The sequence below is a fragment of the Clytia hemisphaerica genome, unplaced genomic scaffold, assembly GCF_902728285.1.
Source record: "Clytia hemisphaerica strain Z4C2 unplaced genomic scaffold, Clytia hemisphaerica genome assembly, whole genome shotgun sequence".
Taxonomy (NCBI): domain Eukaryota; kingdom Metazoa; phylum Cnidaria; class Hydrozoa; order Leptothecata; family Clytiidae; genus Clytia; species Clytia hemisphaerica.
Window position 1 is genome coordinate 205,184 of NW_027103384.1, and position 60,948 is coordinate 266,131.

Genomic DNA, 60,948 nt, shown 5'->3' on the forward strand with positions numbered 1-60,948 from the left:
AAAATTTTCCTGGCCGCCCGCATGACTTTTTTTTTCGTCACCCGGTGGACCGGGAAAGAAAAAATTTTTAGGGTCGGCCTTACCTGCAACATTTCTGATTGAATCTTTCAATTGATCAAGGGTTGGGATTGCAAATTTGTAAGTTGATCCCAGATTTCTTGTTTCGTGTAACCCCACAGATCAGGCAAACTGAGGGGCCACTCAACATCCCCTCAACATCCCCTCAACGTCCCCTCGATTGTTGACCACCTTTCTTGGAATCTGGCCACGAATAGGACAAAGGGACTTTGATCGTTAATATATTGATAAAAGAAGAATAAGATTTAATACCCTCATTTTCGTATTTTTTAAACTTTTTTGAAAAGTAATGTTTTAGCATTTAGGCCATAGCCCTTTATCTAGTTGACCAAATTTAACAAATGACCCCTCAAAATTTAAGTTTATCTCTTTTCAATGCAAATGTATTGATTCTTTAACAGTTCATAAAATGCGAGAACATTCACTTCAAATAACGGGACTTTTTTCTGGGACACCCGGTATGAAAGCAGGCTTTGAAAGTAATTTTTGCTTATAATTCAAAAAGGTAGTATATTTCCAAAAAATTGAAATATTCTGCTTTTCTAAAACGCTTAGCTCAACTGGTACTTTTATAGATATTCTGAAAAAAGAGGTTGTTAAAGTCTTATTTGTTAATGCCGTAAGATAAGTTCAACTTTAGAACAAAGCTGAGCCTAAAATTGCTAAATGTCATATAAAAATGGGCATAGATTTGGAACAAAGTGGCAAAAAAATAAGAACAGTCGAACCTCAGCAAAAATGTACCGACTCTTATAAAGATAGTGTCCAATTTTTTTTCAGTGCAGGACATTTTGTAGTTCCTAACGGTCATTCTGAAGCTTACTTTTTCATTTCTTCTGGTTAAAATTTGAAGGCTTGTTATAAGCTTCTTTCCTAATTTTAAATCATATTACATTTCTTTAGCTCCCTTTTTAAATGAAAACGGGTGTTTAATCAGAGCGCCCCAAATCCCCTGCTCAAATTATTCTCAGTTCCCAAAATTACCAGCCAACTGATGATTCCTTATTTGCAGCACTGCATTTACTCTTTTCTAACCTTTCCCTTGGGAAGCCTTGAAGCGTACCCTTAAGGGTTACACCTTTGGTCATTTATCTTACCTTGAAAGTCCACCAGGTATAGCACCTCTCTTTAAGTAATCTTCCCAAATAATCAAAATAGACTTGAAACAATTTTTATTTCTATTCATTTTAAAAGAAAGTTAATTTTACTCTCAAATTTGCCTGGCTGTTGCATTATTACTTGATTAACTTGAAATAGTCAGAGGTTCTTGTTTACCTTCTAAATAATAAAATACAAGAAAAGATATCTTACAAGAATTTTGAAATTGAAATGCATAACCGCGGATTCAAAATTTCCTTGACAGGACTCCTACAATTTACTAGACCAAAGATAAGAAAAATTATTCAGGAAAAAATCTTGCTTGTTAAAGTGTTGTACTTTTTGTACAAGTCCATCAAGAACTTTATGCTGATTAAGTTCTCACAATTAAGAAAACAAAAGTGCTTTATATCTTCTAACTGGGAAATTTTTGACTGTTTCATCTTTTTTTTCAATTTTAGCTTCCGTTCACTAAAGTTACAGTTTTGGATCTATCATGCAATAAGATAAACTCAATACCTGTAGGTGAATTCCGAGACTGTTTTGACTTGTATTTGTGCCCTTTTACCATCACTACTCATACTCAAGTTAACTAACTCTGCTACTAGTTGAGCTTCATTGTCTATACCTTTGGATGGTTTGATATAGGATCATGATATTTTTAATTTGGAAAGATTCAATAATAGTTACTTTTCAGATTTATTTTTAAACCCTCTTTTTCAGTCGATGACATTGGTCGAAACATCCAAAAATATATTTGATATTTTATTTTCAGGATTCATTTAGCCGACTTGACCATCTTGTTCAAATCGATTTGAGTAAAAATGCCCTTACCGAGCTTCCTAGTAATTTTGGAAATCTAGGGAAGTTGAAAAGATTAGATTTGTTTCAAAATCATCTCGAAGAATTACCAATAAGCTTCCACAAGCTAAAAAGCTTGAGTTGGTTAGATCTTAAGGCGAATCCCATTCAAGAGCGATTGCAAACAATTGTTGGAGACTGCCTAAAACCTATCGAATGTCAAAGTTGTGCAAGAAATGTAAGTTATGTTAATTGATCGAACATTTCAATGTCATTTTATCGTGTTTAATTTATTATTCTATCCAGTTTAATGGTTTTCTCTTTTTTAAACGGTTTGTGGGTGAGCTATTAATCGTTGCTTGACAAAATAATTTCCCTGACCACGGTCCTGGCTGATTGTTCTCACTAAAAATTATATCAGACAAATTACATTTCACTTGATTGATTCTAATACAAGGTTAAGTGATAAGGAAGATGATTTATTTAATGACTTTCTCGGAGCAAATTCATTATAATAGCTACGAATTGACTCTCTATTAAAATCTTAAAAGTGAGACATCCATGCTCTGGTCTTTTAATTTTTATCTTTTCTCAAGATCAGTTTGTTTGACGTATAGGATTTGTCATAATATGATGGATGGTTTCCTTAATGACATTTTGACGGTCGGACACTCAAGGAAATGACTTTCCCCTTAAAAAATTCGAAACACTATTTTTGGCATTTAGTCATATCTACGTATAATAAACACTTTGTATCACTAACGATGAGATTTTTTTCTCAACAAAGGGTAGACGTTTAAGGAATAATTTTGATCATACTTCGCCCTGTCGCTGCTTTACTTGCTATTTCATGTTGAGTAAACTTTAAACAGATCATGCCATGTCAGTGCCAACCCTTCTCTGTTACAAGTGGTCATGCTTTCATTTTTATTTATTTAACATGATTATTGTGACGAGAATGATGCCAGTTTGTAGTTAGAAACAACATTGTTTCATAAACTTCCTACTTATACCATATCATCACGTTGATTATATAGAAAACAAACATTTCAAAGTGACATTTAGAAAAAATATTCATCACATTAGTCATTAAGTACATAAAGCATCTCGTAAATGTTATTTTTAATGCCATCACCCAAAGCAAAACGATTTTTCCTATTCGCCTTTATTCCATTTTGAAAATCGTTATTTCTCTCAGCTTCAGGTAATGGTTGGCATGATTTTTTGCAAATTTCAGCTTTCTCAAAACTATCCTCATTTAGCTTGTTGTTTGAGATCTAGCTAAAAATTACTGTTTTCACCAAATGGAACCCGCTGTAGAGAACATGGTGAGGTTCTCAGCATGTTTATTCTCGAAAAACTGCTCGAGTAAACCGGTGGAAAAATATCTTTTTTTTTCTTTTTTCTTAATCAATCAGATTTCATTAAAACTATTTTGAAAAAGTAATCGCCAATTCAAAGAATGATTATTGAGCGTGTTTGAACTTGTTTGAACTCAATTTTTTTAAACATGATTTTTGATACTTTAATAAAGGATTCTCATCTGCTTGTTTTATTAAGATTTTCATACAAACTCCATAGGACATCCATACCCGTTTTTCTTTCCTTTCATAAAATTTACGAAATATTACCATGGAATGAACATGGTGATTGCACTGATTGTGAAATGTCATCCTGGCTGGCCTCAACAAAGCTTTGTTAACGTCAGTGCTATGCCAATAAGTAATCATCAATATTTGTTAATAAATAAAATGCATTATTCTTATTTCACTTGCCTGTTTTACGAGAAAATTCGAGCGCGTGGTAGTCTTTGTCTAATTATTTTCCTTAATTTTCAAAGTTACCTTGACTTGACAAGGAAATTTTTTAACACAACCCTTTGGGCTTCACTTTACTTGTTTTTTGACATGTACGGAGAGGAATTTTTTGCTCTTACGCTAATTGCTTATAATGAGATTTTACAAATTAATGGGCTAAACATTTTCCATGCTTGTTTGAATCTTCTTGAAAACGTATATACAAGGATAAAAATAAAACATTATTAGAATAACACCGCTCTGAGGTCAGTGATTTACAACACTGATATTGTTTCCTTAACACTGATAAAATTCTTGCTGTTAAAAGAAAAACCGTTCAGATTAAAGGCAATTTATTACATGATGTAACGGAATATTTTTCTATCATAACTCTGAAAGAAGCCATAAATCGGAAGGAAAAAGAGACAGACTATTAGTGGATTGTCTTTTAACTGTTAAAATGTTAAAATCCACAACGGTTTTTTACTCATTGAAATAGTTTTCCATTTTCCATCCTCATCGGAATGCTTTCCGATACCCAAGCGTTTTTGTCTAAAAAAGTGGATTCTTTTTAGAAATAGAAATCCAGTTAGAGGCAGTCTTTAATCACAAAGAAATGTTCAGTTCGTAGAGTGCAGGAGAGATCCTCAAAATGGCATAGTATCAGGTTCATTGAATTTTAAGCCCCGAAGGGCCTAGAGATGAATCTTCCACCTTTCTCAAGCAAGAAAAAGTAAAGACTCAAGATTTGCGCCATACCTTGTCGGGGGAAAGTGACGAAAATTTTGAGGGGGTGAGGAAAATTTTCCCCGACGAAATTTATACCCGACATTTTATCACCCGACCAAAACCTTTACCCGATTTTTTTATCCTCGACCAAAACTTTTACTCGACCCCCCCCCCAACCAAAATTCAAATCAAAATTTTCTACGCAGTAACCGAAACTAGTGCTTTAAACGTCGAATTACAAGATCTATCTTCGAGCTACAATCAAGGACAAAATACTTGGCACAAAAGGGAAATTCACCGGGGTGTTTTGAAACCACAATCGATTTGTAAGTGCTCTAAAGTTTTTAACTCTGAGTTTTTAACTCTGAGTTTTTAACTCTGAGTTTTTAACTCTGAGTTTTTAACTCTGAGTTTTTAACTCTGAGTTTTTAACTCTGAGTTTTTAACTCTGAGTTTTTAACTCTGAGTTTTAACTCTGAGTTTTTAACTCTGAGTTTTTAACTCTGAGTTTTTAACTCTGAGTTTTTAACTCTGAGTTTTTAACTCAGAGTTTTAACGCTAGACTTAAGACCTTAGGATCTGAGGATCCAAAAGTTCAAAAATGGTCCAGTAGGGCTTGAAATATAGCCTAGAAACCAATAAATCCCTCCCAGATCGAAATAATCGATGAAATCAAGTTGAGGGCCTAAAATTGACATTCTCGCTCGAACTTCAATTTTCGAAAAATGGTAAATTAGCCAAAAGTGCAAATATATTATGGCACGGATTGTAGTGAAGGAAACCATTTCATTTGGACAATTTAGTCGGGTGGAAATGACTAAGTTGTAAATTTGGTCGGGGAAAAGTGACGAATTTGAAAATTTGGTCGGGGAAAAGTGACGAAAATGCCTCTAGGTGACGAAATTTTTTCCCGACTAATTAAAACCCCGCAATTTTTTCCCCGATAAAGTATCTAGAATGACGGATTAAATCTGGTATTTTCTTTGTTATCGCGCTGTGTGTTTTTCGAAATCTGGCGATATGTTTTATTTTCAATACAGCGTTTCCTTGAAAACAACGTGGGTCACGGGTTTAGGATGGGAGATAAGTGGCTTCATCCAGGAGTTTCGTGTCTAGCCCTTCGGGCTTGGTTGATTTTTATCGATTTTGATCTTAACTGGCGTGTCACTTGGCATATATTTTTGATACTCCAGATATCATTAAATACAGTTAATGAGGAGTGTCTCAGTAATGAACCTTACTTTTTTGTTCGATAAGGTATGAATAGATTAAGCTTTACAGATAGAACATGTCAAGACAAAGTTTTCCGGAGTCTATAGTAGTAGGAAACCAACGTAGTAGGATACCAACGTTCAATGTTTTGTGAATGTACTGTACTCAAGCCTACATTGAGTCAAGATTTTTTCTGGGTACTAATTTTATTAAGTATTCAAATTTCCATGATTATATGTAAACCTATAATCAATGGTCTTTAGAAAATATCTTAAATGTTGCTTCGTTTACCGATCTTCTATTTGATTTTAGGTCGTTTCCTACTACAACAATGTGTACAAGGAGAAAATGCTGCAAAAAGAAAAGGAGCTCAAACGAGAGCAAAGTGAGTCTTTGTCTTCAATTTCTTATCGAGCTGGCTTGTGTCATTTTCTCCGTCTTCGTAAAAAAATCCTGCCTCAAAACCTTCATTTGTTAAAGATTTGTTTAGTTATGATAAAGAAAAAGCACCTGCCTCTTATGCCGAGAAAGCAAAATTAACAATATAGAATTTCTCAAATTTGTGCCACATTTCTCTTTAGATAGATTAAACAAACTACGTAAAGAAGAAGAGCAGATGAAGCTGAAGAGAAAAGAAGAAAAGAAACAAAGGCTCGAAGAAGAAAAGAGGAAGAAAGCGACCACTACACAACATCAAGATCAAAGTACGGAAAGCTCAATCTTTTCAACGTTTAATTGTAACACCTCCACTTTTACATGACGTTTTAGTCTACACCAGTTGTGGACTGTGATAAACTGAAATTTAATTACAGTACTGCATATTTAATTACACTTAGCGCTTCCTATTTTGACGTTCGTCAATTTAATAAGCTCCCCTTTATTGGACTGCCAAATATTCAAAAAATTGTGTTAACCCTTCGAGCATCTTGCTAATTTTTTACTAGGAGGTGGGATTGACAAGTGCTATGATCTTGAAGTTTTGACAGACCGGTCCGTTTTTTACCTAAAATGGTCACTTTCAGTCTATAACACTAAACTATAACTAAATTTTGCTTGTAAGCTTGTCTTATCAACACCTAATACTTGTCAAAATTTCAAGTCAGTAACAGTTTCTGATCCCTAGATACCCACGAATGATTTTGGTAAAAAGGGTAATTTTTGGCCGGTCTCTAAAATACACGATTCTAGCAAATGGCAAAGAATTTATTCTATGCTCCAAAAAATGTTACGTGGAGCTGCCTCACAAAATTTGAGCAAAAATGTTATATGTTCACTCTATAACTCGGACTATTTTTCTGGTTCCTTCAATGTTTTCATGTGTTTCTTTTTCTTTTCAGAACAAACTACATCAAAAGATTCTTCAAGTGTAAAAGGTAATAGCCTTTTTCATGAATTGCTCACAAACGAAGTTGAAAGAAGTTATCTAAAACTTAATCCAATTTGGCCAATTTAATCGGGATTTAATCCAGATTTAAGCCTAATTTTTTTCGAACAACCGATGGTTCTGCGTTAATCGGCGCTAATCGAGATTTAATCGAGAATTAAGCTAATCGGCCACTAATCCACTTTTGAACAACCGGGCCCAGATGACTAGCTCAGGTTCGAAAACGCTCTATTGTTTCACTAAAACCTTTGCACATGGAATGTAAACTGAAAAATTGGATTTTCAAATCTAGGAAAGTGTGCTTTCTCGAAGAATAGGAGTTTTACACAAATAACGAAAGAAGATATGACGTAGGCTATTCTTTGTCCATTTTTTGAAGTTTTTAAATTCAATTGTTCATCTTTTCGTATTTCAGAGACAATAGATTCCAACGGCTCATGTGGTAGTTGGTTCTACCTCGTCATATTTCTCATATTGATTGCTACCGGTATCGCTTTTGTTCTTCTCCATAAAGATGCTGTTCAAATTAGGATATTTTTTTCTGAGTTGTACAAAGGTTTTTCTAGAAAAAGATTTGAAGAATTATAATGTAAAAGCTTTAGCTTTTATTTCATGCTTTCGCCTGTCAAAAGAAATGTTTAGTCTCATTTTTGGATTTTTTTAATGGAAAAGTGATAAAATGTTACCAAAAAATGCTTTATAAAAGAAGGACGAAGGGTGAAATGAAAAAATCATCGATAGATTAAAAAAGAATTACATGTTACGAATAGGAACCCTGTATCGATCATTTTGTCAAAATTTGAAAATAGATGTGCTTTTAGAGTTTAGACGTAAATATTTTCGGAGAAAAAAATCAGAAGAATAAAGAAATCAAACTCAAAATAAAAAAAAATAAAAACGTAATTCTTGAGAGAATCAGAAAAAAACAATATTATTGCCGACCCAAAAAAATATATAAGATAATAAGATCAAAGCGCTGATATTTTTTTGAGTCTACATTAAATTAGTTTTCACATGACTTCGAGAAATATTTTACGAGTTCCGAGATTTTTCTGTAATATTTTTCCGAGCCTTTAAGCGAGGAAAAATATCAGTAAAATCTCGGAACGATTGAAATCTCGAGTATTGCACGAGAATTCATATTGACGACCAAAAAAAAATATCAGCGTTTTGATTGGTCGAGAGCATCGAGATATTTGCGATATTTCATATTTCTCTAGTATGGAAATATGACTGCGTTGACTTTTGGGGAACTGGGTAAGCGGCAGGAGAAAAATCAAAACAAAACAGCCGAAAAGAACACTGACTTTCGGAGAAACTGACTTGGGAGTCAAAGGGAAAAACGCCACAAAAATATTTTCAGATTAACTTTTACTTTGGAGTTCTTCCATAAAAAACACTAAAATCAAATCTGATGAATTAAGAAATTATAAAACTATTTGAGACCACCCAAATATTTTCAGCTTTTGGTATAAAATTCGTCCATGTGATAACCAAACAGTTTTTTATCAATGCATACAAAAAAACTTGAAATTCTTGAATGTTTGCCAATAAGATTTCTCATAACATAGCAAGGGAAGTGAAATATCTTGTATTAAACCAAATGACGAGTGATTTTTATAAAAGTTCTCTCCTAATTCTCGTTCTTGACGAGGTACGTCCTTGAATCTTTAACTCAACAATCATTACATCTTCCTTCTAAAATTCGAAACATTTAAAACATTTAAAGCTTGACGATAATCAAGAAAATATCCAAATTGTTTTGCTCTTGAAAAAATGTTGCTCTTTAACTGGTTTAACCATTATTACAAGCATACATTTCCCGATACATTTCCATCATGGGACTCCTTTCCTCTGCTATTCTTTTTCATGTATCGAAACAAAAACATAGAAAAAGACTGAATGATAAGGCGGTTTCTTCTCTATCGAAACAATACTGTACACCATCTACATTTTGAATTATCAATCTAGAAACTTTCAATCTGCAACTCTTCAAAACAAAACTTCTGGATCGAAAATGATCGAAAAATGCTTCTCTGTTTTGTTTTTGTGTGAATATTTTCGGCGGGAACATATCGAATGATTTTTGTTCGAATCTAACGTTCAAATTAGATTTTCGAATAAAAACATTCGAAACTACACAGAAGAAAGAAGCAAGGCGGAAGTAAGTTTTAAAACAAAAACAAAAAGAAATTTATATCAGGACAATTTTTTTGAGTCGACAATAAATTAGTTATCACATGACTTCTCGTGCAATACTCGATATTTTACTCGTTCCGAGATTTTACAAGTTTTTTTGGTAAAAGATTTGGTACTTTTCAAGGTTCTTTAATAATCATTTGGCACGACTCTCAAGATTTGTACGATAGTACTAGTAGAAATTATATTTCTCTTTTGATAGTTGCGCTGGAAACCTCGTCATACATTTGATATATTTGATAGACATCACATCAGTTTCTAGAGGGGTCAAGACCACCCCTTCTTAGGCAGGAAGACCCCCTTAAGGTAGGAAGACCACTTCCTCATCAATATGTATCCACCCGGGGGGGGGGCACTGTAAGGGTGTACTTTTGATAGAGGGTCTTCTTTTCACTGGGGACTGATAAATTAAAGTCTGGCAGTCAAAATCTAATGTATCTTTATAGTTTTGATTTGCACCCATTTTGAATTGTTTTGCGCATTATGTTAACATTTCAGGCTCATTTTTGGACGGCTTCAGCAAAATAAGATATGAAATCAAAACAAACTACACTGTAAGGGTCAGAAACGTTATTTAAAAAGGTGAAAGCATACCTTTTCACTGCTCAAGAGCTGCACTGTAGGAGTTCGATTTTAAAAGCCATTTTTTTGGCGGCGCATGCCGTTGTTTAGAAATCGACCACCCGGGGTATCCTCCCTTAGGAAATACGTTTGAAAATTCAAACCCTCTTAGGAAATTCTAAAGAAGTTTTAGTAACACCCCCTTAATGCAATGACTTTGACCCATTATTTAAAGGCAACTTTGAAGCCCCGCAGGCAAACTTTTTCAAAAAAGCTACCTTTACGTAGGAAGACCCCCATCTTTGGAATTTCAAGCTTTTAATACTCCCCCCTTGCCTGGGTTTCATCAAAATCCGAAACTATGAAACTATGATAGAATGTCTTCAGGGATGTCGTAAAAAAACTTATTAAGATAAAAGGACAAAGTTTTAGAATTTCTATATGGCACTGATAACAAGCATGTTTTTGTCTCACCACGTTTTTGCTCACCTGTATAACAATAAAATCTGAAATACCAAAATTAGTATACGCGGTAATGAATGAGAAAAGCCTAGTAATAACAAGCTAGATGCTGGATGGACCTACCTGATGATGAAAGTTAGATAGCAATAAGGAGAAAAACGGAAACAATCCGTTAGAAAATATAATGTTTAGCGAAAAGCCATAACGCGTTAAATTTCATCATTGTTTGTTGATGGGGAGAGGGATGGGGAGAGGGAAGGGGAGAGGGAAGGGGAGAAGGGAAAAAAGATGTAGAAAGTTCCGGTTGCAGAAATCAGTTTTATTGACAATCGAATCATGCTTGATGGTGGGAAAAAACAAAGAAATGTTAGGAAAAAGTCCAATGAAAATTTGCAAAAACGGCGATTTCCGGCATTTTCGGCCGAAAAAATTTTTTTCTCAAAAAATCGAACTCGGTCATGTTTTGAGCATTGCGAATATGCATCTTTCTGCGAAAAACAGAAAAAACTAGAAATGAAAATTCGAGAAAATGTCAAAAAACCGGTTTTTCCGGCATATTTCCGGCATTTTCGGCCGGAAAAAAATGTTTTTCGAAAATCAGGCTCCGTCACATTTTAGGTATTGTCATATTGCATCAGTGTGCAAAATTTCATAAAAAAATATAAAGTACAGCTCGAAAAATTCTAGAAATACTGTTTTTCCGGCGAAAATAGGTTGTTCCTGCGACTTTTAAAATAGTTCCGGCTTCAAAAATCAATTGAAACATGCTTGATGGTGGGCATTGCTATTAATAATGTTTTTGAATGAAAAAACAACCAATTAAAAGGGAAAAGTCCAATGGAAATCTAGAAAAACGGCGATTTCCGGCATATTTCAGGCATTTTCCTCCGGAAAATTTTTTTTCTCTAAAATCGGACTCGGCCATGATTTGGGCATTGTTAATACGCATCTTTGAGCAAAAAATCAGAAAAAACTAATGATAAAATCTCGAGAAGATGCCAAAAAAAACAGTTTTTCCGGCATATTTCCGGTATTTTCGGCCGGAAATGAAATTTTTTCGAAAATCGGGCTCCGTCACAATTTAGGTATTGACATTTTGCATCAGTGTGCAAAATTTCATAAAAAGATATAAGGTACAGCTCAAGAAATTCAAGAAATACCGTTTTTCCGGCGAAAATCGGCTGTTCCGGCGATTTTTATAAAATTCCGGCTTCAAAAACAGTTTTATTGACAATTGAACCATGCTTGATCGTGGACATTGCTATTAATAATGTTTTTGTGTGAAAAAACAACGAAATATAAGGAAAAAGTCCGATGAAAGTCTGCAAACACGGCGATTTCCGGCGGTGAAAATCTGCAAAAACGGCGATTTCCGGCATTTTCGACCGGAAGAGATTTTTTCTCAAAAATCGGACTCGGCCAAGTTTTGGGCATTGCTCATACGCATCTTTGTGCAAAGAATCAGAAAAAACTAATGATGAAATCTTGAGAAAATGCCAAAAAACCGGTTTTTCCGGCATATTTCCGGCATTTTCGGCCGGAAATGAATTTTTTTTCGAAAATCGGGCTACGTCACATTTTGGGCATTGCCATTTTGCATATTTGTGTCAAAAATCAGAAAAAACTAATAAGCCAATCTCGAGAAAATTATTTATCTATTTCAAGGCAAAAAATGGTTCTCATTTTTTACACACTTATAGTGCATTTTGGGAAGCCTGAAAAACGTACCTTTATAGGTTCATAGATCGCTTAATTTCAGTGCCCCTCCCCCTTGGTTTATTTTCCGAAAAAAAAACATTCGAGCTAGTAGCTTCTCTACCATCTTTTTAAATTTGTTACGAGATTTTTCGAATTTTTGACAAAAAACATTCGATTCTATTTCTAATGACGTCATTCCCTCCTTTCAAGTGTTGGATGTGAGCTGAGTAAACGAATCCAACCTGATCCAACACGAAAAAAAGAAGTAAATGTTGGACAAAATGTTTGATGGCGATCAAACTCCCATCCAACCCTTTTTTTCTTCTTCCAACATAATTTTTTCTTCCTTTCCGATTTTTGCATTCGAGTAAACGATTCCAACATTCCGTCCAACAGAGAGAAAATGGCATGTTGGATGGAATGTTGGAATCGTTTACCTCGGCCTTATTCATGATATTGAATAGGAAAAAGCGCTTTTCAAGGTTTTTAACGATTTTTCAAGGCTTTCAAGGTTTTTCCAAGAAAATTGATAGTTTTCAAGGTTTTCAAGGTTGGGTGGTTCATTTTCAAGGTCCCGTAGACACCCTGATACAAATTTAGCCTGGATATCCAGGCTGTAAACTATTTGAAAGTCTAGTTTTTTATATTTTATGTTCTGGTTTATAGCCTGGTCTCCCTAGAGCGATTTGCATTCTCGTATGAGAATGCAGTCCGCTTCCTTGCGCTCACCCCGCTAAACCCCGTAAGGATTGTAGATTGTACATGGCGCAGAACAATTCTGAAACAAAAAGAGGATAATCCTCCACTTGTTAAGGTCGATGTGAAGATACAGCTGGTACATGAAAACATAAAAAAAAAAGAAAACAGAGGCAATTTTATTTTCCAAGAAAACATGGTTGGTCAAGATAATGCATGCAAACTTGTTTATGTACTTTGGTCTAATCTTTGGATGTTTTAAATGGTTTTAGATCTTGTAACACTGCTTTTCTTTAATTTCTGTTTTGCTGCCCTGGGTTGGCTAGGAAAGGTTTGGAAACATGGGTTTGCACTTTCATTCTCTAGGGAGACAAAGCTCTATAATTTTAGAACTTTGTATGTAGGTAAATTCGGGTAAATTCTGTTTTTTCTAAAATTTTGAGGTTGGATATCCAGGCTAATACAAATTGAGAAATTTCACTTTAAAGAGGGAAACTTTTTTGAGGGACACACGGTAGATTTGCTATGTCAAAGCCTTTCTAGGGATTCACACTTCCACCGGCATCGATATGGTATATAAAACCATTCAATTGATGGCGAGGAAAAAAGAATGCGTGGAACTGTTTTCACGCTTGGGAAAAGCCCCAATAGTATCTGGAGATATGTACGAAGATATCCTAAAGTTTGTCTGCGACATGTACGGTCATGTCTTATGACATCCGCTCTACACAGAAAAATAGAACCAAGCTGAAATGGACCCAAGTCACCCCTTTGCAATTTTTTGTAGAACTGCGTGGATAAACGATTCCACAACAATATTATTAGTCGTATTTCAGGGATTAAATATGAAAGTGCGGCTAAAATGGGTCAAAAGTGGCCATTTTCCGAGTTTTCGATAAGCATAATCATAATGAGGCTCCAACCCCATTTTCCCGTACGCTTATGAAAAAAAGAGTGTTTCATGCTGTTTTTCATTCAAAATGGCGACCTCGTCAATTGCTCCTAGTATACCTCACTGGATTCAGCGTCATCAAAAAATATCAAAAAGCAAAGTTCAGCTAGAAGTAGACTCTAGTGCTTATTGAAATTTTAGTTTTGAAAATAACATTTCGTAGAAAAATAACACAATTGTTAAACAAATAGGATATAAACAATATCTATTCAATTATCGACAAGTTAATTTTACCATAATAAAACAAGATGTATGCCAATCAACCTTCTTTCATCCAGTCATTTTGTAATTCGTTTCTTTCCAACGATCTGGATTTTCTTCTTTCTTTGAGTTTCTGTTCTTCTTCCTGTCGATTCTTCAACGTTTCAAACATCGTGAAAGTCACATGATCGGAAGAAAAATTTTGAAGTCTCTCGCTTTTCCAAAAGAGCAAACTTTCGATGCTCTTTTTATTATTGAAAGATATACTTTCCGATTCGCCGGTTAGTAGACCGTGCGCTAGGGAAATGCCATATTCACAACTTGAATGTTTCAATTTGCATTGGGGTAGCTTGTTCAACGACAACTCGTACGATTGTCTGAAATAATTCGCTGCTTGCTCATATTTGCCCTGATGAATAAAGTAAAAATTCGTTATTGGTAATACCATATCGGTAAAAGGCCACAGTAGAGCAGTGATAGAGCATCCGGTGCACAAGATCGTGGGTTCAAATTCAATACCTCTCTTCTTGGTGTCAGCAATTAAGAAAAAGATCAAGGGTGGAGTAATCTAGGAAGAAAGAGGACCTCCTCTACTTTCAGATGGATAGCTATCGAAAGAAGAGCCTTCGGGTCGGCTCTGACTGATGTTGTAGACTTACTTACCTTTCTTAACCTTAAAGGAACTCGAATTTTGGCGGGAACTAATTTTGGAGGATTTGGCGAATTTAGACGAAATTCGCCAAAATTAGTTCCCGCCAAAATTAAATATTTTGCTCACTCGCCAAAATTAATTTTTTTGCCTGAACGAACCCTGAAATTCATCAAAGTTGCTCAAAATAAGGCAAAATAGAACAAATTTACGCTGTTATTCGCCAAATTGAGTTCCCGCCAAAATTAAAAATTTTGCCATTCGCCAAAATGAGTTCCCACCAAAATTAATTCTTTTTAGGATTTTTGCTGCCCGCCAAAATTAGTTCCCGCAAAAATAAGTTTCCTTAAGGTTTTCCTTAACTCATCTTTTCAGCAAGCACAAAACCGTTATTTAATTTAAATGAATTCTAATTTTATCAGCGTGTGTTATGAATTTGAGAAGCTTTCATTATTCCTCTTTAAAAATTCCATAATCAGACATACCGACTCGCTATCTGAAAATATCAGTTAGAAAGTGAGGCACCCCGCGGTATAGCGCGGCATTTCAAATTAAAAAGTGATATTTATAATTTCACAGAAGAAATTTCTTATTAAATTGTCATTCACCAATGTTTTACAGACCCTCTTGATAATTAAAAGTTTTTAATCGGGAAGGATAAATGCTGCAGCAGAATCATTGGCTAAGATGAAATTTCACGAGTTTGTAATTAAAAAAGTTAAATTTCATATCAAATTTTAATGTCAGGGACAGAGATAGAACAAGGCTTTTTCAAACGTGCGTTATCCAGCTCCGCTATAACATATCCCTGCTTTAATGGAATCGAAATAACAGTCAGACCTTTATGTTATGATTCTATATCATTGACTCTTTTTAAAAAGTTTTGATGACGTTTTTGAGTTGTGTTTTCAACGACGGGAATAGAAGTATCAATTTTGGATTGACGTCGTGAATACTTTTCCCTGCTCGCTAAAAAGAATCTCGATTGGTCGGCACAGGTCGGAATATAATTTCGGCATGTGCTTTTCACGGTACCTCTTTCGCCCACAAGTTTTGTTGAATAAATTTTCAGCTTTTTTCTATTCAGCTAAGAACAATACATACTTGAAAGTTTTGGATAAAAAAGTATTATCTTAGCACTGATAAAAAAGAAAATTCCTGGATCGGTAGATAGCTCATTCAAGGATTTCAAATGTAAGTTTCTGTAATATAAGGACAAGGCAGACGTTTTTTTGACATACCATTAAATTGTAAACGATACCAATATCACTGCAAGCTTGTTGTCTTATTTCGATATCACTTGAGCTGGACGTGACTTTTAACAATTGTTTCAGGTTCTCGATGGCTTGGTCGTAATTCCCTTGTCTGGAAGATAAAATAAGCATTCAAAGCACATTTTTGGTGACTTTCAAAGTAGCACAAGAAAAAAAAACTTGATTCCCAAGCCTTAAGCTGTCTATCCGACCCTTTTATATATACCATATGGTCTCAGTTTTTTGCAGAGCTCAGTAGAAACAACCATATATGAAAAACATAAAAAATCTATCAATTAAAAGATAATTGAACATTTAGGAATAGCTAGAAACTTTGCTTATCTAACCGTAGTGTTGGTAATTTCAAATAAAGCGTCCATCCAAAACTAAAACCTTATTCTATACAGGTTTGGTTGGATGAGAGTTTTGAATTGTTTTCGATAAGTATTTATGATAACAATGACGAATTCAATAAAAGAACAAGAGTTTGGTGGTGTTAAGAGGGTCATTTTTCAAATTTGGTGAGCTGGGTCTACAGTGAAATTGACAAAATCCATAAATACAAGCACTATTTGGCCATCAAACATTGTAAACAGTGTCTTTAAAATATGGATAAGCATGCAAAACAACACTCAACAGGACTTATGATGAAGATAAGCAGTATGGCTCCATCAGTAGACGTTCCACTGTTACTCAACTATTGAAATATTTCGACAGGTGCTGCGAAAGTGTATCTGACGGAAAAGTTGTAGACTGCATCTATTTTGATTTCGCTAAAGCATTTGATACCGTGCCTCATCGTAGGATTTCATCGTTTCTGAGTGGAAGGAAGCAGTTGGTCAAAGTAAACCAATCAAAATCCAACGTAGATAGTGTATTAAGTGTAATACCACAAGGAAGTGTCTTGGGCCCTCTACTCTTTGTACTGTACATAAATGATTTGCCTGACAAGGTGATTTCGGATCTGCTACTTTTCACAGATGATACAAAGATCTTCAAAGAAGTAGATTCAGTCTATGACTCCCTTGTCATACAAAGTGATATAGACACACTCGAAACATGCTCCAACGATTGGCTCTTACAGTTCCATCCGGATAAATGTCACATCCTTACACTCGGCAAATTCGTAAATATAAAACACACTCACCCGTATTGTCTTGGTGATAATCAGCTTGAGCATGTATTTGAACAAAAAGACCTGGGTATATTGGTTGATGCTGAATTGACATTTGACGACCATACAGCCAATCAACTAAAAAAAGCCAACTCAATGCTTGGTGTCATCAAACGGGGTTTCACCAACTTAACTCCGGAGATCCTCCGTACGCTATATTTAACATTTGTCCGACCACACCTTGAGTACGCACAATCAGTTTGGTCACCAAAATTACGTAAACACGTTAACTTACTTGAGGGAGTGCAAAGACGCGCAACAAGATTGGTCTCAACGTACCGCAGCCTTTCGTTGTGATAGGCTCAAAATTCTCGGTATACCAACACTCGAATTTCAAAGACGATTTTGTGATATGGTACAGATTTACAAACACCCCCACTACTACGACAAAACAACAATACCTGACAAGTTGACTAAACGTCCGCGTCCAAATTGAAGATAGGCTCATGAGCTTCTACCTAACTCCTCGAATGACGGTTTCCACGGACCACAAACGAAATCCTTTTATTACAGATGTGTGCCAACCTGGAATAGACTGCCGAGAAATGTCGTCACAGCAAAGTCAATCAAAACCTTCAAAGAAATGCATGGGAAAACCATCCCTCAAAATACGATTCAAGAATAGTGTAAAATAAGGTCGGCTAGACCACTGTGAGCCTAGCTTGTAAATTTGTATTAAAAAAACAAAAAAAACAAGCAACATGCTGAATGGACCTACCTAACGATGAAAGCTAGATAATAAGGTAATAAGGAGAAAAATGAAAACAATCAGTCAGACGATATAGCGTTTTGCGAAAATGCATAAAACATTTAATTTATCATTGATTGTTGATGGGGGAAGAGGGAAGGGGAGTAGGGAAAATAGAAATAGAAAGTTCCGGTTGCAAAAATCAGTTTTATTGATAATTGAATCATGCTTAATGGTGGGCATTGTTATCAATAATGTTTTTGTGTGAAAAAACAAAGAAATAAGGAAAAAGTCAAATGAAAATCAGAAAAAAATTATGAGTCAACATTGAGAAAAGCTATATTTTCTTATTTGGTTAAAGGGAATTTCCCCAAAATACGAAAATCAGTCTTTTAAGGCGAATAAGAATTTTCCAGGAAAAACCACTCCAGTCATTCTTTAGAGAATCTTGCCCTCCATCTTTGTACAAAAAATCAGAAAAAAGTAATGACATGATTTTGCACAAAGTTCAAAAAACCCTATTTTTAGGCAGTTTCTGGCCCAAATTTGCCCAAATATATATTTTTTCGAAAATCGGGCTACGTCATATTTTGGGCATTGCCATTTTGCATCATTGTGCAAAAAATCAGAAAAAACTAATGAGCCAATCCTGAGAAAAGCTGGTAACAGACGGACGGACGGACGGACATCGGTTAATGACCCACCGGGGTAGGTCCAAAAAGTTACGAGGTTTGCATGATCATAATCTCATGTATCGTGTATTTTTAATGAGCTCTTTTGTCAATTGGTGAAACCTTATTGGCTCATTTCAGAGCTGATAAGATGAGACGAAGATCCATTGTTTCTGACATCGGTGTAAGAGAATATTACTAAAAAAAGGCCGCTAAACTTGGCAATCCTTCATCAAATGACAATTTTTCAATTAATGTTTTCTTCAATGTGAACTCAATTGCTTGATATTCTCCTCTAGAATTCTCCAGCGACTTTTTGTCTAAAAATTGCGTGTGCTTATAAATAACTTTCCATTTTCTAGCTTAACCCTTTAAGTGCCACGGCTTTATTGAAAGACTCTTTCTGTTTGCCTCGCTTTTTTAGAAAAAGTTCTTTTGTTTGCCGCGACTAAAAAAAATGTTCTCAAGTATGCCAATGCCAATGACAAACTGGTCATCCCGAATTTCTCTTTATTTGCCAGATGGCACAATTTTAAGTCATGTTTTCACTTTTAATTTTTAACTCTATTGCCAAATGACGATTTATAACGAAGAACACTTTTGAGCTATATTGCCAGATGACAAGTTATTATGAAAAATGTTTTCTCTATTGCCATATGACGTAATTTGTAAAAGAAACTTTTTTGACCAAATGGGGTTACGAGAGGGTTCATAAAATAAAGACAAGTGATAAGATAAAAGCATTTACACAACTTCAACGCACAAACTGAATGATTTTCTAATAAGTTTAAAGCATAAACCATAAATAATGAGTTAAAAGGCTCATATAAAAAGTAATTCAAATTCCTTCATTTTAATGAATATGTCAAGAGAAAAGAGAACAAAAAAGATAATTTCATTCCCAAATGGGCTTGAGTTTTTCTAGCCTGGATATCCAAGCTCAAAATTTTAGAAAAAACAAAATTTACCTCAACATACAACAAAGTTCTAAAATTATAGAGCTTGGTCTCCCTAGAGAATGAAAGTGCAAACCCATGTTTGCAAAACTTTCCTAGCCAACCCAGGGCAGCAAAACAGAACTTAATTAAAGCAGCCTTACAAGGTCTAAAACCATTTAAAACATCCAAAGATTACACCAGAGTCCATGAACAAGTTTGCATGCAATATCATGACCAACCATCAGACCATGTTTTCTTGGAAAATGAACTTGCCTCTGTTTTCTTCTTTTTCATGTTTTCATGTAACAGAAAGCTCTATCCTCACTAGCAAGTGGAGGACTATCCTATTTCTGCTTCAAATTAGTCTGTGTCGTGTAGATAAGTCCTTACGGCTTTAGCGAAGTGAGCGCAAGCAAGCGGACTGCATTCTCATATGGAGAATGCAAATCGCTCTAGGGAGACCAGGCTGTAAACCAGAACATAAGATTAAAAGACTAAACTGTGAAATAGTTTACAGTCTGGATATCCAGGCTAGAGTTTTTCCAATGTAAATTGTAAAAGATGGACTTCCTAATTTTCCCGAAGGGGCTTGAGTTTTTTCGTTTGTAAATTGTAAAAGACATACAACCTTTTGTTTTGCCGCGTAAACAAAACAAAGCGCGGTAAACAGAAAGAGTCTTTGAATAAAGCCGTGGCACTTAAAGGGTTAAAACTTAATGGTAAAACAGAGCTCGCATTTTGTCTACAAGAAAATTTAATTTGTGACGTCTATGTGCTATTTTAGTAAATTTTGATATAGTGTGTACGTCCACGTGATCGATAAGAACAGGGCTATTTAAGCGTAAAAGGTGCTTAGTCAGGTGCTAGGTGCTTACTCACAGGAAAGAAAAATTAGTTTGGCTGGCTCACTAATACGCGCTTAAACGAAATTTACAAAACAAGTGACGATTACCAAGCTTCTAGGCCTTAAAAGGCCTCAAAACATGGTCCGTCTATAAGTTAATTTCGGGAAATTCGTGGCCCTTACCTTTTGTTCGCCACTGCAAGTGCCTGACACGCTTTTCCTAGGCCAATATCATCTCCGGTTTGTTTGCAAAAGTTGTAATATTCTGTGTGGTACTGCAAAGCTGACTGCTGATCACCATAAAAGTCGTACTTGTTTCCGATCAAATAACCGATACGACCAACTTCTTCCGTTATAGAGCCTGATACAAATATTAGATAGTCAATAAATAAAAATTGTTTATTGAGATCTAATTACCCAAAGTGATTCAACATGACGAAACTGAGATAAATAAATGTATTCACCAATCATAAAGTCTCAATATATAACTTTTGGTACAATTCGAATGAAATAGCGGTTTTGTGCTCGTTAAAAACGATATTTCGTGGTGGAATATTGTCAAAAAGAAAAATTTGAAATAAATGGAAAATGAAGATGAAAAGTGAAGAAGAAGAAGAAAATCAACTACTTGTTAAGATTTTCAAAGTCAATCAGTGATAAACTTTGGACCATATCTTTCGATTGAATTATTTTTCGGTGGAAGTTTTTTATCTCTTGTCACGCAAAAACAATTTCAGGAGATGTACCGTGGCTTGTTGGTGCCATGTTTAAACTACTTATACTTAGAGGTTCTAAGTCGACTTAGTAGTGCTAAGTCAACTTGGTAGTGCTAAGTCAACTTAGAAGTGATAGGTCGACTTACGAGTGCTAAGTCAACTTAGAAGTGCTAAGTCGACTTAGAAGTGCTATGTCGACTTAATTGCCAAGTTGATAAAAATTAAACCCCAATTGGCCATGGCCCCCCCCCACTTTTTTGCTAAGAAAAAAAAACCAACCAACCATGGTGGCGCCTCCTTAGACACTTACTATTTGGCCCCTCCACTTTCAAAATTAATTCGCCGGCCCTGTTGGCTACCCTGCTTTTTAGACCAACCCTTATGACCTTGGCCACAAAACATGCCCATTATTGCCGTACACAACATTATATGCCTACCCTTGCTTTGCACATCAATATGTACCCCTTTTATATACACAACAATGGAAGGCTTCTTATGGAGTTAACTTATGACTTAGTACTACTAAATCGACTTAGTACTTCTAAATCGACCTAGTACTTCTAAGTTGACTTACAACTTAGCCCTATTAAGTAGACTTAGTACTTGTAAGTTGACTTAGCACTCGTAAGTCGACTTAGCACTTTAAGTTGACTTAGCACTACCAAGTTGACTTATAGTCCAGGGAAAGTGTGCTAAAAATGAATACAATTGTGCATTTTTGACTAGAAAGCATGAAATTTGGTACAGTGGTACCTTAGGGGGTAAGAAACATTTTAAGCCTCTGACCCACTTCCGAAACACCTGTTTGTGTATTTTACAGACCAGAATGCCTCCCAGGCAAGAAAAAAATTTTTGTCTTCAAAACATGTCATATGATATGTTGTTGGAAAGGTTTTCTCACGCTGATTCTAAAAAACATCACAACATATATCTGCAAATGGACTGGGTCCGAGTTATGAGCTACGGAAGTAATTTACAGACCAGTCTGCATGCCTGAAAAAAAATAATTTATTTTTGTTCCAAAACATGGCATATCATATACCGTTGTAAAGGTTTTTTTCATACTGATTCTAAAAATCATCACAACATGTATCTGAAAATGGACTAGGTCCGAGTTATGGGCCAGGAGCCATTCTGGTCTGTAAAATACTCCCATGGCCTATAACTCGGACCCAGTCCATTTTTAGATGCATGTTGTGATGTTTTTTAGAATCAGTGTAAAAATACCTTTCCAACGGTATATGATATGACATGTTTTGGAACAAAAATAAAAAAAATTTTCGGGCATGCAGACTGGTCTGTAAATTACTTCCGTGGCTCATAACTCGGACCCAGTCCATTTGCAGATATATGTTGTGATGTTTTTTAGAATCAGTGTGAGAAAACCATTCCAACGATATATCATATGACATGCTTTGAAGATAAAATTTTTTTTTTTGCAATGGAGGCATTCTGGTCTGTAAAATACACAAACAGGTGTTCCGGAAGTGGGTCAGAGGCTTAAAATGTTTCTTACCCCCTAAGGTACCACTGTACCAAATTTCATGCTTTCTAGTCAAAAACGCACAATTGATGCACACTTTCCCTGGACTATTAGCACTCCTAAGTTGACTAACACTCCTATGTTGACTTAGCACTCTTAAGTTGACTTAGCACTTCTAAGTTGACTTAGCACTTCTAAGTCGACTTAGTACTTCTAAGTTGACTTAACAGTTCTAAGTTGACTTAGCACTTCTAAGTCGACTTAGTACTTCTAAGTTGACTTACAACTTAGAACTACTAAGTTGACTTAGTGCTTGTAAGTTGACTTAGAACCCGTAAGTATAAGTAATTTATACACGACACTAACAAGCCACGGTAGGAATGCTCGAATTCAACATTTCGAATTCAACTTTTTGACCTTTCGAATAGATTTATAAAGAAACAATTCCAAATAAACTTTCCTATTCGTTTCTCAATTTTTTGTTTGAGAAACTGGTAGATAGTGACTCCCCACCTCAAAATAAACTTGTAAATGAACACTTGTTATGCGCAGATATGTAATTTCTGCACATATATGTAAATATTTTGCGCAGATATGTAATTTCGAGCTGCGCAAATATGTAATTAAATTTCTGCGCAGATATGTAAAGCCCAATCTTTTATATCAAGGGTAGACCTCTTGATAATCTTACCTTGACTTTTACCTTCTTTGGACTTAGATATTTGATCAAATACTTCAATAAACAATCAAGTCCACATTTATTTTTCTTATAAGCATCAACTTAATTATAAGAACACAGTTCATAATTCTTTAACCAATCATTATTAGCTTTCAGCGATCATTCTTTTAATGCAAACATGGGATTGTGCTTAAAATAGAAATATTTATTTTTCTTATAAGCATCAACTTAGTTAAAAGAACACAATTCACAACTCTTAACCCAATCATTATTAGCTTTCGGTGATCAGTTCTTTCAAAGCAAATATGGAATTGTGCTTAGAATGAAACATTTATTTTCCTTATAAGCATCAACTTTATAAGAACAAATTCATAACTCTTCAACTAATCATTATTAGCTTTCAGCGATCAGTTCTTTCAAACCAAATATGTTTATTTTACCTAGAGAGGTCATCATTTTACAGGGAATTAAAATAATTTGCTACACCAGGGATTGATACAGAAGTCTTTTAAAACATACCTTCTTTAGCCAGCTGATGGGCTGTGTGCAAATGGTCAAGGACATCTTTACGCATTTCAGAGTAAGGGTAAAGCTAAAGAAAAACAATGAAAATCTCTTAACTTCAAAAACATGCAGATTGTACCACTATCGTTTGTTCAGAACATCTTTTAACATGGTAAACAGTTATTATAAATTTGTTGATAAGTTTTAATTATAGTGTATGGCCTCCAATATATCGGTTAATTTTGAAAACGTTTTGGATACACAGGGCCCGGTAAAGTCGATTAGATTAAATCCCCATCAGCGCTAATCGCGATTAAATTTCGATTAGTTAATCCCGGCAATTAACGTCCGTTGTTCGAATGTCAGATTAGCGAGTCGTGGACATTTTGCCTGTGTTTTCAAAAATCCTAATCTTGACGTCACTTTTCGAATGTTTTCAAAACGATTTGTAGATTGTCATAGAAATTTCATATTCTAAAACACTCAAAAGTGTTGTAATTTCCCTTTGAAAAATAGAAAATTGAAACATTTAAGATATTAGGTTTTGTTTTATCCGATTTCATTGCTTTTATGATGGTCAAAAAGCCATTTTCAAGGGTGGTGTATGTAAATTTGACCCAAAATTCACTTTGTACTAAGTGTACAAAAGGTGGTGGTGTTACTAACTTCTTGCGAAAAAGCAGGTAGTAGGCATAGTGTCTTGTACTAACCGCTTGACCCCCCCTGTTCTGCTTTAAAAAAATCAGCATCCCTACTTTTTTTCCCAAAAGTTTTTTTTTCAAAAGTCTTTATTTTTACAATATTCTTCAGTTCCTTGAAAACAAGTAACTTTTGTTTTTCATTTTCATTGAGGGGGTATGTACTTAGGTCCCTAAAATGTTGGTAGACGTAAAGATGCTATATCTCTCATTCAACTTTTCAAGACACCTGGATTTTTGAAAAGAGTTTTTTCTATACCCCTATCTTTATGACTTAATTTCAACGTCTAAGGAGCTACACAAGAGTTCCAAAGGTTTTAAACAAACAAAAACATATTTTTAAAAGAAGAAAACAACCTACCAAAATAATCTAAAATCATCTTATTTCGACTAACTCTCATTTGTATCAAAACTTAAATGTTGGACGAGTGCAGTCTACATTTTTGGGGCCATACAAATAGTATAAATAACGATGCAAACCATCGCTTCGTTGTAAATGCGACAACAAAGAATGCCGAGTTTTAAAGGTTTGACAGATTTCGATATAACAGTTACCTATGTCGCAATATTTAATAAAAAATCTTCAAAATAGATTTGTTTTGCTTAAAAAAGACATTTCAAAAATCTTCTTTTCCTAAAAGCTTATTTTCTAGGGGGCTGTAAGAGTTAAATCTAACCAAATTTCACGTCTAGAACCTAAACAAACAAGGCTAAAGTTATGATCAAATAGTAAAAAAGTTAAACCTGTTCCGCAAAAGAAACGTGGGCTGAAAGCAAATAACGGCATCCAACATTGCTCAACAATATACCATCAGACGTATTCCAGGGTTTATCTTTACTCAAACGGTAAAACTTCTCATAAAGTTCAATAGCATTTTTATACTCTTTCTTCCGCTCGGAAACCTTTCCGAGATTTTGGTTTGCTTCTGCTTCCTTTTTACCACCGTCACTTCTTATCTGTTTGCTGGTGTTATAGGCACAAAGATAAAAATGATCGGCCAAAAAAAAATCTTGATGTTCATCAAAGTAAGTTGCCAACGCCAGTTGCTCATCATACATTTTGTCTACTCGTCCTGAAAAAAAATATCCATAAAATTATTACTTTGAGAAAAGACAAGCGATACTTTAATGGACCTACCTGGTTTATGCATTTAACACATATAGGTCAGCGTGACCATTTAAAACAATCATTCAGAATGCACAAAGAGTGAAGATTTATTAAATTTCCTTGTTCGTTTCATCTGGAAGGAAGAAAATGTTATGTATCTCATCTAAAATTTGAGTAATTTGGTTAGGAACAGTGATCTAAGCTTATAAATAGTGATTCTTATGGATAAAGATTAATTTTTAAGGCGAAATTTTTTCTTTGGGGAAAATTTGCTTCAGTCATCTTTTACTAATGATGGTACCCTACTTTTCCATGCAAAAAATCAGCAAAAATCAATGATCTAGTTTTCAACAAAGTCCAAAAAACCCTTTTTTGGCTGGAATTGACTCCCAAAATTTTTTTTCTGTAAATCGGGTCTGTCACATTCAAGGGTTTATATAAGCACCTTTGTGCAAAAAAAATAATCATGAAGAATAAATGAGCCAATCTCGAGAAAAGCTAAATAATTGATGATGTGCTTGTAAAAATATCGAATTTGACCTATTTTTCTATAGAAACACGTCTACCAACTAAAATTTTATGTCTAGACACAAATATTCTTCAAAATTAAGCCTTAATGGGCAAAAAAACATCCATCTCATCAAAAAATTGAGTAATTTGGCTAAGAACATTAATCTGCGAGCTTATAAATAGTGATTCTCATACAGTATGTGGCCCCCAAAACGTCGATTAAATTTAAAATCTCTCTGAAATCTAGAGGAAAAGGTTTTACAAAAATTTTTGCTGCATGAAAAACTTTAACATCTATACTTTATTTCCTGGAAGTTCTTTTTCAAAATTTTTCAATCGCTTAAAGATAGGTAGCTTTTTTCTAATGGCCCCCAAAACGGAGGTTTGCAATTTTGGCGATTTCTCGAGATATCTTTAAGATATAAATACAAAATTTTGACTATAGTTTGGAAATGTGATTTAGAGGGTTTTGGGCATAAATTAGTTTGATAGAATTTTTACAGTATACCCCTGGTTGTCAAAACGCAGGTTTGGGGCCCCCAAAACGTAGGTGTAGTTAAAATTAAATCATTAAGCCCAGTGGCAATAGGGGTGGGGGGGGACTATGAACATATTTGTGTTTTCCCTTGAATTTATGACCCGATGGATGAGAAATTTATGATTTTTATAATATATTACAAGATTTTCGATATTGCAAAGTCCAAACTGAAAAATTAGAAATTTTCAAAATGACAATTTTGATTTAACAACGTCTTAATCAAGTTTCTGAAAACCAATCTCTTTTGAAAATAGCTCCATTCATGTATGGAATATGCTGTGAAAATTTTAGAAAAACAGCTTAACTGAAACTGAAAATATTAAGCTTTAAAAGTTATTTTTCTCGTAGATATTTTTCAAAAAATGACAGAATTAGCCGTTTTTGCTTATTAAGCGAACATTTTTATATATAATGTTAATTTTTTGTTATAAACTATTAAGTCAAGCTGAAAGGAATGGAATTCCAAGATTTTTTGCTGTTTCTCATATTTAGAATTTCCCGTTTTATCAATGCTGATTCTAGGGCCCCAAAATACTGGTTGACCTTTAAGATGCTTTATCTTTTACCCATACTCTAAAGTCACAGAGGTATCTGCATTTTCTTAACAGCATTAGGTGTAGAAAGTTTTTATCTAATTTTGGTGTTGAAAATATTCCCATCAGACGCAAAGATGCTCATTTTTAAGAGCCATTTTCTGTAAGAGTGGGGCAGATCCAGATAGTAAGGAATTTTAAATGATCTCATTTTTGGATATTTTGTTCTTCAAGGTGAAGAATTGAGAAATCCAAAAGGACAAGTCTCAAAAATCCATAATGGTGGATTTATGGGGTTTTAAAGGTTTTGCGAAAATTCAAAATAGCCAAAAATTAGCTGAGATAGCAATTTCTAGCCCTAATAACTTTTTGCTCCCTAAAGATCACATGGATTTTTTTTCATATATTGAAACTATACCAAAAATACTACCAAAATCCGAAAAAAAAAATTTGTGACCATAAGGGCGCGCGCAGCTATGGTGGCCCAAAATACAAACTTTTCAATTTTCGGTGTACTTTGAGCTCATTTTGCAGTCCATCTAGAAGAAATTTTCACAGAAAATTGAATAAGAATGAAAGAACACCATTTGGACTGCCTAAAAATCTAATTTTCAAAGTCTGAAATTTTCTCAATATGGCGCCATTATGGTTCAAATGCGGTAATAATTTTAAAAAGTAGCATCTTTGAGCTGCGCCAGCCGCCTGCGCCCCAAAATCTGGAAAATTTCACTTTGAGGGTCTGATAGTCCACCAAGTTGACTTTCAAAAACAACAAACAGAACTTTGTGATCTCTAACCATCATGGAAAAAAATTACATTGAAAATTTTTTTGCTTGTCCGAAAACGTCACTTTTTTGCTATTTTGACAAGCTTTGCAGCCTTTCAACAGCAGTTTGCAAACATGAAATTTGACAATCTATTCATAATTTACTTGAAATATTATCTAAAAGACCCAAAAAGTGATTTAAAACTCTTTTTTATCACATAAAAAGGCTAAAATATCTGTAAATAAGTAAATAAATTTTAGGTAAATTTGGTGAATTTGGGTAATATTAAGAGCCAGAATAAAGAAAGTATGATACCTCACCCTCTTAGAATTTGATCTAATGATCTATCACACAAGAAAATAAGACTCTGAAAATTTCACTTTGATATCTCAAGTAGTTTTGCAGATACAGTGTCTCAAAGATAGGCTACTAAGCGATAATTGACCCCTAAAAATCATGAACTCTGGTGGGGAGCAGATTTTGAAAGCCAATGAAATTTTATTCAAGTACATTAGAAAGCTGATTTAAAGTGGATTTCAAGAACTTTTTGTAAGGAATCAGAAAAAATCAAATTCCCCGAAAATCTCTAGCACCTCCTGTAGAGGGCTTCAAACTTTGCGTAATCTGGGTTTGGAAGCACTTTTAGCTGTCTGCTGATGGTCCTTGTGACTTTTTTGAAGCAAAATTTTGACCTGGAGTGGTTTACTGGTGGGTTTTGGCCACAAAAATAACATTTTCAGGATTTCCATCTTTGCGTAACCGTCAAAAATGACCGAAAAAATTGCTATTTTTGCAGATCTGAAGCAAAATTCAAGATGGCGTATCTTTTTGCGGCAACGACAAATTTTTTTGAAACTTTCAGCAAGGCTTCCTTAGTAGGTCTAGTTTATAGCCTCAAAATATCTCAGTGGATTTTTGAAGTCTCTTAAAGATATGATCGATTGAAAATTTGCTTAACTTTGTTTTTTTTTCCTCTTAAAATGCTAAATCAGACCACCTTAGGGGCTCTAAAGGTTAATTTTGGCCACCATAGCTGCGCGCGCCCTTATGGTCACAAATTTTTTTTTTCGGATTTTGGTAGTATTTTTGGTATAGTTTCAATATATGAAAAAAAATCCACGTGATCTTTAGGGCGCAAAAAGTTGTTAGGGCTAGAAATTGCTACCTCAGCTAATTTTTGGCTTTTTTGAATTTTCGCAAAACCTTTAAAAATAAAACTCCATAAATCCGCCATTATGGATTTTTGAGACTTGTCCTTTTGGATTTCTCATTTTTTCACCTTGAAGAACAAAATATCAAAAAATGAGATCATTTAAAATCATTACTATCTGGATGCTCAAATTTTGCCCCACTCTTACAGAAAATGGCTCTTAAGTATAACCATCATTCTTTCAAAATAAACAAAAATCGTCTAAAATTCTCATAAATCTACAGGTCAGAATCCTCATTTTAATGACGACCTACGTTTTTGGGGCCGTCTCCGTTTTGGGGGCCATATACTGTAGATAAAATATATTTTTTGAGCCGAAAAATGTTTTTGTGAAAATCTGCTTCAGCCATTTTTTACCAATGCTGGTGTACCCTACTTTTATGTAAAAAATCGGGCTCCGTCTCATTTATAGATAACTTAAAAAAAAAAACCAGAAAAATTAAATGAGCCAATCTCGAGAAAAACTGGTAACTAACGAACTAACAAACACACAGGCCCAAGCCTTTTCTGTCCGGACACACGAATCTTTTTCCTGAACTCCCAAAGGCACGCGAGACGCACGACCGACGTGGGCACGAGTAACACGTCACTTATCACACCGTTAAGCATAGCGAAGCAGAGTTGTTTTCCAGATGCCAGTTTTTTTAAAAGTTGAAATATAATGTAGAGTGAGTGATACCTTGACGTTTCCATTTTTCAATGTGAATGAGTATTTCTTTTAAATGAGTAGCTTTTACACGATCCTCTTCTAAAGGGATTGCATCTTTCCGTCTATTTTCTTCGGAAGCAAAATTCTTACGAGCCTCACCAACCAAATTAAAGATTTCACAAAACGCTTGGTGATACCCTTCTTCCAAAGCACTGGTACACAAATTGTGAAAAAAAGTGTTGCGTTGGCTGAAAGGTAAAACAGAGTCAAAGTCAATTTTTATTCAGGTCTGTCGCTATTATTAAACTTCAGGAAACAACTTTGGTGAGTATATTTAGTCCAGCACTTTCGAAGCATGAAATTGTTTCGTGCACCGAATCACAAGATTGCTTCGAAGAGATACCTTTAGGCCTACAAACGATTTTCGGGAATTTTTTAGCCATTTTCGCGTATTTTAGCTCTTTTTGCGTAAGTAGGTCTTTCAAAATTCTTGAAATGTCCGCAAAAATTCTGAGGAGTCCGCAAAGATGAGAAGTATATCTTGAATTATTATGAGATAAAAATAAGTAATAGTTATCGCACGGTACAGAGTACAATATTGTCGCCTAAAGACTCGGAAAATATGACGAAAAATCTGAACGAGAAAATATATCCAAAATTGTACTCTGTACCGTGGATAACTGTTACTTATTCTTTTCTCATAATAATTCGAGATAAAATTCTCATCTTCAGATTATTCTAAAACAAAATACAAAAACAGTTTGAAAACAGTATGGTACAAAATAACAAATTCACTTCGTGAAATCATAGAGGTATAAAGAAAGACAGGAGATGAATTTGTCGGTAATTGGTCGTTAAAGTCTTTTGATTTCTTTTATTTAATAAATCAAAAGAAATTCTAGGCTCGCCCGACGAAATACGACTTTTTAGTAGAACTCAAGTCTGTTCTGAACATTCTGACTATCAGCATCGAAGATTTCTAGCCTTCTAATATACGAGAATAAAATAAAATTTAGCTCCACGAAATTAGTTTGCGTTCAATTTTGGCATCCATTAAATTTTGTTTTGAAAAGATATTTTCTCTAGCCAGAAAATAAAAAGTTCTTTATAAGCACACACAATTTCAGACCCAATTTGTAGACAAAAAGTCGCTGGAGAATTTTGGAGGAAAGTATTAAGCAATAGGGTTCACCTTGAAGAAAATGTTGATCGAAAAATCTTGTCATTCGATGAAGGATTGCAAAGTTTACAGGCCCTTTTTTAGTCCAAATATTTTCTTACACCAATGTCAGAAACAATGAATCTCGTTTCATTTTATTTCCAACACTTAAGTTAGCCAATAAGATTTCACTTATCAACAAAAGAGCTCATTAAAAATGCACGATATATGAGATTATGAGCATGCATACCTCGTAAGTTTTTTAATCGTAGGGCGAGCATGGTTACAATAGCATACTTCTCCTGTTTCTTTATACCTCCATGGTGAAATTCACCTCAAATTCAAACAAATTCATACAAGTAATGGCTACGGTAAAAACATGGAGAAATCGAAAAACTAAAAAATCATCAAAGCGAAACGAAAAAATTAAAAACCTATTGAAAAATATATTTTCACGACCAGCGTACGACTTTTATATTCATATTTTGTGTTTAACTCGAGTTTGAGGTCTTTGATCATTTGCGTCTCAAGGGTCATTAGATGCTGTTCCTCCTTCGATGACGCAGCGATGATCGAAATTAATGTTATCAATTGTTAGCTCCTCCTCACAATCTTAAAAGTGTTTTCCCACTGGGCTCCTTTTATGTTCTTTGAAGCGTGTAATTAAATGCCGGACGGTTTGTCCAACATAGCGCAAGTGACATCGCAGACAAGAAATCATGCACACTACATTGCTACGAAGAGATTTATCAACTTTTGGTTTCAGTGATGGCAAAATAGTTTTTTCAATTTCCTAGTGGTATAAACAACTTTACATGGAGCTTATAAGCCTTTTAACGACGTTTCGAACTTTTCCGAAACCTTTCCACAATATTGAAAAACAACCTTTTCAAGTCCTTGGAATAGTCTTAGCTTTTCTCAGACTCTCGTGGAAAGCCTTCCATGAACTGCATGCTCAAAAAATGCGATGAATCATTGCAGAGATAGCTGACCTTTTGTATCTCATTGGGGACATAGCAAGAAAATTCAACATCAAGCCTGTGTCAGTAGCTTTAGTATACCTTGTCGATGACAGTTTTCGACCATCACGCTGAATTAACATATCCAGAAATGGTGAACTGCATATCACTCATACACAACTGCCTTTCCTTTGACCGTGTCGTCAAATTTACTGAGCCAACCAATTGCTAACATTGGAGCAGGCGGGCTACCCATCGCTAGACCGTCTGTTTGTTGGTAGTATCCATCATGCGTAACCTTAAAAACATCACAGCTACAAATTTCAAATATTTGTTTAAGTTTCTTTATATATGGAGCGGCTTTTCGTACCTTCCGGAGAATAAAAGTTCAGTGCAATAAGTTCTTGCGTCCTTGGTACATTTGTTTATAAGGAGACAATATCGAAACTAATGATCCCATGGCCTTCAGGCAGTTCAATTTCATTCAGCTTAGATGAAATGCTTTCTGTAGAGGTGTTAATTTTGTATTCTGGAACAACTGATATAACCAGTCAGCAGTCTTGGTAGCAATCTTGTAATATTCTGATCCAAGCATTGACAAAACCGGGCGGAGAGGAATATCATTCTTATGCACTTTTGCCAAACGATATAGTCTTGGTGACTGGCTACCAGTCGGTCTCGATTTCTCGTATAATTGAGAGAGAATGAGATGTACCATCCCTGCATGGGGAATTGACCTAGGATAAAAACTAGGAATCATAGCGCTAGACAAAAAATTCAACATAAAAAAACTAAAGAAAATAAACTCTAGACATTTGCAATCAAGCCATTTCATTTCAATCGATCAAGAGCAAAGTTGTACCAATCACATTTTCCAATTTTGCATTTCTTTAGGCATTTATATATACCCCTACCATAAGTGAATTGTGGGGCTCCTTTGGGCCTTTTTGTATGTACTCAGGATAATAACAGTTTACGTGGCAACCGATCATAACCCATGCGAGCAACATGCCCAAGCCAGCGGAGTTGCCGTTTAGAAACATAACTATCGATAGGTGACATATCTAACTTACCTTATCGACCCTTTTTACACCGACCCTTATTGGCGTTATTTTTGGGCTCGTGGCATAAAAAGGGCCGATAAGGTATTCAGTAAATCAGCGGTGCTCAGATGGCTTTCGAGTACTTTCATTGTTACACCACATATTGAACGAACATTCGAAAAACAAAGAATGCGCAACACAATGATGGACAGAATCAAAACAAACAATAAATATGGTAGAAAATACTTTTTTGAGTCGACAATAAATTAGTTATCACATAACTTTTAACGAGATTATACCGATATATTTTAACTTGTAAAATATTTCTTGTATTGCACTCGAAGTCAAGCGATAACTAGTACTTATTCATTTGTTCTTCTATTTTGAAATCATTGAACTGCAGCGTAACTTTGCAACGTCCGATTTTTGATGACGTATTGTTTAAGTCCAGAGTTTTCTCTGGCGTCCAGTAACGTAAATAAAGTCTGGAATTCTAGTGTATGTTTCGTCTAGCCTGTTTTTGTTTAGTCAGCGTGACAATGATCGCATAAATCATAAATCAATTTTTGGGGATGTCATACAGTAGGCAAGGATTAATTAAGATAGTTCGGCCCAAATTTGTCCAAAAAAGTTTTTCTCTGAAATCAGGCTCCATCACATTTTGGGTATCACCATTTTGCATCAATGTGTAAAAAATCATGAACTAATGAGCCAATCCAAAGTGTCAGAGAAATATACAAAAACTTCGATTTCCGGTTCTATAGACCGGAAATTTCTTTTCGGAAAACGGTTTTCGACACATTTTGTTTGATGTACTATTTGTTCTATGTTCTTTGTACAAAAAATCAGCGAACAATTCAACTCAAGCCTTATTCACTTTTGAAATTGATTTTCACGCTTCAATCGACCGTTTGGAGAAAATTGCATAAATTCACGAAAACAAAAGTAAAAGCCAAAAAACTAGCTGAAACTGAAGATGAAAACGAAGAAGAAACAGGCAACATGTTAAATTGACCTACCTGATGTAGTCGGAAATGAATGAAGATGAAAACGTTCGAACCAAAAAGGAAAGATAACATTATGACACGCTGACTGCCCGATGTTTTAGAGGTAAGGAGGCCTTTTTTAGCCCAATCTTTTTTTCGAGATTTCACACAAAGTCCAAAAAACCCTATTTTTAGGCACTATTTGGACCAAATTTTCCCCAATTGGGTATTGTCATTTTGTATCACTATGCAAAAAATCTGAAAAAAAACTAATTGGTCGATCCCGAGAAAAGCTGGTAACAGACGGACGGACGAATAGACGAAGGAATAAAGGTTAAATTAAAGGACCTCCAAGTTAGGTCTAACAAGCAACATGCTGAATGGACCTACCTAATGATTAACATCAGATGAAAATAAGAAAAAAGTGACAATAATTGTACAAAAATTCAGAATGGAAAAATAAAGCTTGTGTGTTGAATAATGTAAAATGGTAAAAAGGAATTTCCCCAAATACGAAAATCACTTAAACCATTCAGGCCAGGCTTACCTCATTGCTTCAAGGAAGTCAACATCTTCTACTTTTGGTAAAGTGAAGGGCGTGGCAACAATACGAGCTTGATGTTTGTCCAGCAAGTGTCTCCCTCGGATATGACCATCATTTTGATATGATTTGATGACATGCTGAGTGACACATCCGCCAACCACAGGTAAAGATGGCAAAACAGTGGCCGACATGCCTATTGTATTTACATCTTATTAAATAATTCAAATGATATTACCTAAAATAAAAAAAAACTTTGAGTTTTCAAGAAATGCTAAACGGGTACTGAACCAGCACAAGAAAACGCGTTTAAAACGATTTCAGAACAGGTTAGCTCGTGATCTAGATGCTCTTATTGCTCCGGCCTAGGAGCCTTAAATTCTCTCTCGTCCGGTCAAGACATTTTTTGTTTGTTTATCTAATCCGATGATCTATTCCGATTTAATAAAAACGGATTATCTGATTCCAATAATACTGTGCACCGATTTGACTGGCCGAAAGTATTTAAGAAAAAGATGGCTACCGAAAGTGGACTAGCTGACTGTGTAGCAAATACTGCCTAATCTCAGTGAAAAATTGATCATTTTCATCATTATTCATGATGTTTTGGACATGATTTATGAAAAGTTTGATGCATTCTGGTTCTCTAACAATGTGGAAAGACTTTGGAGAAATTTTAGCCATGAATCGTCAGCTGATCGAGTGCTTTAAATCTTGCATATGTATGGCTAACTTCTCTTCTAAACCTTGGAACTTGACAATGTAACTTTCAAACACATAGGCCATTTAATTCGAAAGAGAATACTAAAATTACAACATTACAGTGCAAATTTGAAAACAATCTGAGTAGTTTTTGTGGTGTTATGTGTTATGGCTGAAAATGACTGTCGTATTTCCATATTCCTGCTGCTGGCGAGCGTTCCTTTAGATTTTTCAAACCCGACACAGATTTTTTACAAACATATCACTATGAGAATTCAATAAAGGATACTAAAACACAATTCCTGTGTAAATTTGAACGAGATTGGAGAAATTTTCACAGTGTTATGGCTGAAAATGATCGTTTTTGGACTGTCGTAATTTCATTCCGGCTGGCAACCATTCCTTTTGATTTTTCAAGACCCGACACAGATTTTTTACAAACATATCACTATGAGAATTCAGTAAAGGATACTGAAACACAATTCCTGTGTAAATTTGAACAAGATTGGAGAAATTTTCACAGTGTTATGGCCGAAAATGATCGTTTTTGGACTTTGTCGTAATTTCATCGCAGCTGGCAACCGTTCCTTTTGATTTTTCAAACCCGACACAAATTTTTTACAAACATATCACTATGAGAATTCAGTAAAGGATACTAAAACACAATTCCTGTGTAAATTTGAATAAGATTGGAGAAACTTTCACAGTGTTATGGCTGAAAATTATATTTTTTGGACTTTGTCGTAATTTCATTGGCTGGGGCAACTGTTCCTTTTGAAGATTTTTCAAACCCGAAACAGGTTTTTTCCAAATATACCACTATTTATTACATACACACTATTGTACCATTTTATTTGGTTTATCCTACTCTCCTCCAAGTATTATCCCACCCAAAAAAATAATGCTTAGCTAAAAGCCGTGGCCTCTAATTTAGGCTATTTTTCTCCCCAAAGTTTTATCCGGACGATCAAATCAACAGAGCATCATGGCTTCGATAATTGGCAAGTTTAGAAAAAGGTAAATTTATAAGAACTTGGAAATATTAACTTCTAAATGTTTATCTCCTTTAGCTCCAATTTTGAACTTTTTAGTCGAGGATGAGTGGGCGGGGGATGGGGTTGGTTCTTTAGGCAAAAAATGCATGTGCAATCACTTAGAAAAGCTAAACTTCCAGCTGTTTTATTTATTTGTTAAGATTATTTCTCATACTCGCTCTGCAATAGAATTATTACTTTGCTTTCTGGTCTGTTTTGATTAGTAGTTTGTGGGCAAAAGTCTGTCAAATTATATAAAACGTTTTTGTTGTACTTTCATAACATGAAAGTATTACCTGAGAGATGATTAATGTTGGCATTTTAAGCTTTTACGACGTGTCCCAGACCAGCTGGGACCCCAGCCCAATCAGAAAATTTGCCTAAGTTTTGAGCAATAAATTTCTATCCCCATTGGGAATTTGTAGAAATTTTTTGACCCGATGTGGGAAAAGTTCCACCGGGGCTGTGAGGCAGAGGTGTTGTTAAATTATTCACATATTTTAACACAGAATCTTCAACCTACAAAATAAAAACAACTTTCTTGTCTCTTCTTTTCGTCCTTTCTTTTACTTTTCATCATTTGTAGCACGATAAAATTATTATCTTTATTAATTTTTTGTCAGAGTATATTTCTAAAGTATAAATTTCACTTAGAGAACAAAACTTTCCGATGAATACTGAAATTTTGCTCTCAGCAACCGAATCTTTTCACCTACATTCTGGGGGTTAAAAAGCGAAAAATCCAATTTTCAGAATACCAAAAGCTCTTTAGAATATTGTTTTGGCATAAAATATTTCTAAAATTTCCTGTTATAATTAATTCAATCGAAAAAATATCAACATTTTACTATGGAGGAGGAGGAGGTGAACCTTCCCCTGGCACAGGGAATAGGCCCTTTAACGTAGGGTTCACAGCGCTAAAAGATTGTAGATTATTTTCCAGCACTGTTATGAAATTTGGTCAGCATGAAAGGAAGTTCTTTATTTTCACTAAAAAGTGGTATTCTATTTGCCAGACTTAATTTTTCTTTACTGTTTCCCCACCTTTTTACCATAAAAGATTTAGACCAAAACCCTTGGGGGATAGGCATTTTTAGAGGTTGGGGGGATGTCAAGAAAGGGGGTCAGACCCCTTTCCGCACTATGAAGAAGCCATTCCAAACCTACATTCTGGGGGTTATAACGAAAATGGGAGACTTCAAAGACCAAAAAAATTAGCCCTATCTATCAAAAGTAATGAAACTAACCCCTGGGAAAGGATTTTGGGAGTTCAAATTTTGTTTAAAACATTCAATATTTTTTTAAATGCATATCTACATCTCTCAGGTCTGATTCAAATTTCACCTACATTCTCGGGGTCAGGTGCTGTAATGTCTTGATTATTTTTATAATCGGCCAACTTGTTTCATTGTTTTCAACTAGTCGGAACTAACTATCATCTGTTTTCAAGTGGCAAGTGGAATGTTATAGCAGGAATCGGAATCTTACATGATCCTACGGTAAGGGTCTCAAAATCAGAACTGATGAAGTCTAGGTTTGACAGGACTATTTTGCAAGTATAAGCTTTAAAACGACGCTTTTACAAAGAGGACGAGAGCAAATGCTTGCTTTGTTTGATTACCTATGTTGTGTGGGAGATGCGCAAGACTCAGAAGGTTTCGATTTCGAACTCGAAAAGAATACAAGTTTCAAAAAAAATTTCCGGAAACAATGTTGTTATTACCACTATTCGGCTGAACATTTATTCTAAATAGTTCAATAGAGATATCGTTGAAATTAGCCTCGATCCCTTTAAGAGGGCGCAATGGCGGGCGTGTAGTGCGAGACAACAGCAGCAAAGCGCCTGTGTGGCCGTGCGATAAGTATTTGCAAAAAGCTGTTTGCCCCTCGCAGGGGTCTGCTCACCGCCACGTCAAAACAATTTGCGAAAGAACTCTACATGTAAAAACGGCAAAAACAGACCCTGTCAGACACACATCATGAAATTGCGCCCCTGTCAGATCAGGATTTTGCAATTTTAGATACCCTATCAGTAATTCTGCAACACTGAAAAAGGTACCCTGACCAGCGGCACGTCCCCGTACCTATTTTTGCCTAAGTGCCCCCCCCCGGGCAACATTCTAACACAACTAACTTAACAAGTTCATCTTTCACATCTTTTAATCTCTTAAGCCGGAGCTTCCAGCGCAGCTGGTTTATTTGCTTTATTTTCAAGATTTTTTGTTATACCAAAAGTTGTTCAGTTTCAAATTGCACATCCATTGATATACCGGGTGCACCAAAAAAAAGTATACAGATTTGTCGAGATATTGTGAGCATCAAGATTTAAATTTTTTGTTCATTCTTTTTTTATTGTATAGAGGATGCTCTAACTTGAATTTTGAGCTATTAAACATTAGGTTTGGAAAGGTAGTTTTTTTTCAAAAAATCATCAAAAACAGCGAGCAAACGCTTCTCTTGACACTTACCTTCTTTACACGGGATGAGCTGGAGTTTTTACAAGATACATCACTAATTGGTCATTTAAAGTGATTGAGATGACGCGTTCTTTAGAAAAAGTAATAAGATTCTTTTATTACATCTTAACGACCAACCAAATCAAATAAGAGCTTGTAAAAACTCCAGCTTGTCCCCTTTACACATAGAAATACCAAAAAATGCAACTGTTTTCGTCAAAACTCGTTACGGAATCTAAAAATATGGTACAACAAGCTATTCCCATGTGGGATAATATTTTTGGAAAAGCTGAAAAAAGTTTTGGAAATCTCTAAGAGAGGTTTCAATGTTGTGTGTGTGCTATGTGAGAAAACCTTTGAAAAAAGTCGACTAGTTGCTCAAAGAATTTGGGTCTGCATCGAGTTTTCTGGTGTTGGAAATGTTCATGACGTGGAAAATAAGATGGAGAAACTGTTGGCAAGATATAAATAAGAAAAAAAAGAATAAAAAAAACAATAAAATTGTGTTCTTGTCATTTTGTCTTATTATTTTAATGATTTTTTGAAATTTCGACATGGAAAAAAAGTCAACTTTTTTTAGATAACTTTCAAACTACTTTTTCAAATTTAATGTATGATAGCTCAAAATTCAAGTTAGAGCATCCTCTATACAATAAAAAAAGAATGAACAAAAAATTTAAATCCTGAAGCTCACGATATCTCGACAAATCTGTATACTCTTTTTTGGTACAAGCCTAGATGTTTGGATAAAAAATATTTTGGCGTCTTGGGGGCAGTGCCTTCTGAGGGCAGGGGCCTGGGGGAGACGGAAATCCGGGGGAGACTTATATGGGCCTCCCCCACATTTTTTTTTGTTAAATTCCTTCATTCCCTTCATTTCATAGTTTGGCCACTTTTTGGAAGGTTTTAAGAAAATTGATTTCTAACATCATTCATTTCTAACCCCCTTATTATCAAACAGACAAGTTGCATAGAGTGTACTACGAAGCGATAAACGTGGGATACACCCAGGGTGTACCCCCACCCCCCCAGCGGACCTTCAATTCACACAATCACGCAATTTTTTTTTCCGAACTCACGCATTCACGCAATGTATTTTTGCAATTCACGCAAAGCTTCCAATTCACACATCCACGCAAACCGCTGGGGGCCCATTCATTGTTGAATTCGAGAAATTATAACAAAGGTTTATAAAAACCAACATAAAATTGTGCTGTCAGTTGTGTCAAAAAAAAACACAGGCCTAAAATAAAAATTTTGACGTAGCTTTTTCTACTTATGCTAAGCTCATAAAGTTTTCCAAACATGATCTTCAATCTAATATTAAACTTTCCTGAAAGTTTCATTTATATGGCTTGTTTAGTTTTAAAAATATATAGATTTTGCTAAAAAGTATGCAAATCGAACTGTTTAATAGATTTGACGTCAATTTCCCCAGCACTATCTTTGTCATCAACGTCTTGTGTAAACCTTGCTCAGTGCATTTGGCAGTTTGTTTTTGTTGTTCATGTTTTTATTTAAAATCGGAAGCCTTCCAGTGTCAATTTAAGTAGAAGCTGCTGCATTGCCAACAATTTTTACATCAAGTCCAGCAACAATTCAATATGGCAGCAACACTTTTTAAACTCTGCAGCTTGTAAAAAGATGTTTTTTTCGGCAGACGATAAAGCGATAATCAAACACTATATTGGAAATAGACGATGCTATCGTCCGTATAATATGCTATAATTATGATATAACATAGTTTGTATATTATAAAACGTAATATGTTTCGCGGCGGATAGAGTCTGTGTTTACGGACGATATCAATTTGGCGCTTTTCTTGATTTCATCTTTGCCCTTACCGACCTTGGAGAAGGGTCGGTGATTTTTGCGGAAAATCCCTGCAGATTTATAGACGAACTTGGTAGAGAAAACCAAAACAACACAAAATCGAAGGGAAGGTGCAAGTAGGGAGTGAACAAAAAATGGTTGTTTTCTTTGAGTATGATGGTTCTGGGTCTGGTGCAGAAGAATGCTCTTGAAGGATAATTTGGAGGCTGAAGACCTTACATAAATGCATTTGCTGTTTCTTTAGCTTTTTTGACAATATTTTAGTTAGAAGGGATTGTTTTCCTCAAGGCCCACAAACAAATTCTAACTTTGATTTTTTGGAAATTTTATTCAACTTGATGCCTGACACCTGAAGCTTGAAGTAGCATCTAAAGGTAAGGTTTACATTCACTGCATTTTGTAGTTTCTTTTATGTTAGCAGGAATCAGTGTCAGTTGAGACTGAAATATTGACTTTTTCCCAGTTCTGTCAAGTATGATTTTGTGCACGTCAAAAATCTTTAATCTCTGTAAAGTTTCTTCTGAGAAAGAAGGCCTAAATTTTAATAGATACTACTTTCTGTTTATTTTTTTGTTGGGCTTGATTGAGTTTAAAGTTAGCTATCTTTTATATTTTTTGATAGTCAATTTTTCAGCTTGGCACTTGAGTGACATATTTCAATAACCAATGCATTTCTACAAAATTCAACCAACACCTTTCACGATATCAGACCGACACCCTCTACGGTGACTAAACAACACTTTCTGCGATATCTAAATAACACTTTCCACGGCGGCTGATCAACACTTTCCATTATGACTGAAGAAAACCATCCACGATATCTGAACAACAATTTCCACAACAGATCTGAACAACGACACCTTCTATGATACAAAAGCAGTACTCAAGCATCTTGAAAGATCTGAACAAAAAGTTTCTTTTTGACTATATTTTTAGCGCAGCTGGGGCAGCAGCTGGTTCATTCAAAAACAGCTTTTTTAAGCCTCAGGTCTATTGAAAATTTGAACCATAAATTTTTTTAGGACACATTTCTACGATGTTAAAAAAATTGTATCGAAAGGAGTCTTTTTTCACTTCAAATCTCCACATTCTTCTGGAGAAATGCAAAATTATCTGCTACCCAATCAGACCATACACAGAATGCAATTTGATATAAAAATTTCCCTTCACTTTTTTAGGGTAATTCAAGGTGAAACGCTGCAATCTTTTAATAATTTACGGTGAAATTTCAGCTAATCATCAAGTAATTATTGAAAGATTCCTTTTTTTCACCGCCAATTCATCTATAGTCAAGGTAATTGTTTTTTTTCTTGTGAAACAGTTTGCAAATTTCATCTTAAAATTTACAACTATAAATCGTGCGAAAACACAAATTTGGTTTGAATCTTGTAAAAACTAAAAGTTTATCACAATTCCTGAACCAATGATCAAAATTACTTTAAATTTGGAATGTAGGGTCACTGTGACGATTGAAATGTATTTGTAAAAAAAAATTCCCCGAAAAATCTGTGGTTCAAATTTTCAATTTTAGACCTAAGGCCGAGAAGGCGTTTTTGACTGCAAACCGAATGCTTTGCAAAAAATACCTATTTCTTTACTCAAATATCCTTTTAAATGATCCAAGTGGCATATTACCCATAAAATAACACGTAAAAATGAATTGATTATTCAAAATTGAAAAAAAAGATAACCAAAAATATGATAGAAATTTCATACAACATTGATTTTTGCATGACAAAAATAAATATTGAATACAATGTCCTTATATAATGCCCATCTTGAATATAGTAGGGCAGAATAGCAACTATTACTAACATATAGCAGTCAATAAGAAGATAAATAAAGAAAAATCTTTTCTTAATGACTACCTTGCTAGGAATGGTTGCTACTTTGTCCACAATAGCGCTCTACAACACATACGTCATAATTATTACTTTTCACTTTTTTTGACATTTGTACGAGTTGCAATCCCACAATTCAACGCAGCTCAATTAAAGATACGTGCAAGCTGTTATATATCTTTTGTCAAACGATGCAATAAACGTGCAAAAGAGATTAGCGCAAAGGTTGATGGGATTGGAACTCGTACAAACACATCAAGAGTAATGATTATGTCAAAAATAAAATCTATTTTTAGGTTCAGCGCAGTGCCTTATTGAAGTTGGTGTCAACATCATTGGAAATGTTTATTATATATACTTTTCTAAAAATAAAAAAATTTAACACTCTACTTGTATAATTTTTCATTATTTTGAAACTACCTAGATTATTTATTTTGAAACTTTTATATTTTTAATAATTATCAAAATTATAATCAGTATATGACAACTTCGCACAGGAAAAAAATCAATGAAATTCACCTTGGCTTTTTAGTGAATTCACGGTGAAAAGCTGCAATCTGACAACAATTCACGGTGAAATTTACCTTTTCATCGTGAATTATTAATTGCAGCTTTTCACCGCGAATCCACTTAAAATTTTTTTCTGTGTTGGACTTGAAAAGTTTTTGGAAGACCATAAGGTGGGACCAATTTGATATGTTGTTTTACGGCCCGACCGCACTTAAAATTTAAAAAATCAAAATCAATGCTGATCATTCACACAGGAAAAATCTAAAAAAGTATATACCTTCATTTTCGGGTGAACTCACATATAATTCACTTTAAAAAGTTGCAATTGTGAAAATGAAATCTGGTAAATTCACCCAAAATATCATGGTGATTCAAAAAAAATTTGCTATGTGTGACTAGTAGTATAGTGACTAGTAGACTACAGCTTTATTCAAAATTTTAAAAGCTTTCTCAAGTTTTTCAATAAAACTGCAATTCACCAATAATCTTTAATTTAACAAGTTTGGTATAATTACTGATTTTTGCTGTGTATAGACTGCAGATGTTTTCACGGGTATAATTATTTACAATATCATTTTTTATATATGAGTATGATTCATTCTTTTTTTGCAAACCACACTGATCCTCTTTTTTCGTTAGCTCGCGGCCTGTAAGAAAATGACAAATTAAAAAAATTTTGATAAAGAAAAATAATGCATCACACGTACACTTGTAAAACTTGTAAAAAAGCTGTGATTGAAAAATGCGGCTCTAATAAAATTTTCCAATGAGCAATCAGACAAAATAATCTGCATACACTGGAGAGTGTTACAAAAAGATTAGTCTTTCAAAATAAAAGAAAAGAGCCGTACTGCTTACCTCTTCTCTCTTTTATTCTTGAAAAAATATATATGATACTTGCTTGAATCTGAGTTCTGCTTGTTAAAAATAAATTCAAAACAAACCATTTACATAAAACACCTTGTTGCAAAGAAGTTACAAACTAAAGTACTAACTAATAGGAGGCTAAGAGACTAAAATGCTAACGAATTGCATAAAACATTTCCACACATATAGATCAACTTTCTGTCGCCCTGTTTTGGTATCAAATTTCAGTCGGGTCAATTTGTATTCACAGCAAGAACTGCCCCGGGATTTACCAGTCAGACCCGACTGTTTGTTTACATTTGTTCGAACCGGGCCGGCCGATCACACCGCTAACCAAAATCCAAAATTTCCGCTTTTCGACCAAATTGATATAGTCTAAGACAACGGCCACTCCCGTAAAAAAATTCCCCTCTTCACGTTTGTTCCTTTTTTAGATGAAACTCGTCTTAGACTATAGCATAGTCTATATTGGAAAAGGTTATTTCGGTTATCGATTATGCAAGTAAAATCCTGAAAGTAAGTGGAATTAGTCGTCGGTAAAACGGCTTATCAAAAAGTTTAAGAGCCATTTTTTAAAAGTCTTCAGGGTGTGATACCTCACCCTCTTGGATTTTGATTTAGCTTTAGACTGTCTAGTAAAACTACTGCCTAGTTATGTTGCTTAGTTATTTAAGAATCAACAAGTAAGACTGTTAGTGTACACTAATATAGAGATATTGGACAGTCTAAAAGTCAATCACGACACTTGGACTTAGAAATTTTGCGGTAAAGCGCAAATTATTGTCAGAGTAGGATTTCAGAATGAGTCTAAAAAGTTTTTGAATAGGAATTGAGTACTTACTGTTAAACCCATTTAGTTGAAGTAACCTGCTTATATTTAAGATTAATATTCACCAAACTGTGAAAGGTTGAGGCTTTTCCTGGAACTATAGGCCCTGGAATGGTAGGAAAGGTCATGTCAGTCTCATTTTTTTACATATTCTGTACTTAAAAATAAGGAAACTGTCATAAAATATCATCTGTTGATGGAAATGACCTGAAATCTTTTTCAGTTGTTCACCTAATACCAATGATTAGTTAGCTGAAGAGGATCAACCAATATTTTGACAAAAATTAACATTTAGAGCCCTTAAGTGGGCCTGATTTAACAATTTAAGAGGGGAAAAACAACAAAGTTAAGCAAATTTTCAATCGATCATATCTTTAAGAGACTTCAAAAACCCACTGAGATTTTTTGAGGCTATAAACTAGACCTACTAAGGAAGCCTTGCTGAAAGTTTAAAAAAAATTTGTTGTTGCCCCAAAAAGATACGCCATCTTAAATTTTGCTTCAGATCTACCAAAATAGCAATTTTTTCGGCCATTTTTGACGGTTACCCAAAGATGGAAATCCTGAAAATGTTATTTTTGTGGCCAAAACCCACCAGTAAACCACTCCAGGTCAAAAGTTTGCTTAAAAAAAGTCACAAGGACCATCAGCAGACAGCTAAAAATGTCTCCAAACCCAAATTACGCAAAGTTTGAAGCCCTCTACAGGAGGTGCTAGAGATTTTCGGGGAAAAAGTTTGGAGACTCAATTTGATTTTTTCTGATTTCCTACAAAAAGTTCTTGAAATCCACTGTAAATCAGCTTTGTAATGTACTTGAATAAAAATTCATTGGCTTTCAAAATCTGCTCCCCACCAGAGTTCATGATTTTTAGGGGTCAATTTTCGCTTAGTAGCCTATCTTTGAGACACTATATCTGCAAAACTACTTGAGATATCAAGCTGAAATTTTCAGAGTCTTATTTTCTTGTGTGATAGATCATTTGGTCAAAATTTCGTCAAAATCTAAGAGGGTGAGGTATCAGACTTTCTTTATTCTGAAGATTAAAAAAAAAATGGCTCAAAGAAGATGGCAAAATGGATAGAAGCAAAGGTTCTGGTAGACAACGAAGTGCGAGAACAGAGGAGAATGAACGTTTGGTTAAGGAAATGATTTGTTCGCAAAAGGACGAGCCTTGCACACATGTAACACGCCGAAACATTGAAACCAAGCTCGAAATCTCACACTCCTCAGTCCGCAGAATCGTCAAGGACAAAGGCTTTAGCCAATTTAAAAGACTCAAAACCCCTCAAATGAACGAGTCAAGGAGAAAAAGACGTGTTGATCGGGCTGCAGGCATTGTTCAAAAATTCAAAAGCAACCTGAGAATGATCGAATGGGCTGTTTTTCAAGACCAGAGTGATTTTCCTCTCCAGGTTCCACTTAACACCCAAAATGATCGACTGTATTCTAAAGGTTTGAAGAAGGATGTGCATGAATCAAGCTTGTTTTATGAAAAGAATCGTCAATCCATCAAAGTTATGATTTCTGCTGGTATTACCTGTCACGGTGTTACCAAAGCAATTATTGTCGGCTGTGAAGGAGTAAAAGTTAATGCCCGAAATTATGAATCGCATTTGAAACGTCAACTCTTTCCTGCTATCAAAAAGGTTTACCCTCGTAACAATTGGATATTGTCACGAGGGTATTGGAGATTTATTGCAAAGGATCAATGGCCGCCCAAAGCAAAAGCCCTGATAGTAATCCTTTGGATTACGAATTTTGGAATGAGGTAAAAAGGAAATAGTTTACGAAGGACGTTTGAAAGGCCATTTGAATCAGAGGATGAGATGATTGCAAAGATCAAAGCCGTGTGGAAAGAATGTGCCACCAACTTGAAACCATTACGAAAATCGATGAAAGAGTTTGTTGAACGGCGCACTGCTGTTCACGTACAATGGATCATCAATAAAAATGATTTACTCATGAAGAATTATCGATTAGTTATTCATCATTTCATTAAGTTAGGTTTATTCTTCAATTCTTGAAAGTAGGGAAAATAACTTGTAAATATTGTTTTTCAAAAGGAAAAAAATGACGTTAAATCTATAAACAATTCGATTGCATACTTTTTAGCAAACTCTATATATCTTTAAAACTAAATAAGCTATAGGAATGAAGAAAAGTTTTATAATAAGCTCAATGTCATATTTGCAAAATTTTATGAACCTAGCATAAGTAGAAAAAGCTACGTCAAAATTTCAATTTCAGGCCCTTTTTTTTACACACCCGGTATTACGCTATTTTGTCTGCGTTTCTTTCTTTCCTGTCTATAATTTCACTCCCCTTAAGGTCTGAAGCTACTCAAAACAAATTCAATCAAAATGAAACATAAACAAGTTGCATTTCAATCGCTAAACTTTGTTTCAAGTAGCCCACCCGCATCAGAGAAACAAACCTAAACAAAACAATTTCTGCCACAGTCATTACGTAATTACAATGAAAAGTCTTAAAAGTTTTCTGCAACTGTTTCTAGATAAACTGCTGATGAATTTTTTGAACAATTTTTGTTTCAGAAACCGATTTTTATAATTGAGGTCAATAGCAACTTTTTCATCAAGGTGAGACTTTTTGCGTATTTCAGTTTACAGTATTTCTATTTGATCAAAAAGTTTTCAAGCGGGTAGGGTAAAACACAGGTCACAGGTCACAGGTCACGGGTTACTCATAACATAAGTTTCTGAAAATATTAAATGTAATGGAAATGTAATATCAAAATATGCTATTTAGTTAGAAAAGCCAAACAACAAATCATGAACCCCAAATATTGACAACAAATGACATTTAAATTATGTAAATAATGATGATGTCTCAAAGTATGAGTTTTTGTACACCAATTAACAATAAAATATTCTTCATGCATAATAGGATATAGATTGACAGGTTTTGAAAACAATAAATACTCCAAGAGAGCTGCTGTTTTAGAGAGATGAAAATAGTGACGTCATTTTATCAAAAATACAAAGCATCCCATCGACGCTATTTTCATCAATTCTTGTTATCATACCCAAGGTGATTCAGGAGATAAAATGAGATATGACATAGTGATTGTGAAATAGCTATTTTACTGTTAGGGGGCTGTTTAAAGCAAAGGTGAGATCGATATTCGAATATTTCTTTATTCTTTGTATATAACATACGTAACATGCGTATAACATTGAAAAGATAATTTTTTACATGTGTGATATAGATGTAATATATAATACAAGTATTATAGGTCCGTGTTATACACGGCATAAAACGCAAAATCACGTGGTAAGCACGTGGGTAGATTTTTAGCTTTAAAATAGTTCTAGATCAATAAAATACCTTTGGAATTATATTTATGACATTATCAACTGTTTTTCAAACATTTTTTTTGTGTATTACAGTAATTGTGACCAGTGACCTGTGTTTTACACTAACCGTGTTTCAAGTGGCCCCAGACCTTTTTATCTTGACATCAAAGTTTTCAAAATCATCGAGAGCTACAGCAAATTTAAAATTAGCAAAGCATGAATCCTTTCTGATCATCTTTAACAAATGAGAAAAATTAACTCTCCGAGGACACAATTTAAATTTTTTTTTACGTCACCCGGGGAGGGCTACAATCAGTGCCATAACATATTGGCACTTTTCGCTAATTTACCATTTTTCGAAAATTGAAGTTCGAGCGAGAATGTCAACTTCGGGCCTTCAACTTGATTTCAACGATTATTTCGATCTGGGAGGGATTTATTGGTTTCTAGGCTATATTTCAAGCCCTACTGGACCATTTTTGAACTTTTGAATCCTCAGATCCTAAGGTCTTAAGTCTAGCGTTAAAACTCAGAGTTAAAACTGTACCCTTCGAACCTACTTTAGAGCACTTGCAAATCGATTGTGGTTTCAAAACACCCCGGTGGGTTTCCTTTTTGTGCCAAGTTTTTCGTCACTGATTGTAGAACCAAACTTTGAAGAGATTTCTGCTTCCCTTTAATTTAATCATGCTTTTAAGCCACCTCTTCAACATCCAAAGGAATTTAAGTGCGCTCAGCAACAGCTTAACCGGCATGCGACGCCGGGTACCGGCTATTCTTGTATAATATTTTAGTGGTATTTATCCAATAAAAATTATGTTGACAAAATACGCCCGGCACTGACAAAATATGCAGAGCCTGGAAAAATCAGCAAATATGTAATCGAGAGAGTAAACAGAATCATCAGGGAGGAATCTAATGTCAATAAATGGCACAGCAGTGATGAAACTATCAATTGGTTCGTAAAAATAAAAAACAAGAAGAAATGCACGTTTATACAGTTTGACATCGTTGAGTTTTACCCCTCAATTTCGAAAGAACTTCTTCAGGCAGCACTATCACATGCCGAGCGTTTTGTTGAACTTACAGATGAGCAGAAATCGATCATCATGCACTCCCGCAAATCACTCCTTTTCGCTAATAATAACCATTGGGTTAAAAAAGAAGGCGACCCCAACTTTGACGTTACAATGGGAAGTTATGATGGAGCCGAATTGTGTGAACTAGTCGGACTTTACATTCTCTATCGCCTTGGAAAAAAATTTGGTGTCAAGAAAAGTGGTGTTTATCGAGATGATGGACTTTCTTGCTTCGAGAACATCAATGGCCATATGGCAGATTCAATCCGTAAAGACATGATCCAAATGTTCCAGGACGAATTTAAACTTGAAATCACCATATCAACAAACCTTAAGATCGTCTATTTCCTCGATGTTACGTTCAACCTTAACAACGGAACCTACCAACCATACTCCAAACCAAACAGTTTTCCAACATACATTAACACACAATCAAACCATCCACCCAACATTATAAAACAAATCCCATCAATGATCTCAGACAGAATCAACAAGATTTCCTCTAACAAATCGATATTTAAACGAGCTTCTGCCCTTTATAACGACGCACTAAGTAGCAGCGGGTACAAGTCAAAACTCGAATTCAAGAAGAAAACAATCAACAAAAAGAAGAAAAACAGAAAACGTAAAATCATCTGGTTTAACCCGCCATTCAATCTCAACGTCAGAACCGATGTCGCAAAACGTTTCCTATCAATCGTGAGCAAAAACTTTCCAAAAACGCACAGGTTACACAAGCTGTTCAATAGAAATAACCTCAAGGTCAGCTACAGCTGCCTCCCAAATGTCTCGAGCATTATTTCATCCCATAATAGAAAAGTTCTCAACCGCAAAACAGCCAATGTAGGTATGAGGAAAAAGAGAATTCCACTGAACTTTCAAAGCACGTATGGAAACCACAGCGCAAAAACATTTCGCCCCTGTTATCCTGGAAAGTCATCGATCATGCAAAACCCTATTCAAATGGGGGCAAATCGTGCAACCTTTGCATGACCGAAAAGTACCACATTATTACTTCCAAAGACAAACTTATAAACAAAAGAACCGAACTAATCTCCACGTGCCGTCATATGAGCAAATTCTTTTTAAAAAACTTTAAAGACGTCCCTCCGGACACATTTGATGTCCCTCGTGACAATTCATAGTTTTACGATTTTATCACTTTTTATCACTTTTTTACGTTTTTTTAATCAGCATTTTACCAACTTTGTAACATATGTTTTCACACAGCTTTTAATTTTTTAGTTACATCTGATTATTGCTTAGAGCATGAAACTCCGAGTTATGGATTTTTTGAATTTTTTCGTTTTGAAATATATTTTTGATTAAAGAAGCTCTACTCCTGGTTGGTTTTATCGAGCACTCTTATGATATTCACCTTATTTGATTAAATAAATAAGTTAATAATATTCAATATACTATTTGTACCGTGGCTTGTTAGTGCCATGTGTAAACTACTTATACTTAGAGATTCTAAGCCCGTTCTAAGTCGACTTAGTAGTGCTAAGTCAGCTTGGTAGTGCTAGGTCAACTTAGAAGTGCTAAGTCAACTTAGTAGTGCTAAAGTCGACTTAATTGCTAAGTTGATAAAAAGCGCGGGACTCTCTCTGGTATGTATCTAGTGAAATTTAAAAAGGTCTGGACCCGAAGTAAAATTGAAAAATCGCATATTGTGAATTGATTTTACACAACCCACAAACACCACCACAAACACTTTCTTGAGCTTTACATTACACTCATTGTTCTGCTTTAACTGCATATCATGACCTCGGCCACAAAACATGCCCATTATTGCAGTACACAACATTATATGCCCACCCTTGCTTTGCACATCAATATGTACCCCTTTTATATACACAACAATGGAAGGCCCTTCTTACGGAGTTGATTTATGACTTAGTACTTCTAAATCGACTTAGTACTTCTAAATCGACTTAAGTACTTCTAAGTCAACTTAGTACTTCTAAGTCAAATTAGTACTTATAAATCGACTTAGTACTTCTAAATCGACTTAGTACCTCTAAGTCGACTTAATAATACTTCTAAGTCGAATTAGTACTTCTAAGTTTACTTACAACTTATTAAATCGACTACGCTTAGTAATTGTAAGTTGACTGAGAACCTATAAGTATAAGTAGTTTACACATGGCACTAACAAGCCACGGTATATTTGTATCTCTCAGAAAATAAACACTTACTGAACGACATACCGGGTGCGCCACAAAAACGTTTCTCTCTTTAAAACTAATTTTCTCGAAATCTAAAAGTTTTAAAGGAACCGTCCCTATTTCATTAGATAGAAGAAAGATAAATTTACATTTGGGGTGGTCATTTATTCTCGAAAACGTTGAAAATCGACCTATCAAATTTTTATTTTAAATTGGCAATCGCAATAGCCTTTAAATGATAAAGAGCATTTTCAGCAATTAAACACATAAATTCGGAAACTGAAGGTTCGAAAGGGTTTAAAATCTTCATCACAATCACTTTAATTTACTTTTACCAAAAATTCCTTTTTTTTTTTGGTTCTAACTGGATAAAGTCGATGTAAAGGTTGGGTGTACCTCAAAATCCATAATTGTATTTTATGAAATTTTAGCCAAATTTTTGGCCGTTTTCGACGAAATCTCTTCCTTTTATTAAAATTTACCTTCTTTACAACAAAAGGTTATTTAGACAGATAATTATTATCTTTAATGACCTGAAACGAAAATACTGATGCATCAGTAAACTAATGTTTAATTTGATAGGTCGATTTTTAAACGTTTTTGAGCACTTTTAGAAACAAACTTTTTGATTCAATTGAGCATACTTTTTGATTTAATGAATCGAATTTAATAATGACCCATCAAAAGTTTAGTCTATCTTTCTTCTTTCCAATGAAATAAGAATGGTTCTTTTAAAATTTTTTAGATTTTGGAGAAAATTAAATTTCCAAAGAGAAACACTTTTTTATGGCGCACCCCGGTAGTTGATCATTTGGAATACCGCCCGTATTTGGACCATTCTATCGTGGGCGCAAAATAGGGTGAAACTAGTATTTAATGAATCGAATTTAAATAAATGACCCATCAAATTTTAGTCTATCTTTCTTCTTTCCAATGAAATAAGAATGGTTCTTTTAAAATTTTAGATTTGGAGAAAATTAATTTCAAAGAGAGAAACTTTATATGCGCACCCCGGTAGTTTATCATTTGGAATACACCCGTATTTGGACCATTCTATCGTGGGCGCAAAATAGGGTGAAAACTAAGTAGCACCCTCAGTGAAAGATTACCGCCTCATCTTTATTCGCCCGGGTGAGAGCGCGAGCTAATCATTTTTTTCTCGCGCGCTCAAAGGGAAAAGGAAGTGATGATACTCTTTGAAGGAAAAAACGTCAGAAACAAAGCCAAAAGACCAAAAGATGTATTTTTTTGTTGACAATCGATCCTGTTATGTTAAGATAAAAAAATTTCTGCACATGCATTTTTTTTGGAACGCTGAAAAACTCTAATTTCCATCTTCCTTAAGGTAAGAGTTGCAAGATTGGGTTAGCGAGGCAGAAATTGCTAAAAAGCTGGTAAATCGTACTCCTCAAAAATCGAAGTTCAAGCCTTCACTGTGTTTTGCCACTATTTGGTCTTCTTCGTTCCAGAAAATCGCGTGTGTTCCACTACGGATTTTTTCGTTTTTTCAATTTTTAAAGCCTACTCGGTGCAAAAGAGAGAGATCTTAGCAACGAGGTGCTTGCCCATAGTTACGGGGTTTGTGCAAAAAAACAAACATAGAAAGTTTTCCAAATCCCCTATTTCGATTGAACCAATAAAAAATGGGCAGGTCTAAAACGCCTAATACCTACTACTTTTATACTTACTACCTAATACTTAATATTTACTGTATATACCTCAAAATTGCTCGAAAATACCTTTAAAATAATCAGCATGCCCAATTCGACCTAATTTGAAAATTTGGTGTTAAAAAAATTTCAACTTTTTGTCTAATAGCGTTTTGAAGACATGAAAATATCTTCTCCCTTTTTTTCTCTTCACTTTATTTTCCCGCACTTTTTTCTTTAAGTTTACAGACTACACAGATTTTGTCGAGACACACTTTTCGTAGGAAAAAAAATATTTCATTTGCTCATTCATATTAGCTTTATTTATAGAATCCGTCAATCTGAAAATTTAAAATAAGTGAGTATGCCCCTATTTTATTGGAGCAGGTAACTGAAGTAGATGACAGAGAATATTTTGACATGACTTGATTTTATTACAAACCTGATTACAAATGACCCTTTCGAGCTGGAATATTGACAGGGTCATTTAATATGACCTTTTTAAACTTCATTATAGTAAGAATTATCAATGTGCTGAATAAGATGCTTTGAATTTTCACTAAATTTCGAGTAGAAAATGCTAAAAGAGAGATTTTTGAAGGTGCCAATTGAATTTTTGCCTATTATTGATAAAGTGACATTATTTGATAAAAATATTATTATAGGTATTGAATATAAATCCCTACGAGCCAATCTCAAGAAGTATTATGACACTACTCGATATGATGCAGATAATACAAAAGGATACAGTTAATGACCTATATTTAATCTCGAAGAGCGTTTAAATAACGTTTCAGCCAATTTGATCTTTATAAAGGAGACATGGGTGTATAAGAATAACTGATTTTAATATTTACATATGTTTTCTTATAATTAAATCAAAGTAATAAGAGAGAGCAGAAAAAAAGAAAAAAACCAAGACAATGAGCTTTTGCTTTTACTTATATGGGGCGAAGAAAATATTTACTTTAATGCAAATATTTCTTTTGGATAACACATTGAAAGACTTTAGGTAAATATAAAGCAAAGACTTATGTGTTAGCATTCAAATTCCACGAAACTTAGAATAGAGATTTTGAACATGCGAAGGAGAGTCAGGGCCTGGAAGTTCTGGTCTGTAAAGTATCCAAACGGATTAGGTAGTCAGTATTAAGTATTAAGTATTAAGTAGTAGGTATTAGGCGTCTTAGACCTGCCCAATAAAAAATTGCACCAATGCTTCAAAAAGAAAATATTTAAGATTTAAAGTCTCTTTTATTCAATGATTTTTTATGACACTTTATTGACAATCTAATTCTCGCATCAAATTTCCGCTTTCTTCAGAAAATTGAAGATGAGAAAAAACCTAAGCCTTAGGATCACAGATTGAAACAAATATATTATGAAGGATGAGATTTTACAGCCGCCCGCTGTGTAAGGCACTGAGAGGTCACAGGTGCCAAAATTAAGGGCCGTGTGAAATACGGCAATTTCATTGGTGGGAATTTGATAAACAGCTGCAAAGGAGCGCCGAGAAGCAATCAGTAGAAGAGACCACTTTTGCTCTTGTTGTAGATTTCAAATAATTTCTCTCAGGGATTACTTGCAGAGGCGGATCTGGAATTTTTCAGAGGGGGTTCAAAATTCTCATTTCTAAAATTTCTTTCTGAACTGACCTTTAGGGCGTTTTTTAGCACCCACCCTGTTTGGGCGGTGACACCCTTTTTCCAATCAACGCGGGGGGACGTTAATGAGCACCTGCACGTCTGCAATTCCCATTACCTATGAACCCCAAACATAGGCCTCAGCAGGTTAACATGCGCTGTGTAATAATCGCTTGTGGAGCAATTGCGCACATCTACCGTAGTTTTTTTCCTGACGATTTTATCACACAAAATGCACATAAAACGGGAAAATAGTTTTATTTTGATAAAACAGTGAAAACATACAATCTGACGAATATGCAATCTCCAAATGGTAAGGACCGCGTTCGCCTAAAAGGACTGGGGATGACAACAAAGTTGCGTGATTGTGTTTATGAATAGGGCGCTGTATCAATCAAGCAAAAACTTTTCATGTTGAGTATGTTTACATTATAAGACCAACAAGCAACATGCTGAATGGACCTACCTAATGATTAACATCAGATGAAAATAAGAAAAAAGTGACAATAATTGTACAAAAATTCAGAATGGAAAAATAAAGCTTGTGTGTTGAATATTGTAAAATGGTTAAAAGGAATTTCCCCAAATACGAAAATCACTTAAACCATTCAGGCCCAAAAAACCCTATTTTCAAGCAGTTTTTGGCCCAAATTTGCCCAAAAAAACTCTCCTTAAAAATCTGGCTCCGTCACATTTTGGGCGTTGCCATTTTGCATCATTGTGCAAAAAATCAGAAAAAAATAACGAGTCAACATTGAGAAAAGCTATATTTTCTTATTTGGTTAAAGGGAATTTCCCCAAAAATACGAAAATCCGTTTTTTAAGGCGAATAAGAATTTTCCGGGAAAAACCACTTCAGCCATTCTTTAGAGAATCTTGCCCTCCATCTTTGTACAAAAAATCAGAAAAAAGTAATGACAGGATTTTGCACAAAGTCCAAAAAACCCTATTTTTAGGCAGTTTTTGGCCCAAATTTGCCAAAATATATTTTTTTTCGAAAATCGGGCTCTGACACATTTTAGGCATTGCTATTTTGCATCATTGTGCAAAAAATCAGAAAAAAATAACGAGTCAACATTGAGAAAAGCTATATTTGCTTATTTGGTTAATGGGAATTTCCCCAAAAATACAAAAATCCGTTTTTAAGGCGAATAAGAATTTTCCGGGAAAAACCACTTCAGCCATTCTTTAGAGAATCTTGCCCTCCATCTTTGTACAAAAAATCAGAAAAAAGTAATGACAGGATTTTGCACAAAGTCCAAAAAACCCTATTTTTAGGTAGTTTTTGGCCCAAATTTGCCCAAATATATTTTTTTTCGAAAATCGGGCTCCGTCACGTTCTGGGCATTGCCATTTTGCATCATTGTGCAAAAAATCAGAAAAAACTAATGAGCCAATCCTGAGAAAAGCTGGTAACAGACGGACGGACGAACGAACGGACATGGGTTAATTTATAGAACCTCCACCGGGGTACCCGAAGGTAGGTCCAAAAATGAATAAAATTTTAAAAACAGTGATCAAGTTAAAAAATAAAGGAGATTATTTATATAATACATACAAGGGAATACAATATTCCTAATTGTGACTCCCCAAGCGATTTGGATTACACGAAAGACTGATAGGTTCAAAGCGGGTAAAAGCCCGGCCTTAAAGAAGCCAAAATATAATTTTTAGCAGCCCGTCGCTCGTGAAGATCAGCCTTCAAGCAGGCGAGAGAATTTTTTAAAGGTCCGCTCAAGACCGCTCTTTTAGCGGCCCTTTCTTGAGCAAGAGACTTCCAAGCTTTCTCTTTTGGAGAAATTTCCTTGAACCACCTCATTTTTGCCATTTCACTGGATGCATTTTCCGAACCAGGTTCAAAATCAAAGATATTCCTAGCACAGAAGCCAGTACAGTACAGTCAAGTATCAATATTATTTTGAGGTATTACGAAAATCGCTATTTTTGATGAATTTTTGCCGTAATCGCTTTTGTTTTTAACATTAGGTCTTAGCAACGGGTACCCCTTGCATAGTTACGGGGCATTGAGAAAAAATCCTAACATAGAATTTCAAAAAGATTCACACTATCATATTCTGCATTAGAAAATACACCTGTTCTATGTTGGTTTTTTTTCTCGGTGTTTTGTAGGTTTATATTGTCTTACAAAGTAAATAAAACTCCTTGAAAATCTTTTGGTTTCGATAAGCAAAGCCAAAATACTTACAAACTATTGTTTACTTTTCCGGTATTCATCCAATCAGAATTCACGCTCAGAAACTTTCAATCAATCAAAATTTAACCATGGCGGGGGCAGGCGCGGGAAATGATCCAATCAGAATCCCAAAGATAAAGACTTAAAATAAGCGGGCGGAACCACCCTCGTAGTTTAATCCCGGGATTGAAAAAACCTGGAGAAAACCTTTTTCGTACATATAATGTAGCTAAGGAATTTTAAAACACGGCATTTAACAAGATTAAACAAGATGGGGGAGAAGTAGTGATTGGAGGTTTTTGTAATTAGACAGCTTGACAAAGGTTTGTTATATTTTAGCATAACAAAGACAAACTCAGGAGGTAGGTAAATTGCGTTTTGACTGCTTTTAACCATTTTTCTAATAAAGAATATCTTCAAACTTGACTTCAGCTAGGTAAGTAATCCTGCAAAAAAAATCATAACAAAGATTTTTTACAGCGTGGGAAAGCTAGCTACACTGTACACACATAACCTAAAGTTTTTTAGCGCGGAAAAAGCTAAGTTTGTCGCGCGCACCATCACAGAAACGCCGCATACAACCCCTGGTAAAATAATATGAACGAGAAGAAAAATCAGTTCAGATCAGAAAACTAGATTTCACTTGATTCCCTTTCTTTGTATTTTTTATTTACCAAAAGGGTTGGGGTGGTTCAGCTGAACCCTTTGAACCCCCCTCAGATCCGCCGCTGACTCGGTCGCAGGTCACAGGTCACGGGTCAGTGTTGACAGGTCAGCTACAAGTACTGTAAAACACAAAGAAAATGTTTGAAAAACAGTTGTTAATGTCAAAAATGAAATTCCAATTCCAAAGGTATTTTATTGATCTAGAACTATTTTAAAGCCAAAAATCTATCCATGTGATTACCACGTGCTTTCCCGTTTTTATGCCGTGTTCTGTAATACTTGTATTATATATTTAAACCTATATCACACATGTAATAAAAATTATCTTTTCAATGTTATATGCATGTTACGTAATACAAAGAATACGTATTAAAAAACATTGATCTCACCTTTTGCTTTAAACGGCCCCTAACAGGAAAATAGCTATTTCACAATCACTATGTCATATCTCATTTTATCTCATGCATCACCTTGGGTATGATAACAAGAATTGACGAAAAAACATCAATGGGATTATATTTTATAAACGTTTCAATACGTTTATATCCTGCTTTGTATTTTTGATAAAATGACATCACTATCTCTAAAACAGCTCTCTTGGAGTATTTATTGCTTTCAAAACCTGTCAATGTATATCCACTTGCAGCGTCAGCATCTTATTATGCATGAAAAATATTTTGATGTTAATTGGTGGACAAAACCTCATACTTTGAGATAACGTCATTATTTACATAATTTAGTGTCATTTGTTGTCAATATTTGGGGTTGATGATTTGTAGTTTAAGTCTTCTAAATAACATATTTTGATATTATTATATTTCCATTACATATAATATTTTCAGGAACTTATGTTATGAGTTGTATATATTAGCATTAGCATCGGAGGTATTCATTTCCTACTTTTCTTTTCCCTGTGCAGTCCTCCCGTCGCGGCACGCCGGACCGGGTTCGCGTCCAACTTACAATTCTGCTCTTTTCAGTTTTTGTGTGATTTTTTCTATTTTTATGTAAGATTGTGTTTGTTACAAATGTTTGTTTACCTGTAGTGTACGTGGGATAGTTGGTACAGCGTGTCTTTCTGTCCTTATGTACTGTATTTTATTGTAGTGTCTATTTGTCGTCTGTTATTTGTTTGGAAGCTGCTGGTCAGTTCCTTTTTCTATTATGTTTTCCGAAGGCGACTGAGTGTGGGCCCTTAAACAAGTGGAAAGTCACTATGCCAGTCATAAGTCTGGGACTTTGGGTTTTGTTTTGTGTTTGTATCTTTTTTTAATTTATTTGATGTGTTTGCTTTTGTATTTGTCCCCATTTTGTATGTATTTTGATGAACTTGTGTAAATGATTGTACGGAAGTGTGTTTATCAAAAAAGTTTTTTGCAATTCATTGTTTCTCCACTATTACTTTTCTTCTATCTTCATTTGGATTAGGTTTTTCTTTCACATACCACTATTTAAATTCCCTTTAACTTTTTGCTAAATTACCCTCTGTTTCGGAATGATTAAAAAATTAAAAATACCAAAAAAATCGTAAATATATACACAATTAACAAAAATATTCTTAACTTTTTTTCGTTTTTATCAGTTTGAGTTATTTATATATCATATCAATACTTTTCTTTTTCTAAAATGACAGATATTACATATCTTCACTATATATATGTTACGAGTGCGTTACAGTTTTCCGGTCTGTAATTTGTATGACCTGTGACCTGTGACCCGTGACCTGTGACTTGTGTTTTACACTAACTGCCGCTGACTTGTCAATGTGTTGTCTTGTGTTGTACCAGCTTGTCAGCATTGTAAATGTTGTTAGCAACTCCAGAAGATTTTTCAAATTTCAATTTTTTTTTCAAAACCTATCCTATCTTGTAGAGCTTTGAAAAAGAAAGAAAATGAGGGGTCATAGGCCTCCAGAGGATAAGTGGTTGTAAAGATATTCAAATTTTAGTGTCAAAAATTTGACTAAAAGTAAAAATGTCAAAAAAAAGGTTAGGAAAATAGCTTGGAAAAATTCGAAAAATGTGTCAAAAAAGAAAAAAAAGAAATTTTCCAGTCATGCTACTTAAATTTTGCATATCTCTTTTTCTAGTGTAGCTAGAGACCTCAAATTTGGAGGGAGAATTCTTTGATGGTGTTAAAATATTATTATATAAAAATATTTGTAAAATATTTAGTATATTTATCAAAATAACGAAATCTTTTTTTGAAAAAAGAAGACATTGCATTGTTTTATTTTTGTTTTTGAAGAAAATAGCTTGGAAAAGGTTGAAATGAGTCAAAAAAAGTGGTAGGACCCATTTTCAAGGGGCCTCTGGAAATGGAGGAACAAAAACTTATGAGTAAAGTAGGGGTAGGGGGTAGAGTAACTTATTTGGGGGGTATCTTCAGATCTTCTTCGCCTGGTGTTTTTTCTGTTCCATATAATGATAGAAGACATTTAAAAATTTTTTTTTTTCAGTTTCATGCATTTTTGACGAATTCCAGCCCAAAAAACTGCCCGGGGGGGCTTTTTTACTGAAAAATCAGCTTTTTTGAGTTTTATTCTTCATATCTCTTCCAAAACTTGCTCAAATTCAAGATGTAGTGTTTTTTTATGAAAATTTAACCTATTGTGATGCATTCTGCGCAATTTTTAAGGTCAGAAGTCCAAAATTGGCCGAACGCCCCTGGGGGTACTGATTCGCACTACAGGCAAAAATTGGAAAAAATGGCATTTTCTGGCCTTTTCAGGCCTGTAAATATGTCAAAACTATTGCAAATCTTATTTTTTTCACTTGCTGTACTAAATTTTATGAAGAAACAACAAAATAATCATAATGGATTGAAAATTGTGCCCGTTGGAGCCCTAAACGAGCTGTTTTAAGCCAATTTTGGGTAGCAAAATGCTTTTTAAGGCCAATTTTTTAAGTTCATAAACTTTAAAACTAATTGATTTAGACGTCTGAAATTTTCAGAGATGGAAGTCTTCAGTAAAGTCTTTAAGCAAAATGAATTTCAAGATTTTCACTTTTTTCAAAAAATCATAATGGCGTCTTGAAAAATCGCTTTTTAGCAAAAAAAATCATATTTATCAAAAATAGCATTTTTTAAGTCAAGCTTCTACAAACTGAGTTTAAATGCTGACTGAAATTTTTTTTGCAGTAATAGTACTCTGGAGATACTCCAGGGAAATCAAAATCATTTGGGTCTGGGATGCGTCCATGTCCCCCATCATGGAAATAAAATCCCTGCTAAGAGCCATTTTTCAGGCAAAAATCTAAATTTGGACTGAAAAAATCTCTAAAAATTAAAATGGGCTCGAATTTTCTTGCAGTGATAGTATTCTGGAAATAGTGGTGCAGGAAAATCAAAGTCATCTGGGCTTGGGATTTGGGTATATCCACCATTTTGGAATTGAAATTCTTGCTAAAATGCAATATTTCAATCAAAAATCCAATTTTAAATGTTGTTAAAGGAAAGATAAAAGAGGTAAGTAGACTAGCCTAGTTTCTAATCCTGATATAGGAGTTTAAGCCAAGCCAAGACTGCCCGTCAGCTCGCAACCCTAGTTACCCCCCAGCCCAGCCCCTATATCATTCTTTTCTGATGGAAAAGCCCCATTAAAAGGGCCATCGATCCACAGCCAGCCGGTTGTTTGCAGCCATAATAAATGCAAATGGGCACTACTTAAAATTCGCTTTATGTACCTACCTCTTTTTTTGGCTTTTGCTTGAACAGCTCATCCAACTCGTTGAGTCCGATGCTTCGACATTTCCTTGAGACTGTTGGAGTCAGCTTGCCTAAGGTTAAAATAGTGGGCAAGCAGAGGTTCGTCCGGAACAGTTGTGAAGAAGGTGTCTAAGTGTTTTTTGAATACTTCTTTGGGGCAGTTTGTCAAATCTCTTATTGGTCTGGGAAGGGTGTTGAATAATCGAGGGCCTTCTTGGGAAAGACTTCCCCTCCAGATATTTTTGTGTTTGATATTGACAGCTTTTAGATTGCAAATTCTCCCCAA

The 60,948-nt window shown here is 34.8% G+C and overlaps 2 protein-coding genes across 2 annotated transcripts in view; one reads left to right on the top strand and one right to left on the bottom strand.

The window, feature by feature from the left end:
• The window catches only part of LOC136824784 (leucine-rich repeat-containing protein 59-like), a 13,312-nt gene extending 5,619 nt beyond the window's left edge, over positions 1-7,693 (top strand). The window contains exons 2-7 of the mRNA XM_067080759.1: positions 1,638-1,697; positions 1,952-2,215; positions 6,027-6,099; positions 6,296-6,418; positions 7,052-7,087; positions 7,514-7,693. Coding sequence (XP_066936860.1) covers positions 1,638-1,697; positions 1,952-2,215; positions 6,027-6,099; positions 6,296-6,418; positions 7,052-7,087; positions 7,514-7,686 — 729 coding nt within the window. The 3' untranslated portion in view covers positions 7,687-7,693. The remainder of the gene's footprint in view (positions 1-1,637; positions 1,698-1,951; positions 2,216-6,026; positions 6,100-6,295; positions 6,419-7,051; positions 7,088-7,513) is intronic.
• A 6,074-nt stretch (positions 7,694-13,767) lies between these two features.
• On the bottom strand, positions 13,768-60,730 carry LOC136824780 (tetratricopeptide repeat protein 29-like). The gene is made up of 8 exons (XM_067080755.1): positions 60,645-60,730; positions 34,174-34,405; positions 29,510-29,727; positions 24,909-25,237; positions 23,482-23,554; positions 20,268-20,445; positions 15,758-15,881; positions 13,768-14,276 (listed from the first exon to the last, which is right to left on the bottom strand). The coding sequence occupies exons 2-8, from the start codon at positions 34,359-34,361 to the stop codon at positions 13,926-13,928; spliced, it is 1,461 nt and encodes a 486-aa protein (XP_066936856.1). The 5' UTR covers positions 34,362-34,405; positions 60,645-60,730; the 3' UTR covers positions 13,768-13,925.
• Between the last annotated feature and the right edge of the window lie 218 nt (positions 60,731-60,948).

What these genes read in the sequence shown, in the direction of transcription:
- LOC136824780 (XM_067080755.1), bottom strand. Translation starts at nt 34,361, where the DNA reads ATGTCGGCCACTGTTTTGCCATCTTTACCTGTGGTTGGCGGATGTGTC. An exon ending in GACTTCCTTGAAGCAATGAG is followed by an intron (nt 29,728 to 34,173) that starts GTAAGCCTGGCC and finishes TTTACCTTTCAG; the next exon opens with CCAACGCAACACTTTTTTTC. An exon ending in GTATCGTTTACAATTTAATG is followed by an intron (nt 14,277 to 15,757) that starts GTATGTCAAAAA and finishes TTTATTCATCAG; the next exon opens with GGCAAATATGAGCAAGCAGC.